The sequence below is a fragment of the Helianthus annuus genome, chromosome 1, assembly GCF_002127325.2.
Source record: "Helianthus annuus cultivar XRQ/B chromosome 1, HanXRQr2.0-SUNRISE, whole genome shotgun sequence".
In the NCBI taxonomy this organism is placed as follows: domain Eukaryota; kingdom Viridiplantae; phylum Streptophyta; class Magnoliopsida; order Asterales; family Asteraceae; genus Helianthus; species Helianthus annuus.
The window spans coordinates 4,339,561-4,411,649 of NC_035433.2; the positions used below are offsets into that span (position 1 = coordinate 4,339,561).

Genomic DNA, 72,089 nt, shown 5'->3' on the forward strand with positions numbered 1-72,089 from the left:
CGGTACTAAGACCATATGCCAATGAATGGTTCCCACCTGGTCTTCAGTCGATTAAGATTTATATCTCCCTGCACACTTTAAAATGATTGTGAGCCTACCGATACATCTTATATAGAGCTGCTTATCGTTTTTCATTTAAGGTTTAAAGAGGTTTGGATAGACCACTGATGTACTATCATTTTCTCTTTTGCTCGCCAGGAAGCTCATTTTTGTTTTTCTATTGTTTTTGTGTTTTTGAAATTTTTCGATGTTTTTGGATTTTCAGATTTTTGGATTTACTCCCCCTAAAATCAATAAACTAAGACAAATTTTAAAACACAAGGTATTTACAAAAATGATTTTCCGATGTTGGTTTACTCTTGCTTGACCTTAATGCCGTTTACCAATAATAGAAAGTCAAATCTTGATTTGTCAAATGCTTTGGTAAAAAGGTCGGCACGTTGGTCATCGGTGTGGACCTTAACAACATCGATTAGCCTTTTCTCAAAGCAATCACGTATGAAGTGATATTTGATTTCGATGTGTTTGGTCTTTGAGTGCTGCACAGGATTTCTAGTGATCTGTAATGCAGCAGAATTATCAACGTAAATAGGAGTAGTTAGGAATCCAAAACCGTAGTCGCGTAATTGTTGTTGGATCCAAAGAACTTGGGAGCAACAACTTGAGGCAGCAATGTATTCAGCTTCGCATGTTGATGTAGCGACGCACGTCTGCTTCTTGCACTGCCATGTGACTAGGCGATTTCCTAAAAACTGACATCCAGCCGTTGTGGATTTGCCGTCGATTTTACATCCGCCAAAATCAGAATCACTGAAAGCAACCAATTCAAAGTTATTATCCCTAGGGTACCATAGACCGGTGTCAGGGTAACCCTTCAAATAACGAAAAATCCTTTTGACAGCTGCAAGATGTGAGGCCTTCGGGTTGACTTGATATCTGGCAAGGAGGCACGTTGGGTACATTATGTCTGGTCTTGATGCTGTGAGGTACATAAGAGATCCGATCATTGCGCGGTAGTATGAGGGGCTAACCGCTTCACCCTTCAAATCTGGAGTAATTCCGTGATTTTGTGGCAGTGGGGTACCAATGGGCGTTGCATCAGACATCTGGAACCGGCTCAAGATGTCACCAACATATTTAGTCTGATGGATGAATATCCCAGACTCAGTTTGTTGCACTTTTATCCTGCATAATTCGCTCGAAATTCCTACACAAGACATCATTAGTAGAACCAAAAATAATATCATCAACGTATACCTGTACCAGAAGAAGATCTCCATCTTGTTCTTTGATGAAAAGAGTACAGTCGATAAGACCTCTTCGAAAACCGTTCTCCAGCAGATAGTTAGATAAGGTTGCATACCAAGCTCGCGGTGCTTGATGAAGACCATAGAGAGCTTTGTTGAGCAACCAAACCCGATCGGGATGGATAGGATCTTCAAAACCTGGAGGCTGTTCGACGTACACCTCTTCTTCAACCACACCATGTAAGAATGCACTTTTGACGTCCATCTGGTAAACTTTGAATCCTTTGAATGAGGCATAAGCCAGAAAGATCCAAATTGCTTCCAGACGTGCAACAGGTGCATAGACTTCGTTGTAGTTGATTCCTTCTATCTGACGAAAACCTTGAACGACTAAACGTGCTTTGTTCCGGATAACAACTCCGCGGTCATCCTTTTTGCATTTGAAAACCCAACGGGTACCAATCTTCTTGTATCCAGCAGGTTTCTCTACGAGTTTCCAGACACCAAGCTTCTGGAATTGTTGCAGTTCTTCCTGCATTGCTTCAACCCAAGAGTTATCTTTCATGGCTTCTTGATCTGCATCTAGAAATTCATCATCCTTTGAAGATTCGTTCAATTCGGTTGCATCATGAAAATCCTCATTGTCGAGAGTATTATTGTTCACCGAAGATGGTTCTTGATTGACAAGAATTGGACGAACCACCGGTGAAACTGTTGCATTGTCACTCTCGAAAAACATCCTTGCCGCAACACTTTTTTCAACGGCTTCAACATTGATCGAATTGAAAAAGTCATCGTACTCAAACATCCAAGGCTGACCAGGACATTTGACTGGCAAAGTGTGCCTTTGTACTCTGACCTCAGACCATTCCTCGACCCTTTTAGTCTCTAGATTCCAGACTCGTAAGTTAGGGGTGGCATACCCAAGAAAGTATCCATCAATTGCTTTAGCCCCAAACTTTCCATTAGGATCGATGATTGTACATGGAGCTCCAAACGGTTCAAGATAAGACAAATCTGGTTTCTGTTTATGAAGAAGCTCAAAGCAGGTCTTATTGTGCCTTTTGACTGTAAGGACTCGGTTCAATGTGTAACATGCAGAGGCCACAGCTTCAGTCCAGAATGGAATGGGCAACTGCGACTCTACCAACATTGTCCTAGCAGTCTCGATCAATGTGCGGTTCTTACGTTCAGCGACACCATTCTGTTGAGGAGTATAAGCTGCACTAAACTCATGAAGAATACCCTTTGAAGTGCAAAACTCCGCCATGGCATGATTTTTAAATTCAGTACCATTGTCGCTACGTATCCGCCTAACCTTCAACTTATACAAATTCTCAATCTGAATGATCAAGTTTTTGATAATACCAAAGGTTTCACTCTTGTGTGCCATGAACGCCACCCAAGAAAATCTTGAATAGTCATCAGTAATCACGAGGCAGTATTGATCATTCCGAATACTCTTGTGCCTCACAGGACCGAACAAATCCATGTGCAAGCGTTCAAGAGGAACTGCCACCGTGTTGATCTTCTTTGTAGGGTGCTTTTTCTTCGTTTGTTTTCCTTTCTGGCACGAAACACAGACGTCTTGAAGATGGAAGTTTTTAAGAGGAACACCATTCACCAATTCATTTGAAACCAAATGATTCATTTTGCGTAAGTGAATGTGACCCATTCGTCTGTGCCAAGAGATAGAGTCTTTTTCTGTGGCTTTGGAAACGAAACAAGTTGCTTGTGCAGACGTAGTAATAGCTTGGCTCATATCAAGGACGTACAAATCATTTATCCTTGGAGCTGATAAGAGAATCCATTCTTTTGGAATTTTGAAGCCGGGTTTCAGCACATAACATCCATTAGCATCAAAGTGTACTGAGAATTGCTTGTCACAAATTTGAGAAACACTAAGAAGATTGTGATCAAGTTGTTGTACAAAGTTGATCTTGTCAAAGCTGACAATCCCGTTGAATATCATTCCTTCACCCGTAATATAACCACCCTTATCTCCAGCAAAAGCAACATAACCTCCACTAATAGATTTGATGTCGTAGAGAAGCTTCATGTCGCCTGTCATGTGCCTGGATGCCCCACTATTAACAATCCAATGACTACTGATAGTTCCTCCTGGAACACCCTCAACATGAACTCAAATGATTAGTTGGAGATGGGGACCCAAGCCATTGTGGTCTTAGGTCTTCCATTTTCATCAATAACAATAACTTCTTGTCTTTGATGATTGGTAAATTGTGATGTTCCCCCTGATTCAGTAACCGTTTTTGGTTTCCAGGTCTGTTTTGTTTTACCAGTGTTATTCTTTAAAATTTTAACTTCATGGTTGTCTGAAGTTTTTGAATTTCCTGGTTTGACAGAAACAGATGTTTTGTTAACCACATCGGTTTTAATCTTACCGGTTTTAATCGCCTTTTCAATTTTCTTGACCTGTTGGCGTCTCTGTTTCATTTCCCTTTCTTTTACAAGTCGGGGATCTTGTTTTGCCGAAACAGTTTGCTTACGGTCAGTTTGGTCACGGGGAGCATCAACTTTTCCTTTTTGTTTATGAAGATATGGACAATTTCGAATTATATGTCCAATTGTTCCACACTCAAAACATGATCTTCGTTCAACAAACCCCGAAGTATCATGTGATCGTTTAGCCGATGATGATGAACTTTGTGAACCCGAGGTACTAGGCTTTGAACTGGTTTGTTCATTTCTTTTCAGAACAGTAGCTTTCTTGACAAAATCTAAGTTAGATTTATTTTCAAACATTTCAATTTTGTCCGTTCCCGTCGATTTCACAAAGTTTACATTCTTGTTTTTCTTCCGATTCGGCTTCTTTTGAGTTTGAGCCGGTGATTTTGCTTTTGGCTTAGTGTGATTTTGCTGTTTCTGCACTGTTGGTAATTTCTTGTTGCCAAATTGTTTTCGAATTTCGGCCTTTGGAATAGGAGGACACTGTGTAACTGTAACACGTGGTCCTGTCTTTCCCAAAAACTTACTTGTCGAGTTTTCAAAAACTTTGCTGATTAAGGATTGATTCACATTCTTAATGGGAAAGTCTTTGTCTGAATAAATTTTATCATCACCAATAAGAGTGTACAGCAAGTTCACACTCTCCGACTCTTTTGCAGACGAGGACTCAATTGCAACAGTCTTAGCGGGTTTTGCAGGAGGATCACATAGAATGTGATTCTCGAGAGGTATGTCCTCATTTTTTACTACCGCATCAGACTTTACTGGGACAGCATCATCAGATTCATCATCAGAAGAATCAGCATCCTCAGTAATGACTGGAGGATCCTGATTCAGTTCAGCAGAAGACACACATGTATCTGCTGATACATCCGAATCTGATGATACTTCCTTTGTATATCCGAGCCCTGCTGCAAACTCTTTCACATCTAGAGGCACAGATAGTTCAAAGAACACTCTGTCCTCCTCATCCGGCATGGCATCATAATTATGTCTCACTGGTGGTGGACAATTCTTATAGCCTATGCACGTGACGTCCCTTTTCTCCTTTTGGACATCAATGATGTGATCCAACACATAGCTAGAACTCAAATAACTATCTAACTTGAGTTGGATTGCCTCACTTTCCGTTTTTACACAAGCCATCTCTTTTTGCATTGTCTCAAGGCGAGATATATACAAATTAATATCAGTTTGTTTTCTGGAAACCATTTTAGTTAACTCGGTTTTATCTTTCTTTAACTTTTCGATTACCGATTTAAACTCCTTTTCATGATTTTCATAAAACATATTGGCTTCTGTACATTTGGAAAGGTCCACAGTCAATTTCTGATTGTGAATAAAAGTCACATCATACTTTTCTTGCAAAGCTTCATGCTTACTTTGCCAGTCACACAAATTCTCATTCATTGTAGTATGTTTGTCTTGCAAGTCAAACAAACTAGCTTGTAAAGCATCATGTTTGCCTTGCAACTCAGACATACTTTTCTCTACAGCAGCACATCTAGCACGCAACCTATCACATTCATCACTATTTACAACAGTGGGTTCATCGACACATACCTGACTTGATGAACCGTCGACATTAGCCATAAAGGCTGAATGGAGAGAAGACGAAGAATAAGCAGCTTGATCCACCAAGATAGATCTTCTATCACTTAGTGCTGCAGCTTCCTCCAAAAGCTCATCAATGTCAGCATCAACCAAAACATTTGCTGTCTCACCCACATGATCATCACCTGAACTGGATGATTCTTCATCAACACTCCTGCTGTATCCAGAAGAGTCTTCATCTTCAGAAGATTCACCACCACTGGCGGAAGATTCTCCACCACTGGTGTGAACTGCCTCCTTCACAATTCTAGCAAAACAAGCTGTACCATCCTGAGCATCACCACTCAACTGGATTGACCAGTCACAACCTTCATCCACTTGAACCACAAGTGCCCGGTTGGCATTTGATGTTCCAGCTTGACCCTGGTTGTTGACAAGTATCAATGTACGTTCATTGTTCCTGTTCTGGTTATGCTGGTTGCCTTGGTTTCTGAAGGGGTTCTGGTTCCCGTGCTGTGCTGGCTTTGTACATTCCCTTTTAAAGTGACCCCGTTCACCACAATTGAAGCATTTTACTGCCTGTTTATCGAACCCATACTTGGTGTCTTTCTTGCTTTCCAAGCTGGTTCTGCCAGTACTTTCCATGAAATCCTTTGCCCTTCTCACAGCACTAGCAAAGGCCCACTTGATATCCATCAAGTCCATCTCTTCCTTATCAATCTGCCGATAGTCTTCTTGTGTCAGATTAATATTGCCAATATGACCTTCCACTAACCCACAGTACGCGCTCACTACAGTGTTAAGCAGCTCCATGTGTTCCCTTGCTACTTCTACACTGACCTTAGAGAAGCTTGAAGTGTCGAGCTGTACTGTATTTGGTTTTGATTGCTGACCAGCAGATGATGTCCCTCCATAACACGCATGTTGTTGAGTAGGAGGAGGAGGAGGTGGTTGTATTGGATTTCCATACATGTCTGTGGTGGGAGGTGGCTTAACAGGAACTTGCACTGGATTGCCATACATATCCGTGCTTGTGACAAACGCCGTTTGAAGTGGAGCATGTGGACCGGTTCTTGCAGACGAAGAGCTGGAAGTTCCATAATACATTTCTGGATTTTGTGGCAATGGAACTCTTTTTGCCTTTAATGTTTCCTCCTGATCCTTGTTTTCTAAAAGCTGCACGAAGTCGTTGATATTTGTAGTTCTCAACACTCCGTTATACTTCAAGATTTCCAAGAAACTACTCCATTGGGGAGGCAAAGCATCAGCAAACTTCTTCACCACCTCTGCTGTAGTTGTTGCTACACCAAAATTGTTCAACTCTGTCAGCAAGTGATAAAACCGGCTTGTCATGTCTCCCAAAGACTCCTTATCCATGCAAGTGAAACAGTCAAATTCTTTCTTGAGAAGATCATGACGCAATTGACGTGTTGCTTCATTCCCTACTCCTCTGGTTTTCAACCCGTCCCACAGTTTCTTTGTTGTCTTGAAACTGACAAACTGGTGGTAGATATCTTTGCTTAACGCCTGAGTGAGAATGGTGTATGCTTTCTTTTCCAGATCATACGTTTTCTTTTGATCTTCAGGAAGATCAGCAAACGTAGCAGTATCTGAAGCAGCAACCTCTATAGCTTGATCGAAACCTGTAGTGAAACGTATCCACAGTTCGGTATTTTGACCAAGAATGTATGTACGAAATCTATCAACCCAGCCCGGATACTCGTTTAGGTGCATCAACTTTGGAGGACGATTCAAACTTCCGGTTTCGCTTTCGCTCAATAAAATACTTTGAATGCTCGGAGTTTGATTTGATACTAATGCCCATTGACCTGACGATATGGCATTTGCTTGCGAAGATGTCGACACCGGAGATTCGGCCCATGAAGGAGATAAACTTGTACTCGTGTACTTTCCACTGTCTGGAGCCGGTGTACCCCACCATGAGGGAGTGGAACCCGTACTTGTGTATTTTCCACTATCTGGAGCCGGAGTTCCCCACCAACTCGGATTCATCTTCTATGAAATAAATTCCTGGAAATCACACTCAAATCAACTTAAAAAGTTATAAGTGACCAGCCGAAAGATCCCTGATCGAAAGACAAGACAAACACAAACTGTTAAAACTAGACAGACCAAGATCGAAGGATCAACACCTGTTCGAAGGATCAACAGTGTTCGAAAGATCACTGTTGAATTTCGAACAATGTTTTCGAAAGATTCACAATTGAAAGATCCTTATCTTTCGAATATATATCCTTCGAATAGATTCCCTGGCTCGAAAGATAAATCACAGACTTCGAAGGATGTTCGAAGGATCAATATTTGTCGAACCTCCTCTGATCGAAAGATGATCTTTCGACTTCGAAGGATATCTTTCGATGTCTACTGACACAGCTGACACAAAGATGACAGGTTGGTGAAAAAGGTGATGGGTTGGTAGTCAACTTTCGGCAGAAAGGTATGATCAGACCATGCTTTCTACCAACTCAGACTTTTCAAATAAAATATTGCCTAAAATGGAAAGTCTTATCCAGAAACCAGTCACCGGAATTATGACCGAAATTTGCCCGGAAATCACCAAGTTTCTTAAAAACAAGTTTTAAGTTACCCAACCCGTCCTTGAACACACCCGGTTAGTTTAGAACACGTTTTTATGTCAAGAAATGCAAGAAAAACACTAAAAACGGGTGCTAAACCATGTGACCAAACACTCCAAAGTCTTGTAAAAACTCGGTTTTAACAAGGAAAAGAGCCTTTGCTCTGATACCACTTGTAGGTCCCTCGGAGGATGAGGTCAAACCTTAACCTTGTTATGTGAAACACACTAGCAAGTGCGGAATCCAAGCTAGAGTGCAAACCGAGATGAAACAAGCACAAACATAAGACACACAATGTTCACCGATTAACACCACTTGTATTAATACGAATGAAAGGTTCGGTTACAAGCTCAATGTTTACAAATCTGTTTTGCAAACTCTCAAAGTGTGTGTATGTTCTTGACAGAATACTCTCTCTATCTCTCGTATCTTTCTGTCTATGTGTGTCTGTCCAATCTCACAAGTGAACACAACATGGGTATATATATACCCATAACAGATCATCTGGTCGAAGGATCCTGTTTACTGATCGACAGATCATCTTTCGATCGAACAGCTATCGAAGGATTCACATATACCTCGAAGGATGGTATATCCTTCGAGGTCCATCAGTATCCTTCGTGAGATATCTTTCGAGCTCATCGAAGGATAGAAACAATCCTTCGATGACCCAACCTTCGACACAGACAATTTACAACCATATGATAACTGTTTGGCCAAGTCAAACCAGGAGGATGGTTGACTTGGTCAAACTTACATGACTAACAGAGACATCGTTTTACATCATGACCGAATACAGACAAAGTACAGACACAAGTGCACCAACAATGACATTAGTAACTCATCCAAAACATAATATTCTCATTGCTTCTCATAAACTAGTGTAAATACATATGGAAGTTAGCACATAAATTTGAGTTGACTAAAAACACCATCAAAAAGGCAGACAACAGTACTTGTTATAAACTAATTAGTAGAGTTCAACAAACTGTTAATCATAGTTATATCCGTATACGTTGTCTAAACCCATATAGCATTTGCGTTGAGGAGCAACTGAACCAGTTGACCCTGAAGATGAAGGCGCATTACTTCATTAGCACCACCAATCAGTTCCTCTCCTATGAATACAGCTGGCACACTTGGCTTGCATCCTAGTCCTCTTAATTCCTTCTCTAACCGTTTCCCGTCTGGATGTTCATCTAACTCATAAACTGTAGGATTTGCACCAAAATTACTAATCAGTGTCTTAATGGTGTGGCACATGCAGCAAGAGCTTTTGCTGAATATAACCACAGGCCTTTCGCTCACCAATGATGTAACCATAGCCATATCTGGAAATTGAAGCAGTAAGATGTCTTATAAAACAATGCTAGATTTAGTAGAAGAAATAAGTAGATAGTTTGGTGCAATGGGAAGACTTTGTTGTGGGTATACTGTATATGTATGATCTTAATATGTCTATATATAGTGATAGGATTTGATATTGTTGAGCGTTGATACCCAATAGATGCTGAAAATGAGATCAGATTCTTTTTCTATGACAGATTTCAAAGTGATCATTATCAAACTCAATGAATGATACGAAATTAGTATATGTGTAATACAACCAATTGCTTATCTTTAGGTTGATATGCATGACATAAAAATACATGTGTGAATTGTTAATTATATTCTTAACCTTGATGGTTCTTTTCTTGAACTATTTGATTGTGGGTACTATGGTAATTATCTAATGTGCGGCTGGTGTTTATCCAACGGGGCAGCCACCCTCAACCTTCAACTACCAAAAAAAAGAGAACCAAAAGTCTAAGTACTCTAAATCATGAAAGAAATATGAAATGCATAACAAAAGTATGAGAACATCCGTACTAGTAGTCACATTTGTCACTCTTTATTCCCTATATTGATAAGAATTATCATTCATGTCAATCACTTAATTAGTTATTCTTAATGTGCACAAATTGTTATACTACATATATGATTCTCCCCCTCTCTCTCTCTTGGGCTGTAGATTTGAGTACGAAGAATCATGGTATCAGATTCTCTCATCTTATTGCAGCCTTATAAAAGGGAATCATAAGGGCCTGCCAGGTGGCTGGCGGGAAGATTCGTAAAATTGGCTCAAATAAAAGTGAAAGGCCATTTATGTTTGTTGCTTGACTACCAAGTGACTACTGGAGACCCTAAACTTATGTTGACATGCCTTTCAGAACACACTATTTCGAAAATATGTATTATTATTAACTCTGTTTGACTATTTTGAACTATGTTATATGAAGATTGATTATATGCCTTTATCACAAGTACATAACAGTTAAAATTTGATCACCTTGCTATAGATATGCAAGCAAATTTATTTATAAATGGCCCACAGTTCTCGTGTCTTGTGACTGTAAAGCAAGAAGGAAATAACAGTTGCTCATTCTGAAGTGGCTGCTTCAATCTACCTTAAGATGATCTGGTAAGTAGTCAGTTTTTTGGTCTTTTCCCCTTATCTCAACTTAAGCTGATATTTCTGTAGTAACTGCATCACTTTTATCGAAATGCGGAATCTTGTGGACTTGATCTTTCAATATATTATACACAACCAAATAATATTCCAATTCTATTATCTCAATTGCCTCAGCACACTAATTTCCAACATGTCCTTTCACTTCGAATTACATATATACTGCACTCAATCACATGCAACTTAAGTTACATACAAGTTACTTTAGCTAATTCATTTCCATACATCATAATGTCATTGTCATACAATGCCAGTTGGATATTGATTGTGATTGATGCTATAGAATGAATTGAGTGATTGGTTAAGCTTCAGTTGATCTGTGATTCTATTTACTATGTACGTGTTATTATATACATTAACTACTGTTATTATATACATTAGCTACTGTAAGTTCATTTTTTTTAATAACCATACCACATTATATACAAATTATGCTAATAATATTTCCTTTTCAACTTTTCATCCAGGTTTACTTTCCTTTTCAACTCTATTGTTCTTAGGGTGTGCATATTGGGACACCATGTTGCCTATTTGCAAACCAAACCCTAACAAACCTTTCCTTTACCTACGCTGCGTATAGACCTATGCGCAGGATATATAAACCATGGATTTCAGAGCCTTATCAGCAATCATTGCACAAAAAACAAGGGTTTATATACGCTGCGTATAGGTATACGCTGCGTATAGGTATACGCGGCGTATATAAACCATCAGAATTTTTTGGGTCATTTTGGTAGGATTGAGGCATCAGTTTTTCACAAAGTTTATATACGTTGCGTATGTAACCTTTCAGATTTTTTGTCATTTGGTGTATTTGTGGTATAAATTCTCACTCGGTTACAACGTTAAATCGCTTAAAATATATAGTTGTTAACGTTATACCGAGAATATTATATACCGTTAAAATTTTTTGATAGATGCATATACGGTTCGAATATATCATATTGTTAACGTTATACCGATAATATTATAAAGTTTGTACATACAAGCAAAAGATATAATATGACTAAATATAATATATACAATATAAGCATAAGTTTGTACATACAAACAAAAGTTATAATATATATGACTAAATACTAAGGGTAGTCACATCACAAAAAATATACAATATAAGCATAAGTTTGATAGACGTATATACGGTTCCAATACTAAATACATAACAAAAGATAAAATACTATGGCAGCGGATCCTGCTGCTCCCGCTGCTCCTCCTGCTCATGCTGTCGATGCCATTCCGCAGGCTGAACGAACTGTCATGGAGGTAACCCCTCACGCTGTGAAAGCCTTTCCAGCTCTACAGCCATCCACTCCACCACATACGCCAGCCTGTCAACGTTGCGACGTAGCCGCTGATATGATGGGGCAGGACCGGGCCCAACATGTCGTGAGAACTGAGGCGCCCCGGGTGGTCCACGCGGCTGTGGTGGCTCCGAAATGTACATGTCCGGCTCATGCTCCTTCGGCACCTCCGGATCATGCGGGAGATATAACAGCTCGAACAGTGCCGGTAGCTGTGTAGGCGCGTAAGGCTGGCCGTCCACACCCTTATACCGCTTCCCGCATGGGAATTTTTTGGGAACATGCATTCTCGATATCGTGTTCATCCCCATCCGCTTCGGCTGTATCGCCTTGCCTACACGCGGGTGGTCAGTCTCCGGGTGATATCCCAACGAAAGGGCTACCACAGTGACGTAGGCGCCGCCGTATAATAATCCGCGCTCCTGTCGATGATACGCGGAGGCGAAGTACTGCGCCAACCCGTGTGCGAGAGCGCACAACCTCTTGTACAAGAAGCAATATAGGAAAAACAGGTCACCGCTCGTACACCACTCCCGGCTCTTGTTTCGCAGTGGTGATGGAAGTAGATATCATCCTGTGAAAGTACCTGCACAAAATGAAACCATTCAGTAAATAATAATCATAATAATCAGACGACATCCGAATAATAAAAAAAATAATATTTTTTTGACTCGTTACGGATTTCGACGCGCGTAGCGGACCTACGCTCGTAACGGACGACGTCGACTAAACACTACTAGAAAATCTGAAACTTCTTACACCAGTTTTCATAGAAAATGCGTCACAAAACAGGCTTTCCCACGCATTTGTGACAAATACATGATGTAGGAAAACCCCTCGTAGGAAACTGATTTCTTACGCATTTCCTACGCATTTTTCTATCCACTTCTGACAGAAAATGGGCGTCGGAAATTGCTAAGCATTTTCTGCCACTTTTCTTAATTATCATTTATATTTATATTATTTATAATGATAATACAATAATAAATATTTTTGATACTTTTTTTTATTATCGACACATTTCCGACAAATAAAAAAATAAAATATAAAAATCTATTTTTTTGTGTGACACATTTCCTACGAAATAAACTCTGTTTTTTTTGTGACACATTTCTGACGAACTAATCTTTTTAACAAAAAAAATAATAAAATAAAATTAAAATCCAATTTTTCCTGCTAAAATTACAGAAAAAATCTATAATAACTTAGAAAATGTATTTTACAACATTCACCTCAAATACAATAACACAAATCTAGAAATTAAACATTACAAAGCAAGTTCTAATATGTTCAAACGACAAAACTAATACCAAACACAAGATCTAACCCCCTCGTCCACTCGTTTCTTTGTAACCCGCACCCGAGCAGAGAGAGACCTGTACTCGAAACCGAATAACCACAATAACCACCGCCGCTGTCGGATCGTCGGAAACCAACACCACTGTCGCCTCGTCAACGGCTACCACTGTCAATCGTGACCCAAGTCGAGAAACAAATCGAACCAAGCATAACCCGACCCAAACTGAGCACCACAAACCACCCCTATTACCTCGTCGTCGCCGGTGCCGGTTCGCCTGACCGGTGCCGTTGGCTTCCACTGTCGTCCACCGCCGCAGACTGTGGCGCCGCTGCCGCCATCATTACCATCATCACTGACGTCAGTCATCATCATCAATCATTTGCCGACAGTCGTCGGAAGTTGACGCCGACTTCGACAATCAGATGTTCGCCAGAGAAAGAGAAAGAGAACGAGCACCAGTGGAGAGAGAGAGAATAGTGAAGGTGGTTGGATGTGCTTGAAGGTAATCGCCGCCGGAATTACGGCCGGCATCAGGCCGATGTGTTTGTCAGACATGAAAACGAGAGGGAGAGAAGAAGGTCTGAAGTGTTTACTTTTATTTTGTGTTTCTTGAATGAAAGGAAAGGAAGAATGAAAGGAAGAAAGACAAATCAACGGATGTATTTTCTGCATGTTTACTTTTATTTTGTGTTTCTTAAAGTTTGAAGTCTATTTTCATCCATTGATTTAAAAGGATGTGAGCAATGGATCATCCTAGGATTGTGATCCATATGATGGCTAACCAAGCAGTTTGATTAGCTCACATAAATTATCAATATATTTTATAAAACATTTTTTTAAACTATATATTTCAAAAATTGTATTCTATATACTATATACATGGACGAAGTATTTTTTTAAAATCTTATATTTATTATACAATTAAATATGTTTTCAATTCATGTTCATAATTTTTTTAAAAGGAAAAATTACAAGTTTTGTCATTTATCTTTATACCACTTTTCAGGCGGTGTCCTTTTTAACGAATGTTGACAGGCAGTGTCCTTTACTAGGTATTTTGTTGCAAGTTTAGTCTTTTACACCCAACCCAGTTAGAAAAAACCTGTTAATTGTTGACAGGCGTTGTCCTTTACTACGTATTTTTTGCAAGTTTAGTCCTTTACCTAGGTATTTTGTTGCAAGTTTAGTCCTTTACATAGGTATTGTCACACCCCAATCGATGGCGGAATCATCGGAGCATGGCACTGAGCGAAACACATTGTCCAGAAGTTTCCATAACAATTATCATCACTATTCAGTTTAAATTAACACGTCCCATACCGTGTCCCAAATAACAAACAAATTATTACAGATAACAACTAGTCAAATATTCAAATATTCTGTTCCGACAACTCGGATTTAAATAAGACAAATAAATATTGTTCGAATGCTCCTAAAGACCCAGCCTGACAAGATCTACAGACAACTATGCTCTAGTTGCTCTTCCCTGACAGACAACTATTTGTTGGGGGGCCTCTAGAGCTTTATTCTAGCCTCGCTTTCCTAGCAAGCAAACATCTTAAACACCTATCACATACGTTAAAATAAAGTCAATACATATAATGTAAAGGTGAGCATACAAGTTTGATATTAGCATATAGAGTTCGAATAGTTTACGCATAACCAGCACGTACACACAGGAAAACGAAGCATGTTAATTATCGACATGGACCTATCGATACCAATGACTGCGGGTTGACTGTCCGAGACGGTTCGCAATACATGATAACCACCGTAATCCATGCAAGTAATTGTCCTTAACAACCCCCGTGTGAACGGGTGCTGAGTCCCAACTATAGTACTACGTCGTTAAGGCAGGTAGACAACATTCCACGTGTAAACACAATCAACAAGCATTCATTTAGTCACGTAATACATGCATATTGGTTAGCGTTCAAATAGTTTGAGTAGTGTGATCGATTGTGTTTTTTGATAAGTAACGTATGTAACACCCTAAGGTGCTAAAAGCAAAAAGGGATCGAGTATACTCACAGCGGTTGATTGATGGATTGAAGGGAGCGCTTGAGAGTGGGGTTAGCCGGAATATTTCGATAGCATAACGACGAATAACACGTAGAATGGAAAACAAGTTTAAGTGGGTCGAACAGTCTGGTCGATCAATCAGTAGGTTCGATCGGACAGGTTGTTAGTTCGGCTAGACAATCCGTTCGGACAGTCCGTTCGATCGGCCGGTAGGATCAATCGGCTGGACTGTTCGAGTGGATTGTTTCTTCCTTTGAGTGAGATGTGTTTGTGTGTGGGGATTTGAACTTTTGAAGTTTTCGTTGTAGTATTTAAAGACACTGAAGTGTTCTTACCTTTCGGGTCGATCGATCGAATGGTCTGTTCAATCGGCCGGCTTACCCGATCGGTTAGGAATTTCAGTAGTAGTCCTCAGCGGGATGTCACTCAATCGAAGTGCATACTCGATCGAATAGCATGCTCGATCGGATGGCATTCCTATACGTCCAACGAATTGAAAATTGACTAAGTGTTGAAGCATAGTATCTCATGATCCGAGTAGTAATGTTGACAAACGGCTGTTCGATCGAACATCATCTCGTTCAATATTATACTTCATGGAATTGTCAAAGTGTGGGACCATATACTAGCCGATCGGCTGGCCTGGTCGATCGGCTGGCATGTCCGATCGGTTGGGCTGTTCGTTCGAACAGCCTAACCGTTCGGCCAGCATCCTGACCTGGTCGGCCTGTTCGTCTAATACTTGGTTGTTATGAGTATTTAACGTTATACTGAGGTAGTTTGTTAACGAGCTAAACCATGGAACGTTCATTCTTACTTGTTTCTCCTGCTCGGACAGGAATCACCCAAGACTGGCCGGTAAACTATTCGGAACGGTAGTTTGATGTTTATCCCGAAGTCGGTGAACCTCGTAGGTAGAATCCGAATCTTGAACCACTCATCCACTAGAATGATTTGTGAGCCGGCTCAAGCTTCGTTTTTACCGGTTTGAAGGCATTGAGTGTAAAAGAGTTGAAAGAAAGTTGGAAATCCTTCCTTCAATCCTTCACATCATGTAAATGTTTAGATCTTTGATAGATCTTAGCTTGTTTATGTGGAAATCGGTTAGATCCGAGCTATTCATGGTGGATTGAAGCCAAAACATGGTGTTTTTGAAGAACACCATGATGACATCACCCAAGAATGCCTAGATCTGGGTGATTTCACGGTTAGAAATCAAAATTGAAAGATAGAAAGGTGTAGGAGCATGTTTTGATCAAGAAAGTACAAGATTTAGGATGAAAACTTACCGGAATCAGAAGAAATCTGAGAAAAGGAGGGGGAGCACGAGCTGGTCGGTCAGAGCTTTCCAAAAGTGGAAATAATGACAATGATAGCCCTATTTATAGGCTCCAAAAGAGGAAAGGGTTGGCCGATCGGCTGGCATCCCAATCGGACAGCCTGCTCGATCGGACAGTTTGTCCGATCGGCTGGGCTGTTCGATCGGCTTGCAGCCTGATCGATCAACAGCCTGGTTCGAGTGTTCGGTGCGACGATTTTCGATATTTCGGTTTCGATTGAAGACGATACGAGCACGATAGAGTTTCCTATCCAAATTACTTTCAGTCCCAACTACTATATCTAACATACAATCATCTATATTTCACCCTATCCTTACGTTATCATTCGTCGTAATTCGATTTTGATTGCGTTCGATTTGAGATTCGAGTTTCGATTGATTCGATTGATCACCGCACAAAACATAAAGTAAACATGCACAGGTAACACATAAGGCACACACACACGTATATCAACAACCAAAGTTCGCGTAATTCGGGATTCGAGTTCGATGATGATTAGATCGGTTTGATTACTGATTAGTTAACTTTATCCCATTGTTACTTCCTACTATTCATAGTCGTAAGTCGGTTCGCGTCGATCAAACATTTGATTACTTCGATTCTTTCTTGATTAAAACACTTACTCCACATAATACAAATAAACATAAAATCGACTATTTATAGTCAAAGAAAGTCAAAGTTAACTTTGGACTTTGACTTTGACATTCGAAAACACGGGGTGTTAAAGCCTCCCCTTGTTTAGGGAATTTCGTCCCGAAATTAGGCTCGAAGCTGCACAGCACCGTGAATTATCAATTTGATGCTTCAGATCTTTATTTGAACAACTGCGGGTACTTGGCCTTCATGTCGCTTTCAAGTTCCCAAGTGAACTCCGCGCCTCGTTTGCCTTCCCATCGGACTTTCACGATAGGGATGCGCGAGCGCCTGAGTTGTTTGGTTTGGCGATCCGTGATTTCGACAGGCTTTTCCACGAAGTGTAGTGTTTCGTTGACCTGAAGATCGTCGAGAGGTACAATCAGATCATGATCATCTAGGCATTTTCGGAGGTTCGACACATGGAAAGTCGGGTGGACGTTACTGAGTTTCTCCGGTAGTTCGAGTTTGTAGGTGACTTTTCCGATCCTTTCCAGAATCTTAAAAGGTCCAACATATCGAGGCGCTAGTTTCCCTTTCTTGCCGAATCTGACCACACCCTTCCAAGGTGACACCTTTAGGAATACGTAGTCGCCAATGTCAAATTCAAGGGGCTTTCGTCTTCTATCGGCGTAACTTTTCTGTCTATCCCTGGCCTTTGCCAAGTTGTCGCGAATCTGGAGGATTTTGTCAGTCGTTTCTTGTAGTAACTCGGGACCGGTTAATTGCGAATGACCGATCTCGTGCAATAAAATAGGCGATCCCGACATCTTCTTCCATATAAAGCCTCGAATGGTGCCATTTGTATGCTGGCATGATAGCTGTTGTTGTACGAGAATTCGACTAGCGGTAGGTATTTGTTCCAACTACCACCGAAGTCTATGACGCACGCGCGGAGCATGTTTTCAAGAGTACGGATCGTTCTTTCAGTCTGTCCGTCTGTTTGAGGATGGAATGCAGTACTCAGGTTAAGCGACGTACCAAGGGCCGCTTGAAACGTTTCCCGCAATCGCGAAGTAAACCGAGCGTCACGGTCTGAAATGATGTCACGAGGCGTACCATGATTACAAATGATCTCGTCGGTGTAGATTCGGGCTAGTCGTTCTACCTTGTAGTCTTCCCGTATTGGCAAAAAGCGGGCTGATGTGGTCAGTCGATCAACTATAACCCAAATGCTGTCGTGACCTAATGGCGTGGGCGGAAGTTTGGTTATGAAATCCATAGCTATACTCTCCCACTTCCATATGGGGATTGGTGGTTGTTCGAGTAAGCCAGATGGTCGTTGATGTTCAGCCTTAACTCTCGCACAAGTCAGGCAACTTCCAACATAGAGGGCGATATCCCGCTTCATACCCTGCCACCAGTATTTGTAACGAAGGTCCTGGTACATTTTATCGGCGCCAGGATGAATAGAGTATCGGGATTTGTGAGCTTCGTTCATTATAATCTTTTGCAAATCGGTCCGCCTAGGGATCCAAATTCGGTCCAGATAATAGAAAATCCCATCTGCTTTGCTTACAAGATGAGCTCCATCGTGATAAATTCTCTCCTTCTTCAAAGTGCGTTCGTTAAAACAGGCATGCTGGGCTTCGCGGATGAGAGCTTCAAGATTGTGCTGGGCTTGGGTATTGCGAATACTGAGCAAATAACTCCGATAGTCGATGCACATCCTGAACGACCCATCCTTCTTTTTGACGAAAAGGACTGGCGGGCCCCAAGGAGAGGTGCTCGGGCGAATGAAGCCTTTTTCAAGTAACTCCTGGACTTGATTCGAGAGTTCCCTCATTTCGGATGGCGCGAGTCGATAAGGGGCTTTGGCAACAGGGTTAGCTCCAGGAATAAGGTCGATACGAAAGTCGATATCACGACTTGGCGGTAGTCCAGGAAGATCATTAGGGAACACCTGAGGAAATTCACGAACCACTGGAACGTCTTTGACTTCCACCTTCTTTTTCTTTTCTTTCTCCGCTACTACAATGTTGGTCAAGAAAGTGTTGTATTCCTTGCGGAGATACTTGCTAGCTTGGACGCATGACATGAGTTTGAGGCCTTTTGAAGCTGTTTCACCGTACACACACAATAGATCACCATTCGTGAGCGAGAATCGAATCATCTTTTCAAAGCACACAACTTCAGCATGGTTTTCGCGAAGAAAGTCCATGCCTACTATGACGTCAAAACTTCCGAGTTGCATGGGGATAAGGTCGATTGGGAAAATGTGATTGTTGAGCTCTAGGGTACAATCACGAACAATAGAGTTAACAGCGACGGTTCTTCCAGTAGCAACTTCGACTTCGAATGACGAGGGGAGATAAGAACGCTTACGACTAAGGAGCTTCTTAAATTCAAACAACACAAAGCAGTTATCGGCTCCAGTATCAAACAAACATGATGCATAAATACCATTCACAAAGAACGTACCATTAACCACATTGTTGTCAGCCTGGGCTTGACGGGCGTTGATGTTAAAGGTTCTGGCACGGGATGCTTGGTGTTGCTGCTGAGGCTGTTGCTATTGCTGCTGGGGTTCTTGTTTCACAACACGGTTCGGGCACATGTTTGCAAAGTGGTTAGGATCACCACATGCAAAGCAGACTCGAGCATTGACCGCGGGTGCTTGAGCTGCAGGTTGGCCTTGAGGGGCTGGAAGTAGAGCTTGATGAGCGGCGGCTTGAACTGGGCCTTGACGGGGACCATAGCGACAGTTCGCAGTGAAATGCCCGTAGAGGTTGCAGTGGGCGCAGAAACGACAGGCGATTCCCACCGGGTGATGGTATGAGCATGTCGGGCAGAGCGGGTGGGGACCTGTGTAAGCGTGCTTGGCTGGCGGCGCATTGACCACTGGAGCTTGTCGATGGTGCGACTGCTGCTGAGTCTGTATGGCTTGCAGAGGGGCATCAGTCATTGTCACAGCACAGTTCTTGTTGCTGGAGTTGTTGTTGTTGTGCTTCTTCTTTCTTCTTGATGACTTGGAGGGCTGAGCAGGGTGGTGGTGTCGACGGTTGATGCGGTGGTGGCTTGGTGCAGAGACTTGGTATGCTTATCCCAAAAACCATACTTTACCCGCTTGTCATTGATCTCAGCGGCAAGCAGGTAGGTCTCTTCGATCGATGATGGCTTGGCAGCATGAACGAAATCGGCAACACAATCGGGTAGAGCTCGAATATACTTCTTGATGGCCATATCTAACGTCTTGACTTGATCGGGACAAATGATGCTGAGCTGTTTAAAGCGTGCAGTTAAAGCAGCGTTGTCTCCGTCTTTCTGCTTGATGTTCCAAAACTCGTCCTCCAGCTCTTAGCGTTCATGGGGAGGGCAAAATTCGTCCATCATAATAGCCTATAACTCTTCCCAAGTCAGCTCATAAGCTGCATCATTTCCGCGCTTGTTTTGTTCGGCCGTCCACTAGTCTAGAGCTCGGGACTGGAAGACGCCTGTAGCATTGAGGGTGCGGAGATTCTCAGGACAGCCGCTTTGGCGCAGAGTGACTTCAACTGAATCGAACCATTGGAACATGGCGGTAGGGCCATCTTCTCCGGTGAATTCTTTGGGTCCGCATGCTTTAAACTGTTTGAAGCTGAAACCAGTCTTGTTGGCATCCTTAGGAGCATTGATTCGCGACTCCTCGGATGACTTGCTGGCGTTTTCAAAGACATCGCTCACACCTTTTGCCACACTCTTGGCGATGATAGTAGCGAGACACCTATCTCTCTTCTCTTGGCGAGTAAGTGGGGTTCGGTGTCCAGATGACGACATGGTCTGCAACAGACATCGTCGTATGTCTCAGACACAACAATTCGAATCTCACCTCACACGTCTACTACTCACTAAAGCTTAGAAATACGTCGAAACACGTATCACATAATCATATAAACACAAATTCACAGATTCACATAATCACAGAAGCACATAGGCATGTAGAGCACAGAGACACCTAAGCACAGAAGCACATACACATTTAATCACAGAGGTAGTCAGAATACACAAAACCTATCATTCAAAGTTCGCGAGTCGTTTGTACATAGCGGCCGCGTATAGTATATCAAATAGTATCGCATATTCGTATTGTATGTCGAGTATAACATAGTATAGCGTATCCTAGCATAGTATCGCCTAGGTTTGTAACGACTTGTTACCGTTTTGAGATAAAAGAGCAATGCGAATCGTGTGTGTTGATCAAAGTGATAGCAAAAATCGAACGAATCATCAAAATTAAACACATAAACAGGTAAATACACATGAAACACATAAAAATCGACGAATTATCAGAGTCGGCAGTTGCGGGCTCAGAATCAAAACACGTAAAATCGAGGAAATGGACTGTCTGCGGCTACTAGACATCGACTACCCAAAGCGATTCGACTATTCGCAGTAGACTTGTCGTCACTTTTCGACTTTCGGGATCGCGTTTCTGCCTTGATTCTTGGGCATTCAGCGCGTATTCCCTAGGTCATACTTGTGAGTTCAGGTCGTTGGAGTCCGTCGAGGCTCTGGTGAGATGAGTAAAAGTTGGAATAAGTTGCCAAGATTCGGGTTTCACCCCTAGCTTAGCAATTTCTTCCTTGTTTTAGTAAAATTTGAGGAGTTTATTCACCAAAATATGGATTTCACTCCTGATTTGGTATAATTCTCCTCGTTTGTTATCGAAAATAATGAGGAATTCATTGATAAATTGACAAATCAGCATTGTTCAATGATTTAGTCGAGAGTTTGCGGCTTTCACACCTAATCTTGACCAAATCGCTTGACCCTATTTGAAAATTCGAGTGCAGTGATAGCGAAGAATATCAGAATATAGCACATAAGCTTGGTCTGTTGGTTCCTAACTATTGTCTAGGTTTCTAAGACAGCGACCCGGACTAGGTCGTGTCTAGCCTAATTCCCTACAGTTATGGCTCTGATACCAATCTGTCACACCCCAACTGATGGCGGAATCATCGGGGCATGGCACTGAGCGAAACACATTGTCCAGAAGTTTCCATAACAATTATCATCACTATTCAGTTTAAATTAACACGTCCCATACCGTGTCCCAAATAACAAACAAATTATTACAGATAACGACTAGTCAAATATTCAAATATTCTGTTCCGACAACTCGGATTTAAATAAGACAAATAAATATTGTTCGAATGCTCCTAAAGACCCAGCCTGACAAGATCTACAGACAACTATGCTCTAGTTGCTCTTCCCTGACAGACAACTATTTGTTGGGGGGCCTCTAGAGCTTTATTCTAGCCTCGCTTTCCTAGCAAGCAAACATCTTAAACACCTATCACATACGTTAAAATAAAGTCAATACATATAATGTAAAGGTGAGCATACAAGTTTGATATTAGCATATAGAGTTCGAATAGTTTACGCATAACCAGCACGTACACACAGGAAAACGAAGCATGTTAATTATCGACATGGACCTATCGATACCAATGACTGCGGGTTGACTGTCCGAGACGGTTCGCAATACATGATAACCGCCGTAATCCATGCAAGTAATTGTCCTTAACAACCTCCGTGTGAACGGGTGCTGAGTCCCAACTATAGTACTACGTCGTTAAGGCAGGTAGACAACATTCCACGTGTAAACACAATCAACAAGCATTCATTTAGTCACGTAATACATGCATATTGGTTAGCGTTCAAATAGTTTGAGTAGTGTGATCGATTGTGTTTTTGATAAGTAACGTATGTAACACCCAAAGGTGCTAAAAGCAAAAAGGGATCGAGTATACTCACAGCGGTTGATTGATGGATTAAAGGGAGCGCTTGAGAGTGGGGTTAGCCTGAATAGTTCGATAGCATAACAATGAATAACACGTAGAATGGAAAATAAGTGTAAGTGGGTCGAACAGTCTGGTCGATCGATCAGTAGGTTCGATCGGACGGGTTGTTCGTTCGGCTAGACAATCTGTTCGGACAGTCCGTTCGATCGGCCGGTATGATCGATCGGCTGGACTATTCGAGTGGATTGTTTCTTCCTTTGAGTGAGATGTGTTTCTGTGTGAGGATTTGAACTTTGGATGTTTTCGTTGTAGTATTTAAAGACACTGAAGTGTTCTTACCTTTCGGGTCGATCGACGTTCGATCGGCCGGCTTACCCGATCGGTTAGGAATTTCAGTAGTAGTCCTCAGCGGGATGTCACTCAATCGAACAACATACTCGATCGAATAGCATGCTTGATCGGGTGGCATTCCTATACGTCCAACGAATTGAAAATCGACTAAGTGTTGAAGCATAGTATCTCATGATCCGAGGAGTAATGTTGACAAACGGCTGTTCGATCGAACATCATCTCGTTCAATATTATACTTAATGGAATTGTCAAAGTGTGGGACCATATACTAGCCGATCGGCTGGCCTGGTCGATCGGCTGGCATGTCCGATCGGTTGGGATGTTCGTTCGAACAGCCTAACCGTTCAGCCAGCATCCTGACCTGGTCGGCCTGTTCGCCTAATACTTGGCTGTTCTGAGTATTTGACGTTATACTGAGGTAGTTTGTCAACGAGCTAAACCATGGAACGTTCATTCTTACTTGTTTCTCCTGCTCGGACAGGAATCACCCAAATCCGGCCGGTAAACTGTTCGGAACAGTAGTTTGATGTTTATCCCGAAGTCGGTGAACTTCCTACTATTCACAGTCGTAAGTCGGTTCGCGTCGATCAAACATTCGATTACTTCGATTCTTTCTTGATTACAGCACTTACTCCACATAATACAAATAAACATAAAATCGACTATTTATAGTCAAAGAAAGTCAAAGTTGACTTGGACTTTGACTTTGACTTTGACATTCAAAAACACGGGGTGTTACAGGTATTTTGTTGCAAGTTTAGTCCTTTACACCCAACAATTAACAGAGTTTTTTTAACTGGATTGGCTGTAAAGGACTAAACTTTTAACAAAATACCTAGTAAAGGACACCGCCTGTCAACATTCGTTAAAAAGGACACTGCCTGAAAAGTGGTATAAAGATAAAGGACAAAACTTGTAATTTTTCCTTTTTAAAATCTTGTATTTATTATACATTTAAATAGTGTCATGTGTAAGGGCACTATTTCGACGTGAAGAAGCTTGATAACACTCCAACCGGCATGAAGAGGTAAGGGCATTTATATTATAATGCCAAATGAGGAGCAAATAAATTAGGAACGGTTTGGTTTACAGTTCCTATCATATAAAACCAGACGGGTCTATAAGACTTAATAATACATATTATATTAATACTGCTCAATACATATATGATTACAGATGAGCTTGCTACCGAATGTACCGGTATCGAAAATCGCTAATATGGCTACCGGTACAGAAAATGTTCAGTATGGTATTGTATGGTACCTTATCGGCACTGGTATTTGAAAGTAAAATTTAGTAAAATATTGATACCATACCGAACTAAAAGTACCGGTATTGAAAACGCCAAATAGCGGGTACCGGAAACAATTCGGTACAAATTTAAATATTTAAAATATGGTAATAATAAAACTAGTTAAATATTTAAATATAATAATAAATTTTCCTTAACAAATGCGTAGCAAGTTGCTACGCTTTTCCTACGCAGTAATTAATAATAAAACTGATCAAACATTAAAATATAATTTAAGTATAATAATAAATGTTTCGTCACAAATGCGTCACAAGTTGCTACACATTACATTTCAGACGCAATAATTAATAATAATATTAGTTAAACATTTAAATATGATCCGAATATAATAATAAATGTTTCGTCAAAAATACGTAACAAGTTGCTACGCATTTATGACGCAACAATTAATATTTAAATGAATTCAACATATAAATATAATTCCAACAAATAAATAATAGTTTCATCGGAAATGCGTAGCAAGTTACTACACATTTTCGACGCAACAGTTAATAACGACAATAATTAAACGTTTAAATATAAATCAAATACAAATTTAATGCATCCGTCGTAAGTGCGTAGCAAGTTGCTACACAATTCCGACGCAATACTTAGAATTAGTTTTTCAGTCCCTATTGCGTCACAAATTGGCCAAAAAAATCAAGGATTTCTTTCTGTAGGAAATGCGTAGTAAATGTGTTAGAATTTGTGACACATTTTTTTGCGTAGGAAAAAATTCTGTAGCAAAATGACCACTTTTCTAGTAGTGAAATAATAAAAATACACTATATTTTTGACTTGTTATGGATTTCGACGCGCGTAATGGACCTACGCTCGTAATGGACGACGTCGACTAAATAATAAAAAGATGTTGAAACTAAGATCGTCGTTCAAATATATTTTTTTATTATTTAGTCCAAGTCGAATCGTTAACGAGTGTCGTAACTAAGATCGTCGTTAAAATATAATAACTTTATATAGTTTCGACAAACCGTAAGGCAACTATCAGTCGAACCATAAATACTTTTATCTAGACTAATCAGGTGCCAAGTTGTGAACACTCATTCGTTAACACACAATCATCATTCACCAGATGCAGCCCATCAACACTAATTGGGCCCTCGGTAGGAACCATGTTTGTGTCGATCAGAGACAGACGTCACAAGTAAAATATATAAAGGTGGCTCTCAAATGGCTTGCAATGATTCTGCACATCGTGTGTTCGCTAGTCCTTAATGTTAAAGAAGTAATATTCTTAATGGAAGATTTATACACCCTTGTCAGGTTCTACCATCCTCTTACGTGGGACATACCAAACTTTCCTGATTCCCGTTCTTTTTTCTATAGACTTAATATTTTTTGCTCTATAATTGAAAATATTTTCCCAACAAATACAGGTATGATTCAGGTCTTCAATGCAATATTCTTATCAGCTAAATTCCTAAATTCCTGCACAAATAACATTAGTGTTAACACATATTTTTTTTACTAAATTCCTGCACAAATAACATTAGTAAGTCTTGGTAAACATAGTATTCTCATTATTTCTCAACAACTGGGGAAATTACATATGTAAAAGTTAGGACATCAGTTTCCGGTGGATTTAAAATGCCACTAAAGAAGGTTGAAAACAGTACATGTTATATGCTAGTGACTAGAAATTATAACACTAACTATTTTCAACTAAACCCATATAGCATTAGCCTTGAGCAGCAACTCTACCAGTTGACCCTTAAGATGAAGGCTCATTATTTCATTAGCACCACCAATCAGTTCCTCTCCAATGAATACTGCTGGCACACTTGGCTTGCATCCAAGTCCTCTTAATTCCTTCTCCAACTGTTTCCCGTTTGGATGTTCATCTAACTCATAAACAGTAGGATTTGCACCAAAATTACAAATCAGTGTCTTAATGGTGTGGCTCATGCAGCAAGAGCTTTTGCTAAATATAACCACAGGCCTTTCGTTCACCAATGATGAAACCATCGCCATATCTGAAAATTGTAGCAGAATAATGTTTTATGGAGCAATGCTAGATTTAGAAGATGAAATATGTATATATCTTGGTGTGATGGGAAGATTTAGTTGTGAGTTCATTTATGATCTTAAGATGTATATATAGTGATAGGATTTGAAATTGTTGTGCGGTTATACCTACTAGAAGCTGAAAATGAGATCCGATTCTTTTTTCTATAACAGATTGCTTATCAGTAGGTCATATCCAGTGGCGAAGCTTGAAAATTTTCAACGGGGTCAGAAGTCACCTAACCTAAAAATTCTATATAAGTAAATTTTTTTCTTATAAAACCGGGGGTCGAAAATGTATATACATAAAAAATTCTATATGAAACGTACATACATAACTACTGAGCGAAAAGTTTGGGGATTGCCCCCCCCCCCCCCCCCCCCCCCCCGGGCCCCTTGAAAGCTACACCCCTGGTGATATCCATGGCATAAAAGCACATGAAATTCAAGACCTTGATAGTTCTCTTGTACTATGTAATTGTGGGTACTCTGGTAATTGTGTGGTTGCTGTTTATCCAATTGGCACCCACCGCGATTTCCCACGACCAAAAGAAAAGATATGAAACAAAACTCTAGGCAAGGGATATTGTTCATGGATATATGAAATGCTTGACAAAACTATGAGAACATCCGTACTGGTACGTACATTCATCACTTTATTTATTCCTATTAATGATAAAAATTATCATTCAAGTCAATCACTTAATTCGTTACTCTTAGGTGCACAAATCGTTAGTTTACCTCATATGATTCTTTGTGAATATATTTCTTTTGGAATCAAAACATTTGATTATTAATTTTAATCACAAAACATTTGTGAATATATTTCTTTATCACAGAATGAAATCAAATCAGATTTTGTTGAGAAGAAAGGTGTGTGCGTATATACATACACATAAATATGCTTATCTTATTTTATTTTTGTAATTTGGTTATTATTGGCCACCTCTAACTTGTTATAAACGGTGTTGAAAGTCTACACGACTGTTATTCTTTCTCCCTACCTCTCTCTCTCTGCCCATATCTTGTTTGACATTTGTGATAAAGAAAGAAATTGGGCTGTACATTTGAGTACGTGCGAATCCAGGTATTAGATTCTCTGATCTGTTTGCAGCCTTAAGAAAAAATGAAGCATAAGGGTCTGCCAAGTAATTCGCATAACTGGCTCAAATCAAAGTGAAAGGTCATTTATGTTTGTTGCTTGGCTACCAAGTGACTGGTGGAGACCCTAGAGTTATGTCGAAGACGACACTATGATTATAAACTCTGTATAACCTTTAAACGATGTTATATGAAGTTGAATTAGATACCTTTATCCATGGGCGCAGCTTCCTGGGGCGGGAGGGGGCGCCTGCCCCCCGAACTTTTCGAGGCGTAGTGTTATGAACAGTACCTTTGTATAGAAATTTTTACGTATATACGTTTTCGCCCCCCCCCCCCCCCCCCCCCCCCCCCCCCCCCGGGAATTGGGAAAAATCGACCCCCAAGCTTCGCCAATGCCTTTATCGCAAGTACAGTGATTGATTTACAATGAAGTAACTATTACATCAGTTGATTTTTTTTATTAGATTGTTATAGCTATGCATGTTGGAGTTACAATTAACATTGAGCCGCCAACCCACCTAACACGACGATTTGAGATCAACCCAACCTCAAGACTCTTTTCTGTTTATTATGATCTTGATCAAATAAATGACTTACACAATTCAAACTAGACCATACATGTAAATCCAAACTTTAGACGATTTGATATCAACCCAATGCAACCTCAAGACTCTTTTCTGCATATTATGATCTTGATCAAATAAATGACTTACACAATTCAAACTAGACGATACATGTAATTCCAAACTTTAAATAGAACCTATTGCTTAGGAGGCATTTACGAAACTTCAACCACTTGGATAATATTTATATATCATATTTATTATCTTCTTTTTTCGAATTCATTTTTCATGTATTTCAGAATTACCGGCCAACACTACAAGCAAATTCGTTTATATGGCCCACAAGTGTCATGTCATGTAATTATAAAGTAAGAAGGCAATGCCAACTGTTAAACCTGAAGTGGCTGCTTAGACCATTACTAAAAAACTGCTGTTATTCCTACCAAAATTTCCTACGTATTTCCTACAAATGAAAATCCCGACTCTTTTTCCACGAAATTCATATGAACAAGAAAGGGACTTAGTTTTGTGACAAAAAAAAGCAACAGAAAAGACACAAATTGTTATGCCTAGGAAACGTGTCGGATTTCCCACGAGTAGAATACCTGCAACCCGTTTTCGTGGGAAATCTGTGGGTAACTGCAGTTACCCACGTATTTCCACCAGAAATTGACGTGGGAATATTAGTAGTTTTCTAGTAGTGGACCTACCTTAAGATGATCTAGTAAGTGGTTATTATTTTGGTTTCTTTCCCCTTATTCCATCTTAAGGTGTACTTTTGGTAGAAACTGCATCACTTATGCTGAAACTGGAAAGACTAAATCTTTTGGACTTGGTGTTACAATATATTATGGGTGTGCCTATTGGCACACCAAACCCTAGCAAAACTAGCGTTTATATACGCAGCGTATAGGTCAATACGCAGCGTTACGCTGTGTATTGACCTATACGCTGCGTATATAAACCATGGATCTCAGTGCCTAAAAACCAATCATTGCACAGAAAACAAGGTTTATATACGCTGCGTATAGATCTCTACGCAGCGTATATAAACCATCTGAAAATTTGGGGTCATTTTGGTAGGTTTGAAGCATCAGTTTTTCACAAGGTTTATATACGCTGCGTAGAGACCTATACGCAGCGTATATAAAGGTCTGAAAATGTCATTTATACCCTTGTGTTGAGTCTATATGAAGCCAAATACAAGGATAGTTGTGTCATTTTTGTCTCATACGCTGCGTAGGGATCTATACGTAGCGTATATAAAGCTCCGTTTTTGTTGTATTTTTTTTTTGTGTATTCCTTTGTTTATTTATAAAAAAAAAATTATTTATAAAAAACAATATTATTGGTAATACAAATATAAATTATAAATATTAAAAATAATACAAATACTATGAAATATAAAAATAAAGAGTTAATTACTGTTTTCGTCCCTGTGGTTTGTCAAAAATCACGATTTCAGTCCATTAGTTTAAAATTTGCGATTTCAGTCCCTATGGTTTCACTTTCGTAACCATTTCAGTCCACCTCGTAACCATTTCAGTCCCTATACTAACAGAATAAATGGATTGAAATGGTTACGAAAGTGAAACCACAGTGACTGAAATGGTTACGAAAGTAAAACCACAGGGACTAAAATCGCAAATTTTAAAGTAATTGACTGAAATAGTGATTTTCGACAAACCACAGGGACGAAAACAGTAATTAACTCAAAAATAAAAAATAATACAAATATTATGAATTATAAAAATAAAAAATAATACAAATATTATGAATTACAAGACCTACAGAGAACCTGTACGAGACTTACACTATACACTATACGATACGATACAATACGATATAACACTCGTATAGGCCAATAGGCGTGCTTTAGGTCCCGTATTGACCTCGTATAAGCCTAGAAGTGTGATATCGTGTCGTATAGGTGTGGTTTAGGTCTCGTATTGACCTCGTATAAGCCTATAAGTGTGATATCGTATCGTATAGGTGTAGTATAGGTCACGTATTGACCTCGTATAAGCCTATAAGTGTGATATCGTATCGTATAGCGTAGTATATGTCACGTATTGACCTCGTATAAGCTTATAAGTGTGATATCGTATCGTATAGGTGTAGTATAGGTCACGTATTGACCTCATATAAGCATATAAGTGTGATATCGTATCGTATAGCGTAGTATATGTCCCATATAGGCCTATAGGTGTGGTTTAGATCCTGTATAGGCCTATAGGTGTTGTTTAGGCCCCGTATAGGCCTATAGGTGTGGTTTAGGTCACGTATAGGCCCTGTATAGGCCTATAAGCGTGGTTTAGGTCCCGTATTGACCTCGTATAAGCCTATAAGTGTGATATCGTATCGTATAGGTGTGGTTAAGGTCTCGTATAGACCTCGTATAAGCCTGTAAGTGTGATATCGTATCGTATAGGTGTAGTATAGGTCACGTATTAACCTCGTATAAGCCTATAAGTGTGATATCGTATCGTATAGCGTAGTATATGTCCCGTATTGACCCCATATAAGCATGTAACTGTGATATTGTATCGTATAGCGTAGTATATGTCACATATTGACCTCGTATAAGCTTATAAGTGTGGTATCGTATCATATAGGTGTAGTATAGGTCACGTATTGACCTCGTATAAGCCTATAAGTGTGATATCGTATCGTATAGCGTAGTATATGTCCCATATAGGCCTATAGGTGTGGTTTAGATGCCGTATAGGCCGATACGTGTCGTTTAGGCCCCGTATAGGCCTATAGGCGTGTTTTAGGTCCCGTATTGACCTCGTATAAGCCTATATGTGTGATATCGTATCTTATAGGTGTGGTTTAGGTCTCGTATTGACCTCGTATAAGCCTATAAGTGTGATATTGTATGGTATAGCTGTAGTATAGGTCACGTATTGACCTCGTATAAGCCTATAAGGGTGATATCGTATCGTCTTGCGTAGTATATGTCCCGTATTGACCTCGTATAAGCATATAACTTTGATATCATATCGTATAACATAGTATAGGTCACATATTGACCTCGTATAAGCCTATAAGTGTGATATCGTATCGTATAGGTGTAGTATAGGTCACGTATCGTATAAGCCTATAAGTGTGATATCGTATCGTATAGCGTAGTATTTGTCCCGTATAGGCCTATAGTGTGGTTTAGATCTCGTATAGGCCTATAGGTGTGGTTTAGGCCCCGTATAGGCCTATAGGTGTGGTTTAGGTCCCGTATAGGTCCCGTATAGGCCTATATGGGACCTAAACCACACCTATAGGCCTATACGGGACCTAAACCACACCTATAGGCCTATACGGGTGTTATTGTATAATATAGTATCGTAGCATCATATAGTGTATAGTATAAGTCTCGTATAGGTTTCCTATAGGTCTTGTATGTGCATATAGGCCTATACGGGACCTAAACCACACCTATAGCCCTAAACGTGACCTACACTACACTTATACGATACGATATCACACTTATAGGCTTATACGAGGTCAATACGGGACCTATACTACGCTATACGATACGATATCACAATTATAGGCTTATACGAGGTCAATACGGGACCTATATCACACCTATACGATACGATATCACACTTATAGGCTTATACGAGATCAATACGGGACCTAAACCACACCTATAGGCCTATACGGGTGTTATATCGTATTGTATCGTATCGTATGGTATCGTATAGTGTATTGTATAAGTCTCGTATAGGTTCCCTGTGGGTCTTGTAACTCATAATATTTGTATTATTTTGAATTTTTATAATTCATAATATTTTTATTATTTTAATATTTATAATATATATTTGTATTATTCGTATCGTAACGTTGGAACCGGGTGAGAATTTATACCACAAATACATCAAAATAGCAAAAAAAAATCTGATGGGTTATATACGATGCGTATAGCTCTATACGCTGCGTATAACTCTATACGCAGCGTATATAAACCCTTGTTTTCTGTGCAATGATTGCTGATAAGGCTCTGAAATCCATGGTTTATATACGCTGGGTATAGGTCTATACACAGCGTATAAACCTATACGCAGCGTAGGTAATCCCTAAGTATGCAGATAGTCAACAAAGGTGTTCAGATAGTTTGGCCCTATATTATACATGCGCCCTGTTCTAGTTAGGTGATTGCCTTAGTACACTAAGTTTTTACATCTCCTTTGACTTAATTAAGTTACAAATGAAACCGGTTAATCTCTTAACATTCCGTAGTTAGTTAGATAATTAGAATATATATGTTACTTAGCGGTTATAAAGTACGAGGACCGAAATTGACAAAGTAAAAGATGGTAACTACCATCATAACCGAAAAGGTGTGTCTCTCCATCACACCTATTCCGAATCGGTACAAGGCACAAGGAAGAAAAGACGCGACTGTTGGATTGAACGGACAAGGATCATCACACCTCTTTAAGCTTTGATCACAACTACACATCCAAGAGACGTGTCCTTTCACGAAGAGACGCAATCATTCACTCGTACCCATAGAAAACTATAAATAGGGTCATGTAATTTCATTTGTAATCACTTTTACTTACTACTCTCTCAATTTGATTGTATACGTTCATTCGGTTATTACAAGTTATTGTTATTCAAGTTTATCACGCTCATTTAGAGATCAAGATCCAGTTCGAGCCAACAAATTGGTATCAGAGCGTCAGGCTCTAAGCGTGGGAATCGCAAGGCATCGCAGGGAATTCGCGATCAGGTTTCATTTAGTTTTAATTCGCAAAAGTTCATTTCAGAATTTTTTATTTTCGGTTCTAGTAAAGTCGGTTGAACCGAAGGGTTAGGAATCTAGGGTTTGTTTTGATTCCGGGGTTTAGTGCGAATTAGTTTGTTTCGGTTGTTTGATTATAACACGATTCGGGTAATCGGGGTTATTGAGATCTATTGAAACTAAAAGAAAGTTTATTAGAAGTGAAGATTATTCGGTAAGAAGATATGGCAGGATCACCCGGACAAAGTCCGATAATAATACAGAAAGATGGAAATTCTCTTTCCCAGTTTCAGTGTCCGATTCTGAAACCAACGAACTATACGGTTCGTATCAAGACGATTCTTGAAGCGAATGGTTTGTGGGAAACGATTGAACCGGCAGAAAATGCAACGGTAGACACCAAGAAGGATAAGTCTGCAATTGCATATCTGTTTCAAGCAATACCAGAAGACGTTGTATTGCAAGTTGCAAGTTGTAAAACTGCAAAAGAAATTTGGGATAATCTAAAGGTTAGACACGTTGGTGTCGATCGGGTATAAAAGGCGCGTATGCACACGCTATTGTCAGAATTTGAATTGTTGCAAATGAAGGATGACGACACTATTGATTCGTTTACCGCAAAGATTAATAGTATTGTTACCCGGGCAACTGAAGTAGGAACCACATTGTGTCAACCGACTCTAGTACGCAAACTCCTAAATGGCGTACCGGATAAGTTCACTCAAATCGTTGCCTCCATGGAACAATACTCCGATCTAGAAACTATGACGCTAGAAGAAGCAGTCGGAAGGTTAAAGACATATGAAGAACGACTCAGGTTAAAGAAAGGAAATCAAGGAGAAAGCCAAGATAGGCTTATGTTCACACATCATGATAACAACAGAGGAAGACAATCTGGAAACCGCGGACGTGGTAGATTTAACCAAACGCGTGGAAATTGGCAAAACAGCGGAAATAGGCAAAGTCCCAAAAACGAAGGATCTACATCTAGACCTAGAAATGGAAATTCTAGAAATTGGAGGAAGTTTGCAAGAACCGACCCAAGTAAGATCCAATGTTTTAAGTGTCAGAAGTTTGGACACTTCAAGAAGGACTGTTCTGAGAAAGACGAAGTACAAGAACATTCAAACCTCGTCGAGGAAGACGAAGCACCCGTATTACTAATGGCAATACAAGAAGAAAATGTTCAACAAAGGGCTCTGCTAAACGAGGAACGCATAAAACCAACAAGTTACGCCTCAGAAGATAAAAATCTATGGTACTTAGATAACGGGGCTAGCAACCACATGACAGGAGTGCGAAGTCACTTCAAGGAGTTAGATGAAACGGTGACAGGGCAAGTACGGTTCGGTGACGGGTCACACGTAGAAATTAAAGGCAAAGGTTCAACACTACTGGAATGTCTGAACCAAGAACAAAAGATTGTTTCACAAGTATACTACATTCCAAGTCTGAAAAGCAACATATTAAGCCTCGGACAACTTATAGAAATCGGTTGCAAAGTGATTATGGACGGAGATCTACTTACTATCCGAGATCGAAATAGAAAGCTACTAATGCGAGTCAAGAGATTGAAGAACAGGCTGTACAAAGTCAAACTGAAGACTGGAAAACCAATCTGCCTACTATCAAAAACCGAAGACATAGCATGGTTATGGCACGCAAGGTTAGGGCATTTACACTTTGATGCTATCAAAGAAATGACTCGTAAAAACTTGGTACATGGAGTTCCCCAAATAAGTCATGCTAGTCAAGTCTGTGACGCATGCTTATTAGGAAAACATAGTAGGGCACCATTTCCAAATCAGGCAAAGTTCAGATCTTTAAAACCTCTGGACTTAGTCTACGGGGATTTGTGTGGTCCTATCTGTCACACCCCCAAAATCCACCTGCGGAGTATCATCGCTTGGGAGCGTGACTGACCAGGATCAAGCCACCAACCATATCGAACATGTAATTAATACCAAATATAATAAATGTAAACCAGTCATTCAATATGATAGGCGTTCAAACATAAGCCTAGTTTTAAAGTATAGCGGAAGCATAAGTACGAAAACCCAAATGTGTAATCATAAGTTCAATAAGTTTCAAAACATAATCCATGCTCCACAACGCCCCGCTCCTCCCTGTGCAAGCTCCATAAGTATCTAACGACCTGCAAGGCATGTAACAGAGGATCAACAACTAGTTGAGCGAGTTCACAGTTAACAGTTCAGTAATAGTTTATTGTGAGTAGTAGTATGTTCGTTCGTTATGTCATGTATCGTATTAGTTTCCATCGCGGCCTCCCAGGCAGGTATGCGAAGATATTAGGGGATGTTCATCCCGAGTATTCTAGACTAGGTTTATCTGTATCGCGGCCTACCAGGCAGGTGTGCGAAGATTAGTAAGTTACAGTTCGCGGCCTTCCAAAGGCAGGTGTGCGAAGTCAGTCATAATATCGCGGCCAACCCTTGGCAGGTGTGCGAAGATCAGTTCAATAAGTGTTACTAGTCTAGTAGAAGTTCTAACAGTGGAGTATGTACAACAGTTCATCAAATCACATCACTACGTTCCATTATAGATAAGTACTAGTAAATAATCAAATCCCATTCCCACCCTGGGAACCCCATGCCTTGGTTGTGTGAACTCACCTTGGTTTGCTCGGTATGCTATACTATGTGCTGGCGAGAAATCAATCAAGTCCTATAGTATGCACATATACTCAATCAGTTCGTGTTTGTAAAGTTTCATGTACAATCAATACCACAGAGTGTTTGGCCGTTAACACCATGCATCAAGCAGCAGTCAATCAAGTTCTCATAATTCATGCTTCACATAGTTGATTACTCAGTCTATTACATACCTTAGTGTACTTAACAAAAGTAACACACTTAACAGAGTTAAGATGCTTGACAGAGTCATACTTAACAGTAACTAACATTCTTAGCAGAGTTAACATATTTAACTGGATTAACAATTTGATGGAGTTAAGAACTAACTGAGTTACATATTAACAGTTTAATAACTAACAGAGTTGCATACTAAACTGAGTTAACAATATAACAAAGTTGATCAACTAACAGCGTTACAAGCTAACATAGTTGCTGTTCAGAATTTATAACTACCACACACATGTGGCGAAAACTCACTTTGGGCGTAGACCCATTGGTGGCCGAAATAAATCAACCACCGCCAAACATCAAGGAACCGAAAAGAATATTTGTCAGTTTAAAAGGATATATCACATGTAAGCTAGCCGACATTTGGTCCCCTTGCTCTATTAGGCCGCAGCCCACAACCGCCCTATTGTTACTGGGCCGCTAAGTTCAACCAATTGCCATTAATGGGCCGCCCAAACCCACCAATGGGAACCCTTGGCCGCCCAAAGCACATGACCCCTTTGCAACCTTTGATTTAGTAACCTGAATTTTTGTACTAGCCGCCCCCTACACTAAAAGACATATTACTAGCCAATACCCTTTTGAAACTTCATATGCAGGTCAATGTTGAAGGACTTTTAAGTGGACCTCTATTCATATAATGGCCGACAAATTTATTCCTATTAATATCTCATTGGGCCGATAACAACACACATTAATCCTATTAGGCCGCAATATAAGGTCACATAAAGTCAAGTGTTTAAAAAAAATAAGATGCATTCCAATCAACTGATTGTTGTTGGCCACTTACACGTGAATAATTAATAAGGTCTGCATGTTTGTGTAGTGATTAAATTGTCAGGTTCATGTGTGATTGCAATTAATATGTCGGCCACCATTCTTATTGAAGTATCACTTAACTATTGTCATGCACCACTTGATTCAACCCATGTGATTATTAGTTTCATGTTGACTTTGCACATATCTACTATATATCGAACATGCTACCTACAGACTACTCATATTACTAAACAATTGTAACAAAACAATGATTCATCATGTACCCATTCAAATCATCAACATAACCAGAATCATCTTTCATTAACATATATCATATACATGCGGACATGTAGTGATTTACTATGGACTCATGCATGATTCAAACAATATTGTTACTAACCGAGATGGAATGTCACTAGATCGATCGAGAGGAGAGGCTTGAAAACTTGTAGTTGCCGTCGCACTCTAGGGTTCAGCGATTAAACTTTTCATAATAGTGGGGGACAAGTTATTAAAACATTGCTACTGGGCCCTAAGCCCTTGTGTTGATTTCGCCGGCCCACCGGTTGACGAAAGCACTTTTGTGTTTTTGTGATGGGTGATTTCACAAGGGGGGTGGGTTTTCGGCTAGGTTGTTTCACATTGACAACAATACACAAACTTATATTTTGCTCATACACTCATATATTAACAAACATATTAACAACCATGCAAACATATATCAACAAATACACTTATGTTGCACATCAAATATAACATATTAATCATAACACGATTTAACGTATTACAAACGTGTACAGTTGTGAAACAAACAAGTCGTGTAACCAAACAACTTAAACAATTTACGTGCAAATTAATGCGAAGATGGAAATCTTGGAAACTCGAGTTGTCACATTATCCCCAACTTAAAAGAAATTTCGTCCCGAAATTTGGTACGCACTCACTGAGGAAGCTAGGTAAGTTATGTCGTTCACTGGTTTTCCTGGGGTGTCACATCATCCCCCCGTTGATCTGGAATTTCGTCCCGAAATTCCGAAGTAGTAGCTTCAGCCTCAGTAGTGGTTGGTTTGGTTCCGAATAACTGGGGGTACTTTTCTGTCATCCTGTCTTCGCGTTCCCAGGTGTACTCTGGGCCACGTCGGGAGTTCCAACGAACTCGAACAAGAGGGATTCTCTTGTGTTTGAGGACCTTCACATCCCGTCCTTGATTTCAACTGGTTCCTCGACGAACTACAACCGCTCGTCGATAGTGAGTTCCTTAAAAGGAATGATGAGGGTTTCATCTGATAGGCACTTCTTTAAGTTCGATACATGAAAGACATTGTGAACTGCCCCGAGTTCAGCTGGTAAGTTCAATCTGTAGACTACTTTGCCAATCTTTTCTATAATTCCGAATGGTCCGACGTACCGCGGATTTAGTTTGCCCCGTTTGCCAAAACGATCCACACCCTTCCAGGGTGAGACTTTGAGTAGCACTCGATCCCCAACTTGGAACTCGAGCGGTATTCTGCATTTATCAGCGTAGCTTTTCTTGCGATCACGAGCTGCCGCCATGCGTTTTCGTATCTGTGCAATTCGTTCAGTAGCATCAACTACCATTTCTGGACCTGTGATCTGACTATCCCCCACCTCTGCCCAACAGAGAGGTGACCGGCATTTACGTCCGTACAATGCCTCGAATGGAGCGGCCTGTATGCTGGTGTGGTAACTGTTATTATACGAAAACTCCACTAAAGGGAGATGCTTTTCCCCAGCTGTTGCCGAAATCAATAACACATGCCCGAAGCATGTCTTCTAGGGTTTGGATCGTGCGCTCAGACTGCCCATCCGTCTGAGGGTGATAAGCTGTGCTCATGTCTAACCGAGAGCCAAAAGCTTAGTGCATTGCTTGCCATAGTTCTGACGTGAATCGTGCATCGCGATCCGAAATGATAGCTGTGGGCACCCCGTGCCTCGAGACTATTTCCTTTACGTATAGGTCTGTTAGTGTGGAAAACTTGTCTGTTTCTTTGGTTGCTAGGAAGTGAGCAGACTTGGTGAGTCGATCCACGACCACCCAAATAGTATCGTTCCCATGATGGGATCTAAGTAGGCCTGTAACGAAATCCATGGAAATTTCTTCCCATTTCCATTGTGGTATCTTGGGTTGCTGAAGTAGGCCTGAGGGTTCTGGTACTCTGTCTTGACTCTCGCACAAGTCAAACATTTGCCGACGTAAGCTGCAATGTGGGCCTTCATGCTAAGCCACCGCTATGTAGTTCTAAGATCGTGGTACATTTTATCCGAGCTTGGATGTACCGAGTAGCAAGACTTGTGAGCTTCGTCCATTACCAGCTCGCGTAAACCGCCAAAAAGTGGGACCCAAATACGCCCCGTTACATAGTAGGCGCCGTCTTCCTTTTGTTTCGTTCGTTGCCTTGAGCCACGCAAGGCTTCAGCCTTAACGTTTTCTGGTCTTAATGTTTCCACCTGAGCATCTCGTATCTGTGCAGGAAGACTAGACTGAATCGTAAACTGTAGCGCTCGCACGCGCTTAGGTAGAGTGTCTTTCCGACTGAGGGCGTCAGCCACAACATTGGCTTTGCCTGGATGGTACTTGATGGCGCATTCATAATCATTCAGTAGTTCAACCCATCTTCGTTGACGCATGTTCAAATCCTTCTGCTCAAGGATATGCTCGAGACTCCTGTGATCGGTGTAAATCGTGCACCTGGTACCGTACAGGTAGTGTCGCCATATCTTAAGCGCGAAAACAACAGCTCCCAGCTCTAAATCGTGCGTCGTGTAGTTCCGTTCATGAACCTTTAGTTGACGTGAGGCGTAGGCAATAACTTTACCCCGTTGCATCAATACGCAACCCAGACCCTGTATTGATGCGTCACAATATACTACGAAGTCATCCGTGCCTTCTGGCAATGAGAGAATAGGTGCGCTGCAAAGTCTATCCTTCAGGTACTGGAAAGCAGTCTCCTGGGGCTCTCCCCAGCGATAAACGACACCCTTCTGTGTCAGTAGCGTAAGCGGCTGAGCGATCTTTGAAAAGTCTTTGATGAACCGCCGATAATAACCTGCCAAACCCAAGAATTGGCGTATTTCTGTCGGTGTACGCGGTGCAGGCCAGTCCTTGATTGAATCTACCTTGGATGGATCGACATGAATCCCATCCTCGTTCACCACATGGCCTAGGGAGTGGACTTCACGAAGCCAGAAGTCGCATTTGGAAATCTTGGCGTACAACTGCTCCTTTCGGTTGGAGCTGGACGATACGGTGCGCGGGCTATTGGTGCTGATCCAGGAGCTAACTCAATCCGAAACTCGACTTGGTGATGAGGCGGTAAACCGGGTAAATCTTCAGGAAACACCTGGGGGAAGTCACGTACAACTGGATGGTCTTCCAACTTCTTTTCTTTCGCTGATGCGTCAGTAACGAGAGCCAAAATTGCGGTGTGGCCCTTCCGCAAACATTTTCTGAGCCTTCAAGAAATAGGTGATGCCAACCACAGCACCACTCTTGTCGTTTTGAACTTCGAGAGGTTCTTGACTAGAACGAGGAATGCGAACAATCTTTTCTTTGCATAGGATTTCTGCTGGCTGTTGCTGCTGGTGATTCCGATTTGCAAACCGTGGGCTCCTGAATCCCTAGCTTCATGGCCCATCTTGAGACACCTCTGGCAACGTCCCTCGTTGCACTAACCACCGTGGTGTCTGTTGCATTAGTTTCACATTGGGTGAATTCCCCGATATCCACCCTGTCCCTGACCACCAGAAGTTGACTGACTCGGCTCTGGTGATCACTATTCTTGTGTTGCCGCTGTGTTTGAGACCGAACGGTAGCTGAACCCTTGCTGGAATACCCATCCCATTTCCGCTTGCTGTCACTAGGAGTAGCGGGAGTAGCAGAAGTGGTAGCGGTAGTAATAGCGCTGATACAACGAGGCAGCCTGTTCTGTTCCACTGCCTGATTCGCGAGGCGATGAGCAAGACGCTGAATGTCTTGGATATTGTCGAGGTTAGCCGATGTAGCATGGCTCTGAATTTCTGAGGCTAGACCCTTGAGGTACAATTCGATACGCTTGCTTGGAGGGTCCACCATGGTTGGACACAAGATGGCCAGTTCGTTCGACTGTTTCGTATAAGCTTCCATTTCTGACCCCGTCATTTTCAAATGGTAAAGATCCACGTCCAGCTTGTGGATGTCATCACGCGTGCAGTATCCCCTTTTAATGTGTTCTTTGAATTCGTTCCAGGGGGTGGCGTTAGCGGCTGCCCACCCTAGTATTCGTACATGCGCGTTCCACCAGGTTAGCGCGATTTCTTCCAAAAGTGTCAGTGGCGTACTTGACCCTGCGAGTCTCAGGGCATTCACACATCCCGAATACTAACTCGAGCTTCCTAAACCAATGGAGTAGTCCCACTGCTCCTTCTGTGCTACTGAATGTGCTTGGACGACAGACCATGAAGTTCTTGAATTTGCAGACAGTTTGCTGTGCGTTCCGACCCGTTGCGCGAGAAAGATAGGTCAAGGTTAAGCGCGAGAGTTGGGTCACGAGAGTAGGATCTAACATCCTAGGATAGGTCTGGGATAGCAGGTTATACCTCCTGCTTGTGTGGCTGCAAGTGCCGCAGCAACTTGTTCATTAATGAGAGCCGTCCACTGGGCTTGAGTCATGTTAACACGTCCAGACGTCATCGAGTAGTAAAAGTAGCATAGGTAAGAATGGTTCACGAGTAGTGCGATGACAGAAAAGTGTAAGCATGTAGGTATTCTCAAGTAATAGTGTCATGTGTATCTAAGCATAACGCGAGCAAAGTTCTACATAGTTCTAGCATGCAGGTAATAAACATAAACCTTATTACCTAGGATGTCGAGTCTTGCACGTGGAGCGAAGCGTCGTTGTGGATCGTTGAGAGCACTGTTCTGGTTATAGTCTGGTTTTAATAAAAATGTTTTCCCATATTAAAACCAAGTTCTCTATAACCAATGGCTCTGATACCAATCTGTCACACCCCCAAAATCCACCTGCGGAGTATCACCGCTTGGGAGCGTGACTGACCAGGATCAAGCCACCAACCATATCGAACATGTAATTAATACCAAATATAATAAATGTAAACCAGTCATTCAATATGATAGGCGTTCAAACATAAGCCTAGTTTTAAAGTATAGCGGAAGCATAAGTACGAAAACCCAAATGTGTAATCATAAGTTCAATAAGTTTCAAAACATAATCCATGCTCCACAACGCCCCGCTCCTCCCTGTGCAAGCTCCATAAGTATCTAACGACCTGCAAGGCATGTAACAGAGGATCAACAACTAGTTGAGCGAGTTCACAGTTAACAGTTCAGTAATAGTTTATTGTGAGTAGTAGTATGTTCGTTCGTTATGTCATGTATCGTATTAGTTTCCATCGCGGCCTCCCAGGCAGGTATGCGAAGATATTAGGGGATGTTCATCCCGAGTATTCTAGACTAGGTTTATCTGTATCGCGGCCTACCAGGCAGGTGTGCGAAGATTAGTAAGTTACAGTTCGCGGCCTTCCAAAGGCAGGTGTGCGAAGTCAGTCATAATATCGCGGCCAACCCTTGGCAGGTGTGCGAAGATCAGTTCAATAAGTGTTACTAGTCTAGTAGAAGTTCTAACAGTGGAGTATGTACAACAGTTCATCAAATCACATCACTACGTTCCATTATAGATAAGTACTAGTAAATAATCAAATCCCATTCCCACCCTGGGAACCCCATGCCTTGGTTGTGTGAACTCACCTTGGTTTGCTCGGTATGCTATACTATGTGCTGGCGAGAAATCAATCAAGTCCTATAGTATGCACATATACTCAATCAGTTCGTGTTTGTAAAGTTTCATGTACAATCAATACCACAGAGTGTTTGGCCGTTAACACCATGCATCAAGCAGCAGTCAATCAAGTTCTCATAATTCATGCTTCACATAGTTGATTACTCAGTCTATTACATACCTTAGTGTACTTAACAAAAGTAACACACTTAACAGAGTTAAGATGCTTGACAGAGTCATACTTAACAGTAACTAACATTCTTAGCAGAGTTAACATATTTAACTGGATTAACAATTTGATGGAGTTAAGAACTAACTGAGTTACATATTAACAGTTTAATAACTAACAGAGTTGCATACTAAACTGAGTTAACAATATAACAAAGTTGATCAACTAACAGCGTTACAAGCTAACATAGTTGCTGTTCAGAATTTATAACTACCACACACATGTGGCGAAAACTCACTTTGGGCGTAGACCCATTGGTGGCCGAAATAAATCAACCACCGCCAAACATCAAGGAACCGAAAAGAATATTTGTCAGTTTAAAAGGATATATCACATGTAAGCTAGCCGACATTTGGTCCCCTTGCTCTATTAGGCCGCAGCCCACAACCGCCCTATTGTTACTGGGCCGCTAAGTTCAACCAATTGCCATTAATGGGCCGCCCAAACCCACCAATGGGAACCCTTGGCCGCCCAAAGCACATGACCCCTTTGCAACCTTTGATTTAGTAACCTGAATTTTTGTACTAGCCGCCCCCTACACTAAAAGACATATTACTAGCCAATACCCTTTTGAAACTTCATATGCAGGTCAATGTTGAAGGACTTTTAAGTGGACCTCTATTCATATAATGGCCGACAAATTTATTCCTATTAATATCTCATTGGGCCGATAACAACACACATTAATCCTATTAGGCCGCAATATAAGGTCACATAAAGTCAAGTGTTTAAAAAAAATAAGATGCATTCCAATCAACTGATTGTTGTTGGCCACTTACACGTGAATAATTAATAAGGTCTGCATGTTTGTGTAGTGATTAAATTGTCAGGTTCATGTGTGATTGCAATTAATATGTCGGCCACCATTCTTATTGAAGTATCACTTAACTATTGTCATGCACCACTTGATTCAACCCATGTGATTATTAGTTTCATGTTGACTTTGCACATATCTACTATATATCGAACATGCTACCTACAGACTACTCATATTACTAAACAATTGTAACAAAACAATGATTCATCATGTACCCATTCAAATCATCAACATAACCAGAATCATCTTTCATTAACATATATCATATACATGCGGACATGTAGTGATTTACTATGGACTCATGCATGATTCAAACAATATTGTTACTAACCGAGATGGAATGTCACTAGATCGATCGAGAGGAGAGGCTTGAAAACTTGTAGTTGCCGTCGCACTCTAGGGTTCAGCGATTAAACTTTTCATAATAGTGGGGGACAAGTTATTAAAACATTGCTACTGGGCCCTAAGCCCTTGTGTTGATTTCGCCGGCCCACCGGTTGACGAAAGCACTTTTGTGTTTTTGTGATGGGTGATTTCACAAGGGGGGTGGGTTTTCGGCTAGGTTGTTTCACATTGACAACAATACACAAACTTATATTTTGCTCATACACTCATATATTAACAAACATATTAACAACCATGCAAACATATATCAACAAATACACTTATGTTGCACATCAAATATAACATATTAATCATAACACGATTTAACGTATTACAAACGTGTACAGTTGTGAAACAAACAAGTCGTGTAACCAAACAACTTAAACAATTTACGTGCAAATTAATGCGAAGATGGAAATCTTGGAAACTCGAGTTGTCACACTATAACTCCACCAACACATGCTGGGAAGAAGTATATATTCTTACTTGTAGACGACTGTACTCGCTACATGTGGACTTATTTACTAACTTCCAAGGATCAAGCATTCGAAACATTTAAGGAGTTCAAAGAAAAGGTGGAAAAGGAAACGCAGACCAAGTTAAAGATGCTAAGGACGGATAGAGGAGGTGAATTCACATCGGCTGAATTCAACAAGTATTGCAAATCCAACGGCATAGCAAGACAGCTTACAGCACCATATTCCCCACAGCAAAATGGAGTAGTAGAAAGGCGAAACAGGTCGATGTTATCCACTACTCGCAGTATGCTAAAGGCAATGAACATGCCATAGAACTTTTGGGGTGAAGCAATACGACACGCGATATACGTACTAAACAGGGTTCCAACAAAAGCCCTGGTGAATAAGACACCATATGAAGCGTTGAAAGGAAGGAAGCCAAATCTGGAACACTTGAAGGTTTTTGGCTGCACTGCTTACGCTAAGGTACTACCACTTCAACAAAAGAAGTTAGATGATAGAAGTGCACCTATGGTTTACCTTGGAATAGAAGAAGGATCAAAAGCATACAGATTATATGACCCAGCAAAGAACAAGATATGTGTCAGTAGAGATGTAAAGTTCATGGAAAGTCAACCATGGAACTGGAATAGTTATATGGAAACGGTAGATTCAGGGAATCCCGAATGGACAAACTTTGTCATTCAAGAAGATGACTTACCACCAGAGTTAGAAGAAAATGAACCAAGTAGTCCTGGCAGTAGCGGGCCACATCATGACGATTCAGGAATAGATCAGACGGAAGAACAAGACTCCTATGTAACCCCGCCAGCACATTCGTACAATCAGAACTCAGCAGGAAGTTCAAGCAGTTTATCAAGTGGAGGTCCATCTACCTCTGAAAGCACAACAGAGAGTATTAGCGACACTCCAGTAAGACTAAAAAGTCTCGAAGACCTGTATGAAGAAACAGAAGAAATTCAACTAGATCCACATGAATTATTACTCGCTGAAGAAGAACCAAGGAATTACAAGGAAGCATCTAGTGACAGAAAATGGATTGAAGCAATGAAGGCTGAGTTAGACTCAATAAACAAGAATAACACTTGGAAATTGACAGAATTACCAAGTGGTCACAAAGCAATAGGTTTAAAGTGGGTATTCAAGACTAAGAAAGATGCAAGCGGAAACATTGTCAGACACAAGGCAAGGCTGGTTGCAAAAGGATATGTTCAGCAACACGGAATAGACTTTGACGAAGTCTTTGCACCAGTAGCACGTATGGAAACAGTACGACTAATGTTGGCTTTAGCAGCATATCAAGGTTGGGAGGTACATCATTTAGATGTGAAATCTGCATTCTTACATGGAGACCTCAAGGAGGAAGTCTATGTATCACAACCAGAAGGATTTGTAAAACCAGGAAATGAAGGAAAGGTTTACAGACTATCAAAAGCACTGTATGGATTGAGACAAGCACCAAGAGCTTGGAATACAAAGTTAGATCAAACCCTAAAGTCACTTAACTTCAAGAAGTGCACTTTAGAGAACGCAATCTATACAAGAACAAGCGAAGCTTCTACGCTAATAGTTGGAGTCTATGTTGATGACTTGATAGTAACTGGAACATCAAAGAAGGAGATAGACATATTCAAATCTCAGATGAAGAACAAATTTGATATGAGCGATCTAGGATTACTAGCATACTATCTGGGAATAGAAGTAATTCAAGCAGGGGGTGAGATAGGCATCAAGCAGACAGGATATATCAACAAGATACTCAAAGACGCCGATATGTTATCCTGCAACGACACAAAGACTCCCATGACTCCAGGAACTCAATTAACAAAGACTGAAGAAGGAGATCTAGTAGATGCAACACACTACAGAAGCCTGATAGGTTCTCTCAGGTACTTATTGCATACAAGGCCAGATCTATGTTACCCAGTCAGTCTACTTAGTAGATTCATGCAAGAACCAAAAGAACAACACCTGAAAGCAGTAAAACAAATACTACGTTACATCAAAGGAACTAAAGAGCATGGAATCATCTACAAAAGGCAATGAGGATGTAAGATCACAGGTTATAGTGACAGTAGTTTTGGAGTTAATACAGACAAAGGAAAAGGAACAACTGGTCTGGTATTCTACTTCGGAGAGTCACCTATAACCTGGTGTACACAGAAGCAACAGACAGTGGCACTATCATCATGTGAATCAGAATTCATGGCAGCCACTGCAGCAGCATGTCAAGCACTATGGCTTAAAAGATTGTTAAGTGAAATTACAGGCTGGGAGGAAGAGAAGATAACACTCAGAGTAGATAATGTTTCAGCAATAGCACTCATGAGAAATCCAGTTTTTCATGGAAGAAGCAAGCACAAGCACATTGACACACGCTATCATTTCATAAGAGAATGTGTGGAAAACGAAGATACTACTGTGGAACACATAAGTGGAGAACTACAAAGAGCAGATATACTAACAAAGGCTCTAGCAAGGATCAAGTTTGCTACAATGAGGGAACTGCTCGGAATCCAAGATTTAAAGCAAGTTATGGATGTTCGAGATTAAGGGGGTGAATGAAACCGGTTGATCTCTTAACATTCCGTAGTTAGTTAGATAATTAGAATATATATGTTACTTAGCGGTTATAAAGTACGAGGACCGAAATTGACAAAGTAAAAGATGGTAACTACCATCATAACCGAAAAGGTGTGTCTCTCCATCACACCTATTCCGAATCGGTACAAGGCACAAGGAAGAAAAGACGCGACTGTTGGATTGAACGGACAAGGATCATCACACCTCTTCAAGCTTTGATCACAACCACACATCCAAGAGACGTGTCCTTTCACGAAGAGACGCAACCATTCACTCGTACCCATAGAAAACTATAAATAGGGTCATGTAATTTCATTTGTAATCACTTTTACTTACTACTCTCTCAATTTGATTGTATACATTCATTCGGTTATTACAAGTTATTGTTATTCAAGTTTATCACGCTCATTTAGAGATCAAGATCCAGTTCGGGCCAACAACAAATTACAAGGTAACTTTTGCTGATTATCCAGCCTGCATATTGCCATTGTCATAAAATGTGATTTGGATATTGATGCTAGAGAATGAATTGAGTGATTGGTTAAGCTTCAGTTGATCTGTACCTCTATTATGTTGTCTATTTGTCTTGGTATCTAATTCATATCTGGTCTTGGGTGTTTTTTGACGAGGAAAAATTATGCAAGTTAACTTAATTGTTTATATTATTTCTTTTCGAGTGTTAACTGCTGCCTTTTTTTTCCAAACCAATTAGGAAACCAGATAATAAACCTATATAGCATACCAGATAACGTACATAACAACAAACAACATGTATAAACCACTTTACAGTTGAGATTATTTAATACGTCCAATTCATGAACATGGGAATTGCTGGTATGACGAGTTAAATAAACGACTACTATTTAATTGAAAATTTATAGCATGTTTTCTTTAGTTTAAAAATGGTCAATAAAGATGACTAAATTTTACAAAGGGAAGTCTATACTACATGCCCATATGATACGTGTTCAACTGGTTATCGAGAAGAATCACCAGCTCGTCTTGGTTACCCATACCCCATATCTTTAAGAATTGACAAAAGGTTGATCACTATATATGATTCTTTAACAGTTACTCGCAATACAAGCATTTCAATTATATTGGTAGCTATTTTCTTCGCATAAATGCTTTTACAAGCAAAAAAATCAGAATTTGACTTTTTAAGTACCAAAGAACAACTCACATATACTTTTGCCTAACTAGTTATGTCTGGAAGATGGTATATAGCATTCTTAAACTTTATTTGTATAGAGAAGTTAATTTAACTTGATTACATGCTAGGTTTTTTTTGTGGTTTATATTAATTTAACTAGAGACAATGGCAAAAGAGTGGAAAGGTAAAGGATAAATTCTTATCCTTTACATATCTTCATAAAAACAAATTTGAGGGAAAAAAAAGAATCTCACATTCTCTTGAAGCCAGTGCGGTTGAACAAATATAGAAAAATGTAGTTTTCACTGAATGCAAAGAGATTTATTTAACTACTCTCAATCTAATTCTTATTTAATGAGATTTTGAACTCGTTGATAAGGGCTTCGCAACGAGCTAGAGTGTCCAAAAAGGAGCAAACATAAATAAGACATGACTGTTTAAAGTGGTGTTTGAAATGGAAAAGTTGTGACAAACTGGGTGGGAACTTATCCCGTTCCGAGCTAGAGTGTCCAAACCGGCTACCATTCCGTTGGTCTTATCATTGGCATTGGCATAATCATGGTCTATTACTCAGTTGGATGTTACTAATGCGTTTCTTCATGGAAATTTGAACGAGACAGTCTACATGTATCAACCAATGGGATTTCGCAGTCCTGACTATCCGGACCAAGTTTGTCTTCTAAAGAAATCCTTATATGGCCTCAAACATGCACCTCGTGCATGGTACCAACGCTTCACCGATTTTGTGGTTTTCCAGGGGTTCAAGCAGAGTAAATCCGACAACTCTTTGTTTGTTTATCATCATGGTCGTGACATTGCCTACTTGCTGATTTATGTCGATGATATTATTCTCACCACTTCATCACTTCATCGGATGGCCTTCGCAAGCGCCTCATGTACTGTCTGGCGGGAGAGTTTGCCATGAAGGACTTGGGGTCTTTATCATATTTTCTGGGTATTCTAGTCACACGTACCGGTAACAACATGTTTCTTTCTCAGTCTGCCTATGCGAAAGACATCATTCATCGCGCTAGAATAGAATGGACTCATGCAAACCTGTTGCAACGCCAGTAGATACCCAGTCCAAACTCAGTGCTGATTCAGGTCCTCTTCATGATGATCCTACCACTTATCGCAGTCTTGCGGGTGCTCTTCAGTACTTGACTTTAACCCGACCAGACATTTCCTATGCCGTTCAACAAATTTGCATCCACATGCACTCTCCAGCCGCAGCTCATTGGAATGCATTAAAATGAATTATTCATTATATACAGGGCACGGTTGACTTGGGACTACATCTTGGTGCAAATGACACGTCTTTCTAGCGGGCTTACACATATAATTACTGGGCGGGCTGCCCAGACACTAGACGATCTACGTCTGGTTACTGTGTCTATCTTGGGGAGAATCTGATTTCTTGGTCGTCTAAATGGCAGTTCACTATCTCTCGTTCTAGTGCTGAAGCCGAGTATCGCGGAGTCGCGAATGTAGTTGCTGAAATTTGCTGGCTTCGAAATCTTCTGCTAGAGTTGTGTCTTCCTCTATCACGCGCTACTCTGGTTTATTGCGACAATGTCAGTGCTATCTATTTGTCCGGCAATCCTGTTCAGCATCAACGCACAAAGCATATTGAACTAGACATTCATTTTGTTCGCGAGCAAGTACAGAAGGGTAATGTTCGCGTACTGCATGTCTCCTCTCAGCATCAAATTGCATATATCTTTACAAAAGGGCTGCCACGTGTCTTGTTTGATGATTTCCGATCCAGTCTCAGCATTCGGCCACCATTGCTTCGACTACAGGGGTGTAATAGAATATTTATCGTTTAGGAATTGATTGTAAATAATTATCATAGGATATCTCCCTCTCAATAGGAGATTCTGTTTGTACTATATATATTGATGTTGTTTAATGAGAGAAGGAAATGAAATATTAATTCCTATAATATGAATGGAATGAGTTTTTGTTGATGCACTTTTGTGTGGATGTAGCTCGACTCGGTTCGGTCCGAGACCGAAGTCGACGACCGTACAAGAACGAGATAGTTGGTGGATTACGTCATCATGATATCACCATAATGATCAGGGGCGGATTTATATGTTGGTGAGGGGTAGCCCGGGATACCCCTCAACTTTCTTGGCGTAGTGCAATCTTTATTTTTGATCTCTCTTTTTTTAACGGGAATACCTCTAAACAAATATTAGGACACCCCAAAGTGAATGTGAGGATAAAGTAAAATGAAGTTTTATGGTCGAATGAAAGGAAATTTTACGATAATGGAAACTTCTAAAGTTGCAGGTCATATGAGGTTATATAAGAACGAAGAAGATGAAGTATTATTAATATTAATAATATAATAATAAGAGTTAGGATTTGGGAGTTGGGACAATGAATGAAAAGGAAATAGTAAATCTAGATAACATATGTCAATTAGGCATGGACTAATGGTCAAAAGGGTTTTTCCTTCTTGAGTGATTCAGTTATTAAAAAAAATTAGAAAACACAAAAGTCACAATTAAGCAAAAACTTCAACCATTTAGTTTATTTTCTTTTTCATTGTATGTAAGGTGGTTCTTTTTTAACAAGTTAAAAGTGAATAATATAGAAAAAAAACATTAAAATAGTTCTTTTGAAATATATATGATTTAATAGATTTTTTTAATAAATGTAAAAAAATATTATATAAACAAGAAGAAAATTTGAATGTTTAATCTATACGTTTCTATGGATGTACTATGAATATACGATTAAGCAAATTTTTTAAACTGCGGTTATATGAAATTAAAGATCTTAGGATTCATACTAAAACTTAGAATTTTTAATATTGAAAAGTCATATAGGACTACAAACTTTAGTAGACATTCAAAGACAATGAGTTTTGGTTCTTTTTTTTAAGAGTTTTGTTTACAAACTAAATATTATTTATAAAACTTGTAAATAATATTTGAATTACATAATTTCAATTGTATCTTATCTTATCTTATCTTATCACAAAACATCATATTATAATTTCTAAATCTTATTTCTAACTGTTTAATAATTTTTTTATTTAACTTGTATGATACACAAGTCTTTATAACCTAGTAAGTATACATACATATATATACATATATATACACACACTAGCTGCATAGGCCCTCTAAAGGCTCTTGAATTCTCATGGATGACCTAGGTAAAAAAAGAATTTAAGGGCCCATTTTTACTAGCCGCACAGGGCCCTTGAATTCTAAGGGACGGGTCTAGGTAAAAGGTTTTTGGGATAACCCTGAATTTGTCTTCTAGGTCCGCCACTGATAATGATGTCATCATGTGAATACAAATACATGCATGGTAATGTATTAATGTGGTTATTATAACAATGTGGTTATTATAACAATGCATATATGGATGTTGTATTTCCATATATACTATATCGATAGGGTATTTCGATAGACTATTTCGTATGTCAATGGGAACTTTGTATATCGATATATTTCGTTGTGTTTGGATTATGGTTATTGTATTTCGATGTAGGTATATTGGTATGGGCTATATATACCAGCAGATACTATGTTCCAAAGAAAGAGAGCTTGCAAGAGATAGAGAGAGGTGTAGTAAGAGAGAATTGTCGGTTTGCTTTGTATTAGTCGAATCTTGTACCGAAAGTCTGTCGAAATCAATACACGGAACCGTTAATCGTTGATATCTTTGCGTATTGTTAACTCTCTGGCTCCGCTTATGTCGTAGTGAGGATTTCGCACTCGCTACGGCATCCAAAATAAGAAATCATGGTAGTCCAACGATCCGTATCGGGACCTACAAGTGATATCTGAGCGTAAGGCTCGGTTTCTTGTTGAAAACCGAGTTTCTAGTGAGATTTTCGAGTGGGTTTTGAGTGTTTCTTGTATAAAACTTCAATAACCCAGTTTTCTTTATAAAAAATCTGAATTAAAACTCGAAATAGTACTATTTTGTTTTTGAATGGTATTGGTGGATCAGACCCTTGTCGTCAGACATTTGCAGAAGAATGTTGTCTCATTCCTTTTGTCTCGTCCAAGTCCACGAGAGTCCCGTATAAAATTCTCAGCCCAATTGAACACTATTATCCGTTAGTCATATTCAGCCCAAGTATCAATTATGGAGGCCCATACTTCTTCTTAAATGACCTTTGTTTGAATACCATTTTGAAAACAAAATGTTAATCAATGGTATGTTGTAATATTGAATCACTCAAGCAATAGTGAATTATTAAAACAAAGAAAAAAAACCGATAGTTTATTATAATTCACAAGAACCCACATAAAAAAAATGGTGATTATTTAATCGATGGTGAGTAATTTATATACATACATGATACATCATATTTTAAATCCATCATACTATGTTTTCCACTTGGCCTAAATTAAATTAAAAAAAAATAATTAATCACATCGTTCAACAAGTGAGGCCCACTATAATAATCATTATCATTTAAACATATGAGGCCCATTTCGGTTTAATTACACGGGATTCGATTTTTAGTTGAGTGGGTCGTGAACCAAAAGTCTGTTTGAAAGAAGCATTTTTTGAACTTTGCATTTTTTTAGCATGTCTTTAATCTTTGATAAAATGGCAACTAACCCGTGGGATTGGTCAAAGAACGCAAACCCTCACAACATTTCGATCCTTCAGCATGGGTCCATCAACGTTGCAATCCAGTTCTAGAAATGACCCCCCTCCTCAAAGTAAACCTGACATGTCTTGGGTTCAGTCTCTTATGCCGTCAAATAACCTTCCACCACCAAAAAGCGATTATTTGGCTAAACCTACTGTCGGTTGTGATCGGACCGTACAGTTGGGGAACGATGGTCAAACAAGAACAGCGTTTTATGCTGAATTGTCAAGAATGTCAATGATGGTGAAACTTCGGGAAATGATGACCATGGCCGGCCCTAGTGGTGGGCGGGGAGGACCACCGGCCAGGGCACGTGTTTTTCGGGGGCACATTTTTTAAAAAAAGTCCGATATATATGTTTTGTATATTATATATATTATTAAATATAAAAATCACAACCTTCTAAAATGTTTAGCCGAGCGGTTGTATGTGTTTGTGGATTCAAGGTATCTAGTTCGATACCCAGAACAAATATCCTTTTATTTTTTTAACTCTTCCCTATTTTGTTATCTCTTTTTTTTTTCGTGAGAGACTTGAAAACAGAGCTATATGGAACTCATCAACTACACAAGAAACTCTAACATGTGGTGTATAAATTTAGCTTTACATACCTCATCACCTTATTTAAGTACTTATTAGTTTATTTATTTAAAATCGCTTTAACGTAAATTTAGTTCGGAAACAAGTCGGGATGATTGTAGGAGAGCTTCACGAATCATTGGTTAGCTATTAGTTTATTACGATATGTTATTTACACTTTCGAATACCATGATTTTTCATTTTTGGCAATTGCATTGTTTACTGCTATAACTTTAGTAGTTGTTTTAAAAAAATAGTTTACGGCGTATAATTATATATTTCGTTTAGCACCTGAGGGGCACATTTTTCTAGGCTCGGACAGGGCACCTGAATTCTCAGGGCCGGCCCTGATGATGACAATTTGGGATACGACGGGAGTTTAGATAAAGAATGCTTAAGTTCAAGTGCGGATAGATTAGAAGGTTCATCGAGAGAGGTTGTTGATTCTGAGGCAGATGGGTTAATGTTTGAGGCAGATGGGTTAATGTTTGAGGGTGAATTCAGTGAGGTAAGTGTTGATAACTCTATATGTTCTAAGTGTGTTAAATAGGGATGAGCAATTCGTTCCCGGTACCGGTTCGGCCGGTTCCGAACCGGTACCGATACCGAATTTACCGAACCGGGTACTTTTTCGGTACCTATTCGGTACCGACTTCTAGCATTTTCGGTACCGGTATTTACCGTTTTTTACCCTTAAATACCGGTACCGAACCGAACCGAACCGGGTGTATTCGGTACCGGTACCAGTACCCACTTTTGAGGATTTTCGGTACTGGTTCGGTACTGGACGGTGCCGAGCTTATCCCTAGTGTTAAATGTAATAAATGTTCTGAGTTAGAAAGTAAATTTGAATTGACATTTAGCCACAATCAACACTTAATTATCGACCTTTCAAAATACACAGAGGCTAACATGGTTTTAAAACGACACGAAAAGGAATTTAAAACCATCATTGAGACCTTAAAGAAAGACGTTTTTGAGTTAACGAAAAGTGTTTCGAGAAAGTAGATAGCCATTAACAATTACATTAACATGCTTGAGGAAACGAAAAAGGAATTAGCCTGTGCAAAGTGTGAAAGTGATGCACTCTAGCTTAAGTTGGATAGCTATTCTAACTCACGATATGTGTTGGATCACATCATAGACATACAAAAGAAGAAAGGTAATGTCAAATGCATTGGTTATCAAAAGTGTCCTCTGCCAATTAGACACAATTATACGAAGCTGCCTGATGAGGAGGATATGCCTCATTTTGAGCCATCGGTTTCTTTAGACATTGAGTAATTCGCGACTGGGCTCGGATTCAAAAAGGATATCCTCCAATCAATCTCAACCAGCTGATGTCAAAGATTCCACAACCGCACAGAATCAGGATCCTCTAATCATTGTTGAGGATTGTGATAGTTCGGATGATAAGCCGAATGCGGACGAACTTAAGCACTCAAACCCGACAACAAAAGTGGCAAACATACCTCTCAAGAATCACATTCTCTGTGATCCTCCAGCAAAACCGTGTGTGACTGCTCCTTTAAGAATGTTTAAACTCATGTGTGACTGCTTCTATTTTTTAATTTTTTTTATTTTTGATTTTTTTTAAATTTTTACGACACGACTGGCACGACTAAGACACACTAGCCACTAGTCTCCCCTCCCCACACTTAATTCCTTCAATGTCCTCAATGGAGCGAGAAACTAATAACATAACTACCAATATAAATAAATATACAAAGATAACTGGCACAGACTCCCCTAATTTGACGCGGTTGAGTCCTCTAAGCCTTGTTCCACAACAACCGTATAGCATTTCATTCACGGTTGCATTCATTACGGGTCGCTTGTCTTGAAATAGTTTGAATCACTTTGTCCAAATGGAGATTGAGTATGGACAAAAACGATCAAAACCTGCACAGTAAAACTCAAAAGCTCCCAAACAGGTTAAACGGGTCAATAACATAGATAAACGAGCGAAAACATGTTCAATGAGCAACCAAACCTTCTCCGACTTCCCCACACTTGTCCGGTTCATACACAAAAACACAAAAACAAAACAAAACGAACAAACCTTAGGATGCCTCCTAAGAGCGCTAAGTTTTAGATCTTCAGCCAGATCATATCTGCAATCTTCAAGGTGGTTTAGGTGAGCATTTGCCTACTACGTTTCCAATATACACTCGGTATTTCATACCCCAATTAAGTGCTTGCTTTGTCAAAACCGACATGTTTCTTGAATCACCACCATACTCCTTAAATCCACACTTTCCTACCGAATTTCCCCCAAATGCTCGGTAATCGGTATTCCAATTCAAAGCTTTGTTTCCCACAACCGATAGATCCATCCTTTCTAATGAATACCACTTTGAATGATTTGCCCAATATCTTGCAACGCCACGTTTCTGATCTTGGAACGTGCATCCCTAACTGCTTCCGTTTCTAAAAGACTCGTAACCTCTTTTTCTTTTGCTTCCTCAATAGCAACAACAACCTTTTCTTCTTCATAACTCGTTGTCGGTTCTTCTTTTGACTCTCCAACAACCATTTTTTTAAATTTGTAAGGATAGCCACCTTTGTTTTGCTTGTTGTTGTTCTGATACTGACATTCCTGACCTTTGAACGTTCACTTCCTCTGTTAACATATTGTACTTCCAACCCAATAACTCTAAATAGTCTTCTCTCGACAGATGAGGTTTCGCCAATTTTTGTTCAACATAAGTCATATATCTTTTTCTCATAACCTCATCAAGGCTTTCAAATTGATGTGATCGATGATCTGCATATATTGGTTGAGAGTATCTATGTTGATAACTGTGATATTCCTCTCGGTAACCTTGATATAATGGCTGGGAGTATTCATTATAATAATCATTAACTCCTCTTGGTAACTCATCGTTTGCTCTATCATCGGATCAAAATTTTTGTAACTTTGATCTAGCTTACTATATTGATCCATGTTATCTCGATAACATTCTCCCCAAGTCGAGTAATAATCCTGCACATCGTTATATAAGCATCCAACTCATACGCTCTCACTCTTGCGTCTTCAAACATTTTTTGGTTGTCAGGACAGTCACCACGCGTATGACATGGACTACCACAATCTCGACATGACCAATAAGCTCTTTCCATTGTGAGATCCCCAACTTAAGATTCTACTACCTGCACATACAAAACTCGAATACCCACGGTAAAAAGGAACAAATATAAAATAAAACAAAAGATATTTTTGGGTTTTTTTTTTAGATTTTTTTTTGAAAACAAGAACAACTAACTAGCTAGCTAGCTAACTAACTAACACTAAGTGCACTAATTCCCTAGCAACGACGCCATTTTGATGACTGTCGTAAGTGTTATGCAAAAACCCAATTAAACTAAATAGATAGCGTAAGTAGGGTCTCATATCCACGGGGAATATGTGGTTAGTGTTTAGCTAAATTATCTAATTAACTACCACTAATCTGGATTTGGGGGTTTGATTGATTTAAAAGAATAGCTTTAAACTAACTACATGAAAAAAAAATATCAAATTTATAAAACGTAACTTCCTCCAAACTTCAGGTTCTAGGTTTTACAAAACTCAGTTTACTTAGTTAATTGGCCACCGCATAGACATGATGTCGGGGAGTTGGTTAATTTAAGATGGTAATCAAACATAGGTCTTTGTCATCAAATCTTTTATAGTTCAATTAACCCTATTTACTAGCGTGGGTCAACCTACTGTATGTCACTCAACAAGTGACTAGGTTTTGTCATCAACCGAACAAATTGTAAAGCAAGAACTCAAAACACATGCAAATAGTTTAAAGAAACCAACACATCAATGTATTCATACAACGTTGTCAAGGTAAAAAATACATCCAAACCTGAGTATATAAACTGAATAAACCGTCCGCCTGGAGGAAGCCACGAAGAGCCTAGCCGTTCATGGTCATCTTCACAGCATCGGTTGTCATCCCGAGTCGTTCCGACATTCAAAAGTGGCTTCAAGGTTGAAAGATGATTACTAAATTCGTCCCTTTTCTTTGTGTGTCTATGACGGCTGTGCACATCCTTCTTTATATAATATATAATACCTCCCCTCTTTATTAATTCCTTGAGCCTTAAGTAGTTGTTCCCCAATTCTCTGCCGTCAAAAACAAATTCAGCCCATGCGTGGATTTTGGGCCCAATATATATTAGTGAGCTCCATCACGACACATTCTTTGTTTTTTCTAATTCTTGAATTGTTTGTTTCCATCTCTATTTAATGTCCATAATAATTTGAATTTATGTCACTAAGATTCATAGTCACAATAATAAATTACATGATGTCTGACCGTTAATTAGTAACATATCTTTCTTTATTTTTCTTAAGTTTAACTGAACCCGCATGACAATAAAACTACATCAACAACCATATTATATACTATTATCAATGCATTTTAACCATAACTAATATTAAACAAAGTGTTCCAAAAATGCACTGATCAGCCACGTCTCAGCAAGTCGCACAATACTGATTTAGCTGCACACTAGGAGAGGCCCAATTCGTTTATTAGTCCACACCCACTCAACTGGTTACTTTACTTATATGCAAACTGTTACTGTTATATTATATGGTGCTTGCAAAATCATATAGAATGCATGATGGGTGATTATTAATACATTACTTGTGAATTACATGAAATACATGAACTACTTGTATACGGTCCTAACAATTGGTAACCGTAATAGGACGTGGTTGACCAAGTTTAGGATAAACATACTATCTACCAAGCAACCTAAGGTGAGTTCACACTACAACTGAAAGCATGCATTCCCGGTGGGTTGGGAACTCAATACATATTCCCGTTGGGACGGGAAATTCATATATTCCTGGTGGTTTGGGAACTTCACATATTCCCGGTGGTTGGGAACTTCATACACTAATTCTACCATAAAAGTCCCTTTTTCACTTATACCGATTAATCGCCGTGCGAGGCAGACAGGATCCTAGGTTTGACAACCTCACACCGTGCCTCTGGAGGAGGACGGGCGTGAACTATTATCTAGGAATTCTCGTCAATGACGGTAGACATTGATTAAAAGGACGAAATAATAATTACGTCAAAGTTTCGGTACTGCACAGTTTAGTGGTTGGTTCATTTACACATTTAAATAGGGTAGCACCGCACTGCATGTGTTGATTACATGGTAACTTCATAAAACGATGTTTTTGGACAAAACAAGAAGAACCTTTTCGAAAACCGTGAACTCGCCAACTTTATATTGACACACTACTGCATGCTTGCAGGTCCATAGATGCTGCGCTGGTGTTTTCTTGGAGCGTTGTGGTGGTCGTCTAGAATCCGTTATCGTATTCCTACATTTCAACTTATGTTTTAAGCTACTTATGAACTTAATTAATGCTTCCGCTAAACATTCGAACTTTATTTTGTTAAAACTTGCTATATTTTGGAACTTTATTTCAAACCTACTATGTTTTAGACTTACATGTCACGTCACTAGTCACTAGTCATACTGATGATGGTTTTATTTTACTTATGATAAATGTTCAATGTGATTGGTGGCTGGATCCTGGGCAGTCATACGCCTCCCGGTGATACTCCGCATGTGGAATTTGAGGGTGTGACAAACGTGCAGTGTACATTTCTCTACGATATGATTGAAGAAAATGTGTTTGCTGAACAAACCAACCAGGTGTGCGGATACCTTGGCATGGATTGAACAACTGCATACTACTTCTCAAGGAGAAAGACGAAGACCTTGCTGATGCAAAAGTATCTGGAAGACATTATGTATGGACCGACCAATGATAAAAGAACAAAACCTCATGGATTTATTTTGGATTACATATCTCCAACTTCTTCAACAAAGCTAAAATTTAACAAAATGTAAATATTTGATATGCAAGATGGGTGTCAAAACAAGAAAGATCATATAAAAGAAACTACATGCACATGGCATCCATACAATTAGACAAAAACCTCATGGGTTGATTTTGGATTACATGATAAAGTGACTACAACTAAGATATAGTGATGGAGAGTTATTGTATTCCTTTATGGAACTTAAGGCCTGTCTTGCTACAGATGCTGACCTTCATATGACACGGATATACATCCTTACCTATCTTGTCTGATGAAAGGATCGAGTGTATTGAAGTGTGAAAATGCACAATGCTTAGCTTGAGAATGTTGGTTCAGGTCGCACTCCACACACACAACTCACGCATGAAACTTATACAAATGTGTGAAACTTGCAGAAGGAAAATGAAGAAAGCTGTGTATTCGATAATCAAAAGAAAAGGGTTATTATGAAGAACGAAGATAATCAAGTCCATCCGAGAATCGGTTTCGGGCCGGTAGTGTTTATTATTAGTTTTAGTTTCTTAATGGGTCGAACAAGTTTATTTGTCTTATGTTTATGTATTTGGGCCGGAGGCCATGTCTAGTGGGTCGAACAGTTTAGTAAGTCCATTAGGTTATGTAATGTTGATGAACAAGCGGGTTGGGCCGAAGATAACAAACCGGTACGTCGCATAACTGCACGAGCGGTTATGAGGGAAACGTCACCTCTCTTTGTCAAACGGTGTGACTCTTCAAGACGTACCTGTTTGCTGCATATAAATTCGGTTCCAAATCCTTGTTCCAGTACGTTGTTCTGATTATCAAGATTGTGTTTATAAAGAAGTCAAGTTCGTTCAGTTTGTTCATTCGGTTAGTTTACTATTGATCGGCTGATTGTTTGGTTAGTTTGTTTATCATTCAGAAAGTTTCAGTTTGTTCGATTCATAATGAAGTATTGTGATTATTGTGGTTCGTTTGAGAATGATTTTGTATGCGGTCACAACTCGATCCGTTCCGACTGGTCCTGGGTTTCCGATGACGATGATACCAACATTGGTATTAGAGCCAAAGGTTTAACAGGAACCGGAAAGGGTTGTGATCATGATGGGAACCGGGTATGTGGAGACAAGGGAAAATCGGTTGAAACCGATTACGGTGAAGATGTTGTTCGTAATGGAAAGTGCGGCCGGGCAGCGGAAGAGATGGATCAGTACGCGCAGGGGAAGCCAACCATACGAACCGGGAAGTCACCGGTAAAGAAGTTTCCAAAAAAATTGGTTCCAAAGGGGTTCGTGAAGAAGTCCGGTAAGAAGGCAAATGCACCGGTGGGAAGGCCAAGGAAACCGGGAATTCGTTGCTTCAAGTGCAAGCAATTTGGTCATATCGCCTCGATTTGCCCAAGTAAGTATATTAATTTATCGCCGTTACCGGTTGAAAGTGATTATGTGGTTAAGGATACGTGTGGCGGTAAATGGGATTCGATATGGGTTGTTGATCCTACATACAAAACACATATGACGGGAAACCGTAATGTGTTCAAATGTTTCAAGAGGCACTTTGGGGTAGTGACAAACGAGAGTAGGAAGGATTTCTCGTTTGTACATGGTATTGGAGAAGTTAGAGTCCCGGTGGATGGCAAAGACAAAACAATCCCATGTGTAAGTTACGCTCCTAGTCTAGACAAGAACGTGCTAAGTCTAGAACAACTTTTGTTTCAAGGGATAGAAACAGTTACAATGGGGGAAACATGTCTATTAAAGAAGATGTTTGGAAGTCGCTCGAAAGGATTCGATATTTATGAAGATAAGTCGGAGGTTGACTTAGAACAAGATTATCTCAACATGTTTTATGATAATCTTGGTGTTGATAACGGTTACAAGAAAGAAAAGAAAGAATTCCCGGAATGTTTGGAAGATTACTATGAAAGGGAATTCGAAAAGGAAAGGAACAAGAAAAGGGTGTATGGTGAAAGTTCGAGGGCAAGAAAGAAGGAAATCGTGTATTCCAAGAAAGCAAAGAAGGCGCTTTTAGTTTACATTGAAGGCGAAAAGGATAATCCGCGTGAATCAAAAGAAACGCTCCGGGAACGAGCGTTAATTCTCTCACAACTCGAGGAAGACGTCATCGAAAGGAACATGATTATGGAAAGTTGTGTAGAACCGGGAGATCTCATAACATTGCACAAAGAATTAAAGAATCACCAAAGGTTTTTCGATGCTCCATTCGAAGAAATCTTGATTTGGTTTATTACGGATTTTCTTGGAATCGTATGTGAAAAAGCAATGCCACCTGAGTTGATTGATGGCCGAGACCTTAGTCTCATATTACTACATCGAATTGTAAAGCACAACGGAGAATTCAAGGAAGTTATGGAAAAGAACTTATGGGATGTGATCGCGGCCAAATACGGTTATGAACCGGATGATGCATATGAAGTCAAGGTTGCCTACATCTACTACTTGGAACTAGTCGAATGGTATTTCGACTACATGAAGAAAGAGCGTGGGAAAAAGGCAAACGTCATGGCTGGAAATTCAAGCAACAACGGCGGTTGGCTCGAAGAATCAAGTGACGATGAAGTGGTGGTCAAGATAGAGGTCACCAACAATCGCAAGGAGTAATCACGGCTGGAGACTCGGATGTTCTTGCTTAGGGCGGTGAATGAAGAACGAAGATAATCAAGTCCATCCGAGAATCGGTTTCGGGCCGGTAGTGTTTATTATTAGTTTTAGTTTCTTAATGGGTCGAACAAGTTTATTTGTCTTATGTTTATGTATTTGGGCCGGAGGCCATGTCTAGTGGGTCGAACAGTTTAGTAAGTCCATTAGTTTATGTAATGTTGATGAACAAGCGGGTTGGGCCGAAGATAACAAACCGGTACGTCGCATAACTGCACGAGCGGTTATGAGGGAAACGTCACCTCTCTTTGTCAAACGGTGTGACTCTTCAAGATGTACCTGTTTGCTGCATATAAATTCGGTTCCAAATCCTTGTTCCAGTACGTTGTTCTGATTATCAAGATTGTGTTTATAAAGAAGTCAAGTTCGTTCAGTTTGTTCATTCGGTTAGTTTACTATTGATCGGCTGATTGTTTGGTTAGTTTGTTTATCATTCAGAAAGTTTCAGTTTGTTCGATTCATAATGAAGTATTGTGATTATTGTGGTTCGTTTGAGAATGATTGTGTATGCGGTCACAACTCGATCCGTTCCGACTGGTCCTGGGTTCCCAATGACGATGATACCAACATATTATTCATTAAACAAAAGGCCAATATATAGCCATACAATGATGTGCACGTGCAAAACAATAAAGGAATAAACTACTAATATTCTATCCTAAAATGCAGGAAACAATCCCACGATTTTGACCCATTAAAACTCTAATTAAACATATGAAATAATACAATATTAAAATATGTTAAACCCGTGAACAGATCTACAACTTCTACCTGCAACCCGTTCACCTGCAGAACCCACTAACACGTGACCCGTGTGACCCGCGAACTAACCCGTCAGCTGACACGTGACCCGTGTGAACCGGAGACCCGCAAACAAACCGAATAACCCAACAGAGAATATATTATTCCCTGGTACTGTATACATACAGCCTTAAAGCCAAAAGCCATATGAAGCAGAGGGATCAAATGTATAACTGGCCACAGATGAAACTAAGGGCCATTTTTATAGGTTCACTAACTTATATAAGGTAAATATCTATCAGTAGAACTAAGTATCAGATATTTTCTTTTGCACAGGAAAAGAAGTGAAACTAGATGCTAAGGCCTAAGAACACTAAATAGTTTATTAGTTCACAAGTGAGCGTGCTATACAATATTGTTAATTTTATATTTGATTTGGATATTGCATAAGACTTCTTTTGTTCTTTTATTTTTAATTGTTTGGTAAGCTTGTTATTCCCTCATCTTTTTTACTTGGAGAAAAAGAGATGACACAGAATAACAAATGCAAATTTTTATATTTCTCTAAACAGCTATAAAAGTATGAATTTTTCTCCCATAAACTTTGCTTTGGAAATTGTTCTTCTCACTTTAAGATATTACTTCCTAGTTCTCTCATTCCAGGATCAAGAAACAGTATTTGTAACTAGGAATGGAAATCCAAGTTTTCTCAATTCGTTATCAGAGTGTTCAATGGTATCCTGGTTATATACACTTCTGTCCATATGTTTCGTTGCTTTGTGGTAATGACTCATTATGCACAAGTTTTCAGTGAACATGAACAGAAGTTGATTAAAAATAACCAGAAATAATACCTCCAGAGTTAACTGGTGCAAATTATGGTAAATCTAGTATTCTCATTGCTTCTCCAAACATAGTTTCACATAACCATTTCTTCTTAACAACTAGTGAAATTACATACAGAAGTTAGCACATAACCATCAACCTGCTAATCATAGTTATGTTTAAATATATTGTCTAAACCCATATAGCATTAGCGTCGAGGAGCAACTGAACCAGTTGACCCTGAAGATGAAGGCTCATTATTTCATTCGCACCACCAATCAGTTCCTCTCCTATGAATACAGCTGGCACACTTGGCTTGCATCCTAGTCCTTGTAATTCCTTCTCTAACTGTTTCCCATCTGGATGCTCATCTAACTCATAAACTGTAGGATTTGCACCAAAATTACTAATCAGTGTCTTAATGGTGTGGCTCATGCAGCAAGAATCTTTGCTAAATATAACCACAGGCCTTTCGCTCACCAATGATGTAACCATAGCCATATCTGGAAATTGTAGCAAACAAATGCCTTATAAAACAATGCTAGATTTAGTAGAAGAAATATGCAGATAGTTTGATGTGATGAGAAGGATTTGCTGTAAGTATATGTATTAGCTTAGGATGTCTATATATAGTGTTAGGATGTGAAACTGTTGAGCATTGATACCTATTAGATACTGAAAATGAAATCAGATTCTTTTTCTATGACAGATTTAAAGTGATCATTATCAAACTCAATGAATGATACCAGATTAGTATATGTGTGCTATAACAGGTTGCTTATCTGTAGGTTGATATACATGACATAGAATACATGTGTGAACTGTTAGTTACATTCTTGACCTTGATGGCTCTTTTCTTGAACTATTTGATTGTGGGTACTCTGGTAATTATCTCATGTGCGGCCAATGTTTATCCAACTGGGCAACCACCTCATCATTGTTGGGAAACTGGATCATTTGCAGCGGAATGTTTGGGTTGGTTCGAATCAACAGACATGATTTCGAATAAGGTAGTGTGCATAATATGAAAGGATTGAGTGGACAATTCTGTTTGAAGGAATGTCTTGATACCGGAAAACGTTGCCGGTATACATATATATATATGTCATATTTTTGGCGGTTCATTTGGCGGGAATAACTGCTCCGGCAGTTATTTGAAATTACCCGCTTATCAAACCAACATCCATAAGTTATCATGCTAGACCGAATACATAATATCTAATACTTATACATAAGCATAATTAAGTTTAATATAGTTCTAACATAATCCCCCTAAAACTTGATTATGCTTTGTAGCATACATCAAGACGCTGTAGTTTGCTTCATCAACAGCTTTCCGGGCTTCATTGAAGTTGAACCGGCGACGTTTCTTGTGCAGGTTCCAGGTTCCTTCCCAACTATTTCCGGCATAGAGAGCATAATGCTCTGTTGCAGCCTCCTCCGGTGCCGTGTCTGCACTCCTTCTTTCTTGACCATCGCCGGTATTTGACGAGCTTTCACCTTCCTTTATCATCTCTTTATCATACACCCTTTCTTGAATGGATTTGAACCTGTAATAATATATCAAGACATCCAAATTGTAGGTCCCTTTTGTCGGATGACGAACCTCAAACCTTGTTATACTAACCCACTAGCGAGTGCGGAATCCAAGCTAGCGAGCAAACCGGGATTAAGCAAGTATAAACACAACACACAAGGGTTCACCGATTAACACAACTTGTATTAATGCAAATGAAGGTTTCGGTTACAAGCACAATGTTTACAAACCTAACTTGTAAACTCTCAAAGTGTGTGTGTGAGTTCCGGACAGAATGCTCTCAAGAAGACTCTCTATCTCTCGGGTGTGAACTCTCAGAACTCAGAACTATCTAACACAAAACACTGCATGGGTATTTATACCCAGCTCATGATGTGCAGTCCGAAGGATCCGATAGATGGTCCGAAGGATCATCTATCGAAGACAAGTCACTCGAAAGATCAGCAGGGACCTCGAAAGATCACCTTTCGAGGTCTAATCATTCGAAGCATATCTTTCGATGAGATCGAAGGATCCACATCATCCTTCGATCTCTTATCCTTCGAGACAGTACATCTTTCAACTTTTACCAACTGTTGTCCAAGTCAAACCGGAGGATGGTTGACTTGGTCAACTTACAACACAAGAACAGGACATCGTTTACATCGTGACCGAATACAGACAAAGTACAGACACAAGTGCACCAACAAACTCCCCCTTCGCTGTAGCTTTGTCTTTATCTTCTATAGTTGTAGACTCGTCTCGAACTTCGACGGTCTTGGGTCTTCGAGTTCTCAAAACTCTGATGTCCTTTCAAGTCTTCAAAGTCGGAGGATCTTCAAAGTCTTCACGTCTTGAAAGCAGAGAGTGTATCAACAAACTACCCGTATCATGTAGGAAGTGTGTTGACAAACTCCCCCTTAACATAAGCTCCCCCTTGAGTTATGCTCGTGAAAAGACTTTATCTTTATGAAGTGAGATCCTTGTGGTGTTGATGATGGCCAGCGGCAACTCGATCATCTTCATCTTTTGAGCGCCTTCTCGTCGTGTCTTCATTCCAGAGCTTGTCATCGACCATGTTCTCCTAGCCTTTAGAATCTGCACATGCAAGAAATCTAAACACGTAATGAGAACAACTGCTTGGAATAGCATCAACAAAAGACACACGAATGACCATGTCAAAATCAAACACCGTCCGACAGTTTGAAAGTTTAGTAAATTTGTCAATTTTAGTTTTTAACTTTCAAACATGCAAATTTTTGACCGTTTATGAAGATTTAGTCAGTTTAGTTTTCAGTCAGGTTTCAGGTAACGAAGACTTGAGCTCCAACATCGTACGATCGAAAATAAAGCAGAAATAAAATCTTTTTGGCTTTTATAAAGTTTATATTAAAACACGGATTTTAGGCGTGTTTTTGAAATTAAAAGATAACAATTTAAAATCCTTTGAGTGTTATCAAACGACATCACCGCTAATGTCGTGCTGATATGCACCAAACGACGAAACTGTTTAAAAGAAGACAATAAAAGTTAAGCAGTAAATAAATATATACAGACATTCTTTTTGTGAGTTTCGAGGGTAAGAGAATCATATCAGTGTACGGTCATGCCAAAACACTCTTGTTGTTCAGTTAGTTAATATTAAGATAAGCATCCTATAACAATTATCGGTATTGTTGTCCACTTAAGCTCAACTTATCAGATGTAATCATGGCGAGGGGATACGTTAAGGTATGATTTATACTTACCGACCGGTGTTCATCCACATCACGACACATTCCCGTATCAAGGTATGCACGAGAGTTCATCTTACCGGTGAGTATACTGATTATCATCTGTTTGACCGTATAAATTGTGAGATACTCACTTATTTTGAATTGAAAACAAGCCCTATGTGATATAATCACTTATTGATGAGGAACTTGATTTTCGTATGCATGAGGGCACAGGTGCAAGTCCGTGAACAGGTCAGTACTTCCGTACAGCAGAGAGACGAACTTGACACCCGGATAAATGTGATATTTTATCACTTATTTGATTTGGACATGTGATTGTTTATCACTTATTGAGGTCGAATGCAGTATGCAATATGTACACGTATGTATAGTATCATGGAAGATCTAGACTTGCGTCCCCGTTATTTTTCGGTAAAAGATACAACCATGATACCCAGATGATAAGCAGCATAAAGACCGAATATCTCAGAACCTCGGCAATCTATCAAACGAAATTTCGGTACTAAGACCATATGCCAATGAATGGTTCCCACCTGGTCTTCAGTCGATTAAGATTTATATCACCCTGCACACTTTAAAATGATTGTGAGCCTACCGATACATCTTATATAGAGCTGCTTATCGTTTTTCATTTAAGGTTTAAAGAGGCTTGGATAGACCACTGATGTACTATCATTTTCTCTTTTGCTCGCCAGGAAACTCATTTTTGTTTTTCTATTGTTTTTGTGTTTTTGAAATTTTTCAATGTTTTTGGATTTTCTGATTTTTGGATTTACTCCCCCTAAAATCAATAAACTAAGATAAATTTAAAAGACACAAAGATATTTACAAAAATGATTTTCAGATGTTGGTTTTACTCTTGCTTGACCTTAATGCCGTTTACCAATAATAAAAAGTCAAATCTTGATTTGTCAAAAGCTTTGGTAAATAAGTCGGCACGTTGGTCATCGGTGTGGACCTTAACAACATCGATTAGTTGACCTTGTAGGTCCCTTTTGTCGGATAACGAACCTCAAACCCTTGTTATACTAACCCACTAGCGAGTGCGGAATCCAAGCTAGCGAGCAAACCGGGATTAAGCAAGTATAAACACAACACACAAGGGTTCACCGATTAACACAACTTGTATTAATGCAAATGAAGGTTTCGGTTACAAGCACAATGTTTACAAACCTAACTTGTAAACTCTCAAAGTGTGTGTGTGAGTTCCGGACAGAATGCTCTCAAGAAGACTCTCTATCTCTCGGGTGTGAACTCTCAGAACTCAGAACTATCTAACACAAAACACTGCATGGGTATTTATACCCAGCTCATGATGTGCAGTCCGAAGGATCCGATAGATGGTCCGAAGGATCATCTATCGAAGACAAGTCACTCGAAAGATCAGCAGGGACCTCGAAAGATCACCTTTCGAGGTCTAATCATTCGAAGCATATCATTCGATGAGATCGAAGGATCCACATCATCCTTCGATCTCTTATCCTTCGAGACAGTACATCTTTCAACTTTTACCAACTGTTGTCCAAGTCAAACCGGAGGATGGTTGACTTGGTCAACTTACAACACAAGAACAGGACATCGTTTACATCGTGACCGAATACAGACAAAGTACAGACACAAGTGCACCAACAAACTCCCCCTTGGCTGTAGCTTTGTCTTTATCTTCTATAGTTGTAGACTCGTCTCGAACTTCGACGGTCTTGGGTCTTCGAGTTCTCAAAACTCTGATGTCCTTTCAAGTCTTCAAAGTCGGAGGATCTTCAAAGTCTTCACGTCTTGAAAGCAGAGAGTGTATCAACAAACTACCCGTATCATGTAGGAAGTGTGTTGACAAACTCCCCCTTAACATAAGCTCCCCCTTGAGTTATGCTCGTGAAAAGACTTTATCTTTATGAAGTGAGATCCTTGTGGTGTTGATGATGGCCAGCGGCAACTCGATCATCTTCATCTTTTGAGCGCCTTCTCGTCGTGTCTTCATTCCAGAGCTTGTCATCGACCATGTTCTCCTAGCCTTTAGAATCTGCACATGCAAGAAATCTAAACGCGTAATGAGAACAACTGCTTGGAATAGCATCAACAAAAGACACACGAATGACCATGTCAAAATCAAACACCGTCCGACAGTTTGAAAGTTTAGTAAATTTGTCAATTTTAGTTTTTAACTTTCAAACATGCAAATTTTTGACCGTTTATGAAGATTTAGTCAGTTTGGTTTTCAGTCAGGTTTCAGGTAACGAAGACTTGAGCTCCAACATCGTACGATCGAAAATAAAGCAGAAATAAAATCTTTTTGGCTTTTATAAAGTTTATATTAAAACACGGATTTTAGGCGTGTTTTTGAAATTAAAAGATAACAATTTAAAATCCTTTGAGTGTTATCAAACGACATCACCGCTAATGTCGTGCTGATATGCACCAAACGACGAAACTGTTTAAAAGAAGACAATAAAAGTTAAGCAGTAAATAAATATATACAGACATTCTTTTTGTGAGTTTCGAGGGTAAGAGAATCATATCAGTGTACGGTCATGCCAAAACACTCTTGTTGTTCAGTTAGTTAATATTAAGATAAGCATCCTATAACAATTATCGGTATTGTTGTCCACTTAAGCTCAACTTATCAGATGTAATCATGGCGAGGGGATACGTTAAGGTATGATTTATACTTACCGACCGGTGTTCATCCACATCACGACACATTCCCGTATCAAGGTATGCACGAGAGTTCATCTTACCGGTGAGTATACTGATTATCATCTGTTTGACCGTATAAATTGTGAGATACTCACTTATTTTGAATTGAAAACAAGCCCTATGTGATATAATCACTTATTGATGAGGAACTTGATTTTCGTATGCATGAGGGCACAGGTGCAAGTCCGTGAACAGGTCAGTACTTCCGTACAGCAGAGAGACGAACTTGACACCCGGATAAATGTGATATTTTATCACTTATTTGATTTGGACATGTGATTGTTTATCACTTATTGAGGTCGAATGCAGTATGCAATATGTACACGTATGTATAGTATCATGGAAGATCTAGACTTGCGTCCCCGTTATTTTTCGGTAAAAGATACAACCATGATACCCAGATGATAAGCAGCATAAAGACCGAATATCTCAGAACCTCGGCAATCTATCAAACGAAATTTCGGTACTAAGACCATATGCCAATGAATGGTTCCCACCTGGTCTTCAGTCGATTAAGATTTATATCACCCTGCACACTTTAAAATGATTGTGAGCCTACCGATACATCTTATATAGAGCTGCTTATCGTTTTTCATTTAAGGTTTAAAGAGGCTTGGATAGACCACTGATGTACTATCATTTTCTCTTTTGCTCGCCAGGAAACTCATTTTTGTTTTTCTATTGTTTTTGTGTTTTTGAAATTTTTCAATGTTTTTGGATTTTCTGATTTTTGGATTTACTCCCCCTAAAATCAATAAACTAAGATAAATTTAAAAGACACAAAGATATTTACAAAAATGATTTTCCGATGTTGGTTTTACTCTTGCTTGACCTTAATGCCGTTTACCAATAATAAAAAGTCAAATCTTGATTTGTCAAAAGCTTTGGTAAATAAGTCGGCACGTTGGTCATCGGTGTGGACCTTAACAACATCGATTAGCCTTTTCTCAAAGCAATCACGTATGAAGTGATATTTGATTTCGATGTGTTTGGTCTTTGAATGCTGCACAGGATTTCTAGTGATATCTAAAGCAGCAGAATTATCAACGTAAATAGGAGTAGTTAGGAATTCAAAACCGTAGTCCCGCATTTGTTGTTGGATCCAAAGAACTTGGGAGCAACAACTTGAGGCAGCAATGTATTCAGCTTCGCATGTTGATGTAGCGACACACGTCTGCTTCTTGCACTGCCATGTAACTAGGCGATTTCCTAAAAACTGACATCCAGCCGTTGTGGATTTACCGTCGATTTTGCATCCGCCAAAATCAGAATCACTGAAAGCTACCAATTCAAAGTTATTATCCCTAGGGTACCACAGACCGGTGTCAGGGTACGCCTTCAAATAACGAAAAATCCTTTTAACAGCAGCAAGATGTGAGGCCTTCGGGTTAACTTGATATCTGGCAAGCAGGCACGTTGGGTACATTATGTCTGGCCTTGATGCTGTGAGGTACATAAGAGATCCGATCATAGCGCGATAGTTTGAAGGGCTAACAGCTTCTCCCTTCAAGTCAGGAGTAATTCCGTGATTGGTTGGCAATGGGGTACCAATGGGCGTTGCATCAGACATCTGGAACCGGCTCAAGATGTCACCAACATATTTAGTCTGATGGATGAATATCCCAGACTCTGTTTGTTGTACTTGAAGGCCCAAGAAGAAGGTCATTTCTCCCATAGCACTCATCTCGAATTTCTCCTGCATAATGCGCTCGAATTCCCTACACAAGACATCATTAGTAGAACCAAAAATAATGTCATCAACGTATACCTGTACCAGAAGAAGATCTCCATCTTGTTCTTTGATGAAAAGAGTACAGTCGATAAGACCTCTACGAAAACCGTTCTCCAGCAGATAGTGTGATAAGGTTGCATACCAAGCTCGCGGTGCTTGATGAAGACCATAAAGAGCTTTGTTAAGCAACCAAACCCGATCGGGATGGATAGGATCTTCAAAACCTGGAGGCTGTTCGACATATACCTCTTCTTCAACCACACCATGTAGAAATGCACTTTTCACGTCCATCTGATAAACCTTGAATCCTTTGAAGGATGCATAGGCTAGAAAGATTCGAATTGCTTCGAGACGTGCCACCGGTGCATAGACTTCGTTGTAGTCGATCCCTTCAATCTGACGAAAACCTTGAACGACTAAACGTGCTTTGTTTCGGATAACAACTCCACGGTCATCCTTTTTGCATTTGAAAACCCAACGGGTACCAATCTTCTTGTATCCAGCAGGTTTCTCTACGAGTTTCCAGACACCCAGCTTCTGGAATTGTTGCAGTTCTTCCTGCATTGCTTCAACCCAAGCGCTATCTTTCAAGGCTTCTTTCCACGTTCTTGGTTCTTCCTGTGAGACATAACACGCGAAGGACCAATCGTTTTGTTGCCCGGATTCTCGAATAGCTGCATACAAGCCTGCATTGTTGTTGTTTCGCAACATGTTTCTTGTTTGTACGCCACTCTGCACATTACCAATGATGTTTTGTTGAGGATGGGTATTATGAATCCTTGTTTCTGGATTATCTGGAACTGGAACATTTATACCCAGATTGTTGAGATTAAGATCAACAACCAAATCAAGACCCGGAATTGACGAAGAGGATGATGCAGTAGCCTCAGCTGTTCTATGGGCATCTACTGGAGGAGTACCCTCTGAAGTACCATGAACTGCTGTTGTAGGAGCTTCCTGATCTGCATCTAGAAATTCATCATCCTCTGAAGATTCGTTCAATTCGCTTGCATCATGAAAATCCTCATTGTTGAGAGTATTATTGTTCACCGAAGAAGATGGTTCTTGATTAACAAGAATTGGACGAACCACCGGTGAAACTGTTGCATTGTCACTCTCGAAAAACATCCTAGCCGCAGCATTTTCTTCAACGGCTTCAACATTGATCGAATTGAAAAAGTCATCGTACTCAAACATCCAAGGTTGACCCGGATTTTTGACTGGCAAGGTGTGCCTTTGTACTCTGACCTCAGACCACTCCTCGACCCTTTTA

General features: G+C 39.8%; 3 protein-coding genes across 3 annotated transcripts; all 3 read right to left on the reverse strand.

Annotated features, from left to right (window-relative positions):
- Nucleotides 1-8,699: 8,699 nt before the first annotated feature.
- On the reverse strand, nucleotides 8,700-9,293 carry LOC110934693 (monothiol glutaredoxin-S2-like). Its single transcript, XM_022177553.2, has one exon. It carries the CDS (start codon nucleotides 9,194-9,196, stop codon nucleotides 8,888-8,890), a length of 309 nt encoding a protein of 102 aa, XP_022033245.1. The 5' UTR covers nucleotides 9,197-9,293; the 3' UTR covers nucleotides 8,700-8,887.
- A 16,569-nt stretch (nucleotides 9,294-25,862) lies between these two features.
- On the reverse strand, nucleotides 25,863-26,406 carry LOC110934678 (monothiol glutaredoxin-S2-like). The gene has a single exon (XM_022177548.2). The coding sequence runs from the start codon at nucleotides 26,327-26,329 to the stop codon at nucleotides 26,021-26,023; it is 309 nt and encodes a 102-aa protein (XP_022033240.1). The 5' UTR covers nucleotides 26,330-26,406; the 3' UTR covers nucleotides 25,863-26,020.
- A 36,631-nt stretch (nucleotides 26,407-63,037) lies between these two features.
- Nucleotides 63,038-63,720, reverse strand: LOC118482258 (monothiol glutaredoxin-S2-like). The gene has a single exon (XM_035977933.1). The coding sequence runs from the start codon at nucleotides 63,637-63,639 to the stop codon at nucleotides 63,331-63,333; it is 309 nt and encodes a 102-aa protein (XP_035833826.1). The 5' UTR covers nucleotides 63,640-63,720; the 3' UTR covers nucleotides 63,038-63,330.
- Nucleotides 63,721-72,089: the final 8,369 nt, after the last annotated feature.

Bases quoted from the DNA above. Each gene is read 5' to 3' on its own strand.
- LOC110934693 (XM_022177553.2), bottom strand. From the start codon at position 9,196: ATGGCTATGGTTACATCATTGGTGAGCGAAAGGCCTGTGGTTATATTC.
- LOC110934678 (XM_022177548.2), bottom strand. From the start codon at position 26,329: ATGGCGATGGTTTCATCATTGGTGAACGAAAGGCCTGTGGTTATATTT.
- LOC118482258 (XM_035977933.1), bottom strand. From the start codon at position 63,639: ATGGCTATGGTTACATCATTGGTGAGCGAAAGGCCTGTGGTTATATTT.